Consider the following 71826-nt stretch of genomic DNA (forward strand, 5'->3'; position numbering starts at 1 on the left):
ATTTGATATTTGATATTTCAGAATGTTTCTTCTTGTTTGGGTAGTCTAGCCATAAATCAATTGTGGGCACATTGTGTAAGTCTTTGAATCTGATCACATTTAAATTGATTTTGGTTTTTTCTCGTTGATCTGGTACAAGCATATGCTGGAGGTCTTTTTCATCTAACTAAAGAGACAGGTGTGACTGGTCACACTCATAGATCTGGGGCTCCCTGAAAGCCTATCTATCTCAATTTTTTACCTAACAAGCCACAGCCAACCTGATGCTTTCATTCATCCAATACTGATGGTGTACTTGCTGATGCCTGATGTATTCTAGGCACAAAAGATCCTGAGGTGGACACAAGCACCCTCAGGCTTATGTTCTTAGAGACAGGGGAGTCACAGACAAATACAGAAGAAGTAAATTACATAGTATGTTAGAAGGTGAAAAGGGCAGTAGAGAAAAATCAAGGTCATGATGGAGAATGCTGAACAGGGAGGGGAGTTACTATTAAAAATAGGCTGAGAAGACGTTTAAGCAAAGAATCAAGGCAATGAAGGGACAGGAGTAGATTTCTCCTACTCTCATGCAGCTAGATCAGAGGGAGTCGGTGGTTCTCAATCATGGGTGGTTTTGTCCTCCAAGAGACACTTGGCAATGTCTGAAGACATTTTTCATAGTTACACCTGGAGTCAGGGAGAGGGTTGCTATTGACATGTAGTGAATTAGAAGCCAGGATGCTGCTCAGTATGCTACAGCGCACAGAACAGCCCCATACAACAAAGAATTATTTGGTTCAAATGTCAGTAATGCTAAGGTCAAGAAACCCTGGAGTGAGTGAGGGGAACAGGAACAGGAAATAGAGACAGAGAGGTAAATGCCAATTGGAGAATCAGAATTTTTTTTGAAACTGGAGAAGCTGATTCAGAAATTCTTATGGAAAAATATGCAAGAGTAGCTAGGGGTGGGGAGTGAGAAAGAAGAATACAGAGTAACTAGCATCAGCAGATCTTTGCATATAAAAATTCCTATGATAGACAAATGGCTGATTTCTTTAATACATAAAGAGTTCTTACAAATGAATATGAGAAAACCTGTTTTTTTTTTTAAAGCTCTTGGAAAAATGAACAAAAGACAGGGAGATCTCAGAAAAAGACCCACAAACAGATCATATACATGTGAAAAAATAGCCAACATTACTTACTTATTTAAACAAATACAGGGTTGGGGATATAGCTTAGTGGGAGAGCATGTGCCTAGCATGCATCAACACTCCAACACCACCAAAGAGTAAAAAATAGAACAATTAAGAAATGTGAACAAAAGTCACAAAATAACATTTTCAATGAGCCAAGATTAAAATATAATTCTACATGGAGTTGCTAAGGGTTGCCAAGATCTACTCTTATGCACAGTTCTTAAGAACATACCTTGGCACAGCCTTTTGGAAAACCATTAGGCAACATCTCTCCCAGAATTAAATACACATCCCTTGGAGCATCATGTTGTTCTAGGAAAGCATTCTTCTCACAAAATAGATGCACAGCATAACATATGCAAAAAAAATATGCACAGCATCATTTATGATAGCATTAACAATACACTGGAAGCAACCTGAATGTCCATCAATAGGGGACTGTTTATTTTACAGTACGTACTTACAATGGAATACTGCACAGCTTTTAGAAAGACTGAGGCTCAATCTTAGGCACATATCCAAGAGAAATGAAAACCCATGCCCACCAAAAAGAATTGCACAGAGGCATGTATAACAACTTTACCCATAATAGTCCCAAACTAGAATAGCCCAAATGTCACCAATCAGAGACTAGAAAAATTTTGGTATATTCATACAATAAAGCACTACTTAGCAACAACAATAAGAGGAATGAATAGATATGCACAGCAACAGGAGTGATGTTCAAAAATATTCTGTTAGGCAGGAAAAATCAGGCACAAAAGACTGTGTACTGGGTGACTCCATTTATATTAGGTTCAAGAGACAAACCCAATCCATGGTGACAAATCATAGCTTACTTGCCTATGGGAGGAACAGATTGCTAGAAGGGACAGGGAGAACTCATGGGGGGAGGGTGATAGAATTGGAGTATTGCTTGCAAGGTATACGCCATTCGTCAAAATTATTGTGGAAGTCACTGATTTGATTTTATCTCAATTTAAACACCAAATTACCTATTGAATAAAAAAAAAACTAGCTAAACTTAATGTGTCCTGAGATAGAATGATCTCCAAATAAATATTAAATGTAGGGTGGAGGGGTAGAAACAAAGACAAACTATATATAATATACTCCCATATGTTATAAAGAGATTATGTGTCTGTTGCATAATCATGTATATGGAAATTTGTAGAAGGATGTTTAAGAAATTGTTGACAGCAGATTCCTTTCTGGATGGAGTCTGGGGGACTCAAGTTTTGAGGTGGGAGGGACATGTTTCAATATCTTTTTGTAGTATTGGAATTTTTTCTTACATTCATATTAATTTTTTTTTTTGCTATGAAACCTAGTTAAACATTCTTGATTGGATAAAAACACAAGGATGCTTTGAGTTGAATTTTGATATGTCTCTACCTTTGAGAGCAGGACGCAATGGGCAGCTGTATCTCCATGAGGGGAGTGGACATCTGGACAGACAGACCAGGGAAGCATGCGGAAGATCCTCTTGGGGGCAGGAAAATGAGTATCAGAGTCCTGCTGAGGGCTCCAAATGAAATACAGAAAATTTCAGATTTCAACCTCAATGGCAACCTTCTGGGTGCACAATGTCAAAGCTCATCCAATGATGTGCAAGATTTATCTGGGTGAAACTTTTCTTTTTTAATGTGAAAAGATCAAAAGCTTTTCTGGTAGATTTGAAGATTAGGCATTTAAGAGACCATGGGACTAAGGGAGAGTCTATCTGGAAGAAGAGATTTTGCACTAAGAATGGAATAACCAGGTGTAGTTTTTAACCTAGCAATCCAATATCTGGTTTATTTATTTTTATATTTTTATTTTTTAATTTTTGGGGGGTTATCAGGGATTGAACTCAGGGGCACCCAACCACTGAGCCACATCCCCAGCCCTTCTTTGGATTTTATTTAGAGTCAGGGTCTCACTGAGTTGCTTTGCACCTCGCCATTACTGAGGCTGGCTTTGAACTTGTGATCCTCCTGCCTCAGCCTTCTAAGCTGCTGGGATTACAGGCGTGTGCCACTGTGCTTGGCAGTATTTGGTTTATTTTTTAATGCATTATAGTTATGCATAATAGTGGGGTTCATTTTGACATATTCATAAATGCCTATAACATAATTTACTCCATTTTAATCCCTAGTACCTCCTGTTTCCTCCTCTCTGCCCTCTCCCTGATCCCTTTACTCTATTGGTCTTCATTATATTTATTTATTTATTTATTTTTTAATTGGTGCATTATAGTTATATATAAATTTGACCTCTATTCCCACAAAAAAGAACCTTCCATCAAGGGTCTTACCAAGAACATCCTTATTCATTTCAAGGACAAGAATCTGCCAGTGAGTTAATGTGCTGCTTGGAGTTTTGCAGCCAGTCCTCTCTAGAGTGTGCAAGAGATGCCCAGAGGAGAAGAGAGAAGATCTCACCTGTTCTAAGCAGATGGATGGCCCTGCCAGAAGGGGAGGCCCCAGTCCTCCCCAAGAAAGCTCTTGGCTCAGGGACAGACATGTGGCCTGCTGCTCCTAATTCAGGAATCAGAGGGTAAGGAGCCTAGGGGCTTGACATTCTTGTGGAGACGTTGAGTCCCGGCAAAAACAAACAACGGTAATTCCAGTCAGAATTATGTGCTCAGTTAACCTTGGGCCCAGATGTCTGATTAAGACACCAGGAAGAGAGAACTCAAGCATCTAGGATAGAAGTTCTTTACAAAATATTTCAGGCAAAATATAAATGGGGAAAAGGCCCGAGACGGTAAGTGGCTGAGCCCCAGATGGGAGCAGGGAGTGGGCCCGTGAAATAGGCTATAAACTGAGATTTCGTGGGAGATGGGCATGGGGGGTTGAGGGTAGGGAACTGCATCTGGCACAAGCAAAGGGAATAAGGGATAAGGAGATCTATGGGATCTCCTGGGATCAGCTATGGGATCAGCTGGGATAAGGAGATCTATGACTCGGGGCAAAGGCCCTTAGAGGCCCTCTAGTTTGTCCCCTTCTGGATGGAAATGGAGTCCCAGAGAAAATGGCTTGCTCATTGTCGGATGTTAGGACTGAGCTAGCCATGGTTCAGACTCTGGCCTCCAAGTCTAGTGGGTCCCTCAGAGGAAGACTGGCCTTTGGGAAATGGAGGCACTGCTGAAGCTCTTAACCAGACAGCCACAGGCTCTCTTGCTACCTAGAAGCCATGTTTCTACTGAATTCCACAAAAATGGGAGCCGCTCAAACAACCTAGAGCAGTAACCCCAGGCGCTGTCCATCATCTACCGACAGCTTCCCCGACCTCCCCTCCTTTGCTCTGCCAGAACCCAGATTTATTATTTATTTATTTATTTGTTTGTTTGTTTGTTTATTTATTTATTTATTTATTTTTAGTGAATGGAAATACCTTAATTTCAGGAAGCATAGGCCAATTCCCCAACAGCGAGAGACAAGTCTCTATCAGTCTTACAGTATTCCAACCCTCCTTTGTCAATGATTGCTGAACGGATGGGTCTGTGACCTGGTTCGAGCCAATAAGGCACAAAGAGGAGTCTGCATGGAGCTTCTGAGGAAGGTTTTATTTTCCTAATAAAAGGGGAAAGTGCACCCTGGCACCACCAGGCTTCACTTACACCTCTCTCTTCCTGCCTTGAGGGAACTGAGATGCATACACAGTCTGAGGGTCCAGCCTGAGGGTAAAGTGAGATCTCCTGAAGATGACAGAGTGAACTATGGAGCCCAAGTTCTTGGTGGCCTAAATAAGTTGCTGGACCATCTCCCTCCTCCAGACTTCTGTTAGGTCAACATTAAATGTCGCTATGGTTTCAGCCACTGGACACGGGTTTTCTCTTATTTGCAGTCAAATGCATTTCTCAATAGCACAGGCCATAATGTTTGGGCAACTCCTATTGATTGCAAGAGACATTGCTTAGAAATAGCCTTTGCTCGACCTCCTCAGCTGTGGGTTCTGCTCTCCTGAAGCCCTCCACCCACCTCCCTTGTCAGCCCTCAGCCAGATCGTGTCTGGTAGAGTCCCTTCACACCTGGCCATCACTCATATTTTGTGACCACCTTGGATGATCTTCACTGACCAACAGCTGTGTGCCCATTGAGCATACAGATCAATGACCACTTGGATCAATCGTTCATTTATCAGTCATATTCATCATAGCCTGCTCTGGGTCAGCCAGAGTTCCTGGCTCTAGACCCAGCGAGAGTTAAAGTCCTCAGTCTTGTGGGCCAGGCCAGTCAACAGTGATGGTGGCAGAGCAGTGAGATGGGTAGATAAGAAGGAAGCAATCATTTGACTTTGGGGTGTGTGTGTGTGTGTGTGTGTGTGTGTGTGTGTTGGTGGCGGGGGAGGTAGCCATTTCTACAACACTCTTCCCAGTCAAATACTTGATGTCTTAGGGCAGGGATTGGCTCTTATTTAGCACAGTCCTGAGCCCATCTCAGAAGAGGCAATAAAAAAAGGACTCATGTTTGGTGATCTTCCCTGGACAAGCAGAGGTTTAAGATGGACTTGCTCTTGGTTACTCACCTTTCTCTACAAGACCTAGAAAGCCAAAGCCCTTAATGACTAGCGGGATGAACAGTGGGCACAGAGCCGAAAGATCTTTGCTGTAACCGTAACTGCCACTAATTTGATGCGTGACTTAAGACATATCACTTTGGCCCCTCTGAGCCTTGGTTTTCCTCAGTGACAAACAAGGATAATAACAACTGCATGTCTCACAGGGTTGCTGCAAAGATCAACTAAGATAACTAGTGGATTCACCAGGTACAGGAGAGAGACAGCGAGGCAGTGTCCATTCATCCACCTCCCCCATCCCCATCACACAGCAGAAAACCAGAGACCAGTCATCACAGTGGAACTTTCCATGGGAGATAGAGCATTTAACGAGGGTAAGACCTTGACAATGTGGTCAGGAATCATCCCTCCCAAGGAACCTAGACACACATTTGGTCCTTTGATGGGGTTTCCTTAGGTTTTTATACATTTGCCTGCCCTGGAAAATGCCATCCAGGGACCTCATCTATCTGCCCCTGCCCCTCTTCAGGGCAATACAAGAAGGAAAGAAAATGGAATTGAGGAACGAGAGGTGGTTACCTCTCCTGTCTCCCTCATGGGCTTCTGAGGGTTCTCATGGCCAGTCTGGAGTCATTGCCCAGTAACTTCAGGAAGATTCACTCAAGGGCAGGAGTATGTACTCAGGGACCTCCAAGCCCTGATCATTTTCAATGGTGTTCTGTTGCTGTCAGGCTGGGCTGCAATGGCCAGTCAACAAAGAGGAGGCTTTCCAGAGTACCTCAGACTTTAGCATGACTAACTCTGAGGTGACCCAGCTATTGGAAATTAACTGTGGTGTCCACTCTGGGTCTGCAGTTGAGGGATGACCTAGATACCCCACTGGAGTCCACAAAGAGCCATCGCTACCATACTTGGAGTGTGACCCCAGCTGTGTGGGGTGGCAGAAAAAGTATTTCCCAGAAAAGCCAAACTGACTTGCCTGGGAGAAAAGGTGGGGACCCTGAGGCCCCCACAAGAGGATTTAAGCAGCTTCAGGCCCAGACAACAAAGGGACCCAGAAGTTGAAGGAGGCTCACTGGAGAGCTGGGGTACAAATGGTTAGTCAAAATGGAACAAGGTAGGGAAGGGAACAGGTCGGCCAGGAGTGAGCTGCAGGAGGGGAAGCAGGCATCATCCTGAAGTTTTGGCACCTCAAATTGTTCATCCTTTGGTGGTGATGCCATGCAAGAGTCTGAAAGTCCCCAGGGAGGTGCTGACTCTCACTGTCACTCCAGCAGTGGGAGGCCACCCAAGACCACACACTCTGTCCTGGTTGGATGGTGCCCTTTAGAGTGACAGGGATGATCTGAGGCAGCTGAAAGAGGCGCAGGCACTGGCAGGTTATTTTCTCAGCTCCCATCCTGGAGATCTATCTGATCCCCAGGTGGACTACTTGGGACTAAGCAGGTGAGAACCAGAACCCAGCATGGGGCCTGCACGGTGGCCACTAGAGGGCGCATGACATAGGAGCCTGCATCCTAGTCTCTCTGTAGCCTACCTAACTCAGAGAGATGATGACAAGCCCAGAGAAAGATGAGCCCTGAGCCTGTGGAGGGGCTCCGCTCACTTCAGAGCCTGCCCACCAGTTGCCCATCACCATCTCTGAATCCGGGTCTGAAGGAAGAGGTGGCCGGTTGGCTGGGTCTTCCAGGGGTGTGGGAATCTCTGGGTCACTTTGGGGTACGATCCCCAAAGCTCTGTGCAAGGCATGCCAGAAGCTTTGTAATCCTCAGGAGGGAAGGGCCTGTGGGCTTGGTCTGGTGGCTCTTCCTAAGTCTCCATATGTGTCACATTAGCCCAGTCAGGGAAATGATCCAAGTCAAATAGGGCCCGTCCCCAGGTGTTGACCGCCAAAAACACACACAAGATTCCAATCAAGTTCATCATTAGTCCTGTTTTCACCTGGAAGAAAATAAAAACAGGGTCAGAGTCAGCCCCTTCAGGTCTGCCTGTGGTCAGGACAGAGCGAATGGGACACTGGGAACCAGTCCTCTTGGAGAGGTGTTTGCTAGGCCTCAACGTCCCTGAGTCATGTTCTGAGCTCCCCCCTGCCCCAAACAAAGCAACATCATGTCCACTAAGTGTCGTCAAATGCTCACAGTGTCCTTGGGAGGGACGCCAAGACAGATGGGTTCTCTATGTCCAAGTGGGCATTGGAAAATGGCCTCAGGGAGGTGACATGAGGCAACAGCCACTAAGGGAGAGTGTGGCAGAGCCTGGGGTGTGACTCTAGGTTCAGTGGTCACCCCAGTGCCTTAACTGCCCCACAAAATGCTGGCTTCCCTGTGGCCCTCCTCTAGCTCTTTCCAATGCTGTCTCTGTGTTCTTTTCTACCATTGTTTGAATGTCCTGTTGTAGACTTTTTACAGGGGACTGGAATCAGGTTTGCAATCCATGGTTTCAGGGATCGACCTTCTTTGTAAAAAATGCTCCATGAAGTCCCAAAGATACCCAATGGAGGCTCCACATTAACTAAAAACTGACTGGTCCCACATAGGGACCTTTGCTTCTGGTTTCCTTGGTTCACCCACTTGCCCATCCCTCATCCAGAGTTGTGCAAATCTGCCCTTCCCCCATCAGAGGCGATGAGAGTTCTTCCTGTGACAGCGTTTGCTTCCAATCCGTAGTCTCTCATTCCTCCTACCCCTCACTTCTTCTACCTCTTCAGACACCTCTACACCTCTACATTAGCATTTCCCCCAATATAAGCCTTGCACCTCCCCAACTTTCCTCAGGGATCTTGCTGGCCTGTGAAGTCCACCCTTGGCCAAGTGAGTCCCCCACCTCTTCCAAGTGCTCAGCCGGGGCCCCCTGGTGCCTACACAAGCTTCTCTCAGTGGGAGATTCTATTACCCACCTTGGGGACAGAACAGCCTATGAAGTTTGAGATCATTTCAAAAAAGAAAAGTTGTATTATAAACACCAATGATGACTATAGATTGGGACATTCTGTGGTATTTCCAAATCACATATCATCCTTTGGAAACTCACACGCCATTCATCATATATACCAATAGCATCATAAAAGTAAACAGAAGCGGCTGTGTTACCATGTCAGAAACCTTGAGGTGTCCATAGGCAAACACGATGGCATTAGGCGGGGTGGCCACGGGCAACATGAAGGCAAATGACGCACTCAGGGTGCAGGGGAGCATGACGTACAGTGGGTGGAGGCCGATGGAACGAGACTGGGGAGAAACAGCACAGAAGCTCACAGCACAGAACATAAAAGCTCCTGGGCCCTCATTCTAAAAAAGCATTCCCTGCAGGCACCGGGTAAGTTCCAACTTCCAAGCCTTTGTCTTGCTGGTTGCTCTGGGTTTTGCCACTTCTCTGGCCAATGACACTATTGAACACTGAAGGCTGAGCTCAAAGGTCCCCACCCCCCGGAAGTCTGTCTGAGTCTCCACGATTCATTCACCATTTATGCCTTTGACCTCTGCTATGTGCCAGAGACCATGCTGGACCTCTGGATTGCACTGAATCTCACAATGCCATGTGGACATCTCTTTCTGTCCTGTCACAAACTGAAAAAACATACAAGGAAGGGACTGGGTCTCCTCATCTATGGATGTATGTGTTTTTATACACAGTTGTGATCATTTTATGTCTGCAATTTGCTATTCACTTCTTTCATTCTACATTTTAAAATTCAGCTACTCTAAAAACACAGGAGGAGGCACTCATTAAGTATCTGATGAAGAATGAATGATATAATTGTAATATCGGTTAAAATGAACCTTTATCATGCATGTGAGGGTAAATACATAGGCAAAGATGTTCACTGCAACATTGTAACAGCAAAACATAGAAAACAGACTCCATGGCCATCAGTAGCAAGATGATTAAATAAAATACAGTATACACAAAAGATGGAATAATATGCAGATATAAAGATGGTTTAATGTGCTAATATGGAAAGATATCCAAGACCTATAGTTAGATTCAAAAGAGAAAATAAAATAAAGTCTATAACATGTCCATAGAATGGTCCCATTTCTTTGAAAAGAGTGTGTATTCCTGGTGCAGTGATGCACACTTTTTATCCCAGCAACCTTGGGAGGTTGAGGCAGGAGGATCTCAAGTTTAAAACCAACCTCAGCCACTTAGTGAGACCCTATCTCATAATAAAATTTTTAAAATTTTTTTTAAAGGGCTGGAAATGTGGCTCAGTGGTTAAGGTCCCCTGGATTCAATACCTGGTACTCCTACCCTCCCCAAAAAGATAAAAAAGAGTGTCTGTATGTTTGTATGTGTGTACTATACATATGTATAATATATTCAGAAAAATGTCTAAGAAATTAAGACACCTTGTCTCTAGGAAAGAGGCTAGAAGATTAGAGTCTGTATACTTTTCTATATCAATTTTGCAATTTTTAGCCCCATGTATATATTACATTTCAACTTGAAACAATCAAAGCATAATCATGTTCCCAGTTTATTAAATGTCCTTCAAAACTGATTGTTAGTGGCTTGATAGTATTAAATGATACAAACATGTGGTCATTTATTTCACCAACCCCCTATTATTATGAATATATTTTATAACAAATAATTCGGTGCCACATATTGTTACAATGATGTACTTACAGGCAACTCTGATTATTTTCCTAGGACCTAGTTCCAGATGGGAAATTGCCCAGACAAAGGGTCTGAGCAGGATTAAGGTTACAACTCCCATTGGTTAACAGTCCTCTGAAAAGGCTGTGTACCCTTTGAGAATTGTTGAGAGGTCCCAGATAGGGCCAGGCTGTGTCCTCGTCCCCCTCTACATCTTCATTTCCCTTGGCTTTGTGTAGCACATGGTGTTTGCAGCCCTAATTCCTCGATAACGCAGCTGGATGACCACCACCTTTCCCTTTCCCACATGGGCACCCAGGCAGGGGCATAAGGGGCCTTAGAGGTAGCTCTGGGACACCTAATTCAGGGTTTCTGGTTCTAGACAAGCTTGTTTCCAAAGGGTCTGGCCACCCTCTTGGGTTAAGGCCTGCATTTGTCTGTCTAGGGCCATTGGTGCTCACAGCAAGGGCTGGAGATGTCAAAGCCAAGGCCTTTCTCGGGGAAAGGAGGCACCCCCAACACACGCCCATCAGAAAAAGGCTCTGCACCACACCATCTCCCTCCTTCTCCACCTCTTCCTCTTTGGCATCTGCTTGGCAGCCTGCTTAGGGGGAGAAGAGAGGCCACCTTGCTATTTTTAACACTTTCATCTTCACTTGGAATGGAAGGAAAAAACCACTTAGGTTTGCTTTTTTATGCACATGGACGCCCAGGCAGCTGGATGGAAATTTACCAACTTCAATGGTCTGTTTGGGCCTTTTGTGAGTCTGTCTCCTGGCTGCAGAATAACTACAGCATCTCCCACGCTCTTTCTGCAGTCTACAGAGGCTTTTCATAGCCCCATCTGACAGACACCCAGCACAACTCTAGGAGGAAAGATCTTAAGGGATGTGTTGGGGGAACTCAGGTCTTTTGGCTCCAAGCCCAGGGCTCTTCCCATACCACCCCCGAGGGCAGTACTGCTTTGCAATGAAGGACAAAAGAAATGTGAGAAGTGATGAGAGCTGACTTTTCTATTAATTCTGTTTTCATCTCAATTCCAGTTCAAAATCATTCCTGCCCATGAACAGAATGCTCCACCTGGCACTCAGGAGGCCCCTTTTCCACCACCAACGACCTCTCTGGCTCAGCTCACATGGACCTCTCATGCCTGAGCTCTCTAAGCAAAGCTGTGGGGAGTCCTCAGTCCTGCCATACCTCTCCTTCAGGGCTGCTTCATCTTCCTAGAATGTCCTCTCCCTTCTACTCATCCCCAAGCCGTTCGTTCTCTAAGGTCTCTTCCTGGGGAGTCCCAGTCAATAGTATTCCCAGGGGTGCTCTGCAGTCCTCCTGCACACCTTCGTGACATACTCAGCAACCACACCACTGGCCCCTCCTCCTGGGCACAAGTCCTGTCTCCCCAGCTCGAAAAACAATCCAGTGAGATTTATAAAGTTCAATGCTGGGTGCAGTGTGACACTCCAGCTACTCAGGAAGCTGAGACAGGAGAATTGCAAGTTTCAGATCAACCTCAGCAACTAAGCAAGTCCATGGCCCAAAATACAAACAAAAAAAAGGACTGGGGATGTAGCTCAGTGTACAGCACTTGCCTGGCATGTGCAAGGCCTAGGTTCAACCCCCAGCACCTCTGAAAGAAAAAAAAAGAAGAAGGAAAAAAAATGTCCATATTTGGTGCTTTGACCAACAGACAAAATACAAAGAGGAAATAGGAAAACAGTGAGGGCCTCAGGACCAGGGTCGTCAAGGGCACACAAGTCTAGGTCAGAACCAGGGCCAGATCCAGGTCTCTGAGCCTGGTCAAGCTCTGGTGCCTGATTTTACCACCTGTCTAGGGCCCCAGAATATCATCATGGGTTGACAGCTTCCTGTGAAATGACATACCACCCTCTCCACCCGCACTGGCGTGGCTACTTACCATGGAGGCAAAGATGGGCAGGAACAGGGTGGTGGTGGCCACGTTGCTTGTACACTCCGTGGACACAGCAACAAGCAAGGATAAGATCAAGGTGATGGCTGCAGGAGGCACTGTTTGCAAGGGCTCCATCTGCTTCCCCATCCACTCGGAGAGTCCTGAGGCCTGGGAAGCAGCAGGAGGCCAGTGACTTCAGGGCTTCTGGCTTTACAGTTATCTCCAGGGCCAGGGTTTGGCCATTCTCTACCTCTAATCCCTCACACACATCGCTTAAGTGATCTCATTCACCCCCACTTCATCCTCACTCTGCAATCTCCTGAATCTTTATTTTCTTTTCAGCTGGTCTACTATCTGCATTTAACATCTATATGCCTTCAAGATATTCGCACCCAGGTGTCCTGTGAGCACTATGCTCAACATGCTCCAACCTGAACCTCTTTAGCTCAGAATCCACTTCTCCCTCTGGACTCACCATCTGCTGCTGTCCAACGAGAGGTCTGGGAGTCACACAGACGGGTCTCTGTCCCCTTCCTCCTTGCACCCAGTCACCACATCACCCAAAACATTTCACTCACATCCATTCTCCTCTCAGTCTCCCACAGTTCTTAGAGCCCAGGAGAATGATTTAGGCCAGAAATTTGGATGTAAATTTAGAACTTTGGGATGAGAAGGGATTGACCAGGCAGAGAATGAAAAGTAAACAGATCAGAGATACAGGCCAGAGCCTGGGAAAGCAATCATAATTCAGGGAGAATGGAGGAGAAATCAGTCAGCAAAGGAGGCTGAGCAGGAACAGTCAGAAGAAAATCAGGCCAAAGTGGGGGAAGGTGTGAAGGAGAGAATGACCTAAGAGTCCACGTTCTCAGATTGAGTTAGGTGAAGACTATAGGGCATCTGCTTGTCCTGCCCCAACTCCCGCCTGCCCCAAGTCTCCATTTCGAACATCAGAAAGATTTTTCTCAAATGCACATGAGGCCAAGTCACTCCCCTGGCCTCTCCTCTTCAGTGGAACGTCCACTAACTCCACACATGCTATTCTGAATTCAAGACCCCAGGACAAAGGCTTCTCCACCCTCATGTGCTCTCGAGCCAGATATCTTGTGTTTTTCCCTTGCTCATGAGTCACTTCCTCCTGAAATGTCCTTCCAGGTAAACCCCCCTGCTTCGGCTATGAAGTGTTAAAAAGAGGGATCATGTCTCAGTCTCCTCCATAATGCCTGTACCTAACCTAACACTAGGGGGATGAAATGGTGATGTTTGAGGAATGTAAAAATGATAGATGGAGAAATGAACAGGTAGGTGGATGAATGGTGGAAAGGCGACTTGATGGATGGATTTGCTCATCCCAAAACTATTTATTGGGCTGGGGATGTAGCTCAGTGGCACAGCACTTGCCTAGAAGGCATGGGGCCCTGGGTTTGGTCATATATGTATATATAACAATATACATATATATCAATATCTGTGTGTGTGTGTGTGTGTGTATCCACTACACACCAGATTCTGTCCTAGATGTTGAAGAAACAGAAAATACAAGATAGACCAAGCCTATCTATTATCTTCCATTCCTGGATAGATGGAAAGAAAGAAGGAAGGGAGGAAGGAAGGGAGGGAGGGAGAATAGCAGCACTGAGCTCGTTCATCCCTCCCTCTGTCTCATTTCTTCCCCAAGGGGTAAGAAAGAAGGTAGAGAAAGGTACCTTTGGGGTATTTTTCCCTTAAAAGCTGTTCCTCTACCCTATGTTGTTAAATACTTAGCTAGAGAAAAAAAATTGAAATTTTGAAACCATGGGCAATGAGAGAATCAGCATATAGAAGAACCAAAGAAAATGCTGAAAATATTCATGAAGACTTGAAGGAAAGATTTCCCTAAGATAATCAAAGCAGAGATTATTATTACCAGACCCCAAAGTGGGCCCAGCAGTGTATCCTTGACCTCTGTGTGAGTGTGTGAAAACTGAGGTCACTTATCCACTCATTTCTGTAGTCACTCAAGAGGGGTTCCTCCCTTCTAGGCACTGTCTGTGGTACAGGGTTCTCAGATGACAAGAGAGAGTTCTTGCCCTCACAGCATGTGCAGTTTTGTGGAGGAGACAGAAATACAGCAGCCCAGGGATGGAGGAGTGGAGGAATGTGGCACCTCTGGCCTCCCTCCTGGTAGGAATCTGAGGGCCCCAGGCAGTGATGGCTGATGAAGTTACCTCGCATCCTTTAGCCAGAGCAAATCCGCCCCCCAGTAGCAGCACGATGCCCCATGGCACCTTCTCCTGCGTCACCTTCCAATCCAACAGTGCCGGGGGATAAAATGGAGTTTCCCTTTCTGAGAAGAAAAAGCAAACACACACACACACACACACACACACACACATACACACACACACAAGAACAGTGTTAGAAGACAAAAAAGAGTCATAATCAAAGGAGAATAAAGGCAAAAAGATTAATGCGATACCAGCTTATATCTGTAAATTAGCTAAAATTTACAATAATACTTGTAACCATTGCTGGTGAGGGTTTGGTAAGATTGTTCCGTGCTGGCATTTTAAAATGGAACAAGCTTTTCGAAAAGAAAAAAAAAATTGGCCCCACATTTTAAAAGCCATTAAGACATTTATGTTCTTTTAACTCAGAAATATCATGGCTAGAAATTTATCCTAAAGAAAAACACCCCCAAATGAAAAGCTATGCACAAGAAAACATCAATTTATACTAACAAAAAACTCAAAGTGGCCAAGATGGAGAATGGGCACTGCCCCCTCCAGGCGATAGGATGCTTTCATTAAACAGAGTGAATCTGGAGACCGTGGTAATAGTGAGAAATGTTTCTAGTATAGTACCAAATTAAGACAAAATCCTAAACAACAAAGAAATAATTGCATGTCTTTTTATTATAACTACATAACTTATATTAACAAAGACAGGCAGGAAGAGATGAAAAAATACTGGTGGCATTAAGGGAAATCCAAAACACTTTTTGTCCCTGTGTGATATAAATAAGATTTTAAATATTTAAAAAGCACAAAAAGAAAAGATTTTGTGCCAGGCATGGTGACACACGCCTGTAATCCCAGCGGCTCAGGATGCTGAAGCAGGAGGATTGAGAGTTTAAAGCCAGCTTAGCGAGGCCCTAAGCAACTAAGCAAGACCCTGAGCTGGGGATGCGGCTCAGTGGTTAAGCACCCCTGGGTTCAACCCCTGGTACAAAAGAAAAAAAAAAGAAAAAGAAAAGATTTTGCTCTAAATAATAATTGGCTTGAAAATCTCATCTCCCTAAGCTTTTCTAACATGATTGGTGGAACAAGATTTTTCTCTCCACTAGGCCCAGGGCCTATCTTATGATAATCGTTTGCTGCCAGGTCCCCGATCCTGATGAACTGGGAGGTCAGGACAGAGAGGCCTTACCTTCCTCTGTCTGGCTGCAGAAGTTGAACTTGGGCTTCTGTGAAGGCACAATGAAAAGCAAGATGGCCACAAAGATGGCCACGGTGGCATCAGAGATGTACCTAGGGGGGAAAGAGGACAAAGGGGTTTAGCCCAGCTCGGCTGCTGCAGTGACAGTCAACCAAGAAACATGTTCTAACTCTGTCAGTTCTGTGTCTAAATCCTCCTACATGAAGAAATAAGCTCAACTGGGTGTGAAAACTGAAGTTCCCAAAGCCAAGGTCAAGGTGGTGTAGAAGACTATGTTCTGGCTAAAAACAAGATGCTCACATTCTTGGGCACATAATTTGGATGAGTTTCAGCATCCCACTTCCCTCTTTTAGCCTGCACTGCTGCATGGGTGGACTTCTGTACCAGGTTCTTTAGAATTGCATGTTCACCAGGGTGACCACAAGGTCTTTTTGGAATACCCAAGCAGATCAAAATGGAATATCCAGTTTCAGGCAGTCATCTCTCTGCCCATATCTCCTGCCTTTCCTAGGATTTACAAGTTTCTCAACCTTCCCTCCCATGGCAATATCGGAGCCAGGAAAGACTCTACATATTCCTGCTTTGCTCTAGGAGACCTACTCCTAGCCCAAGAAACTCTCAGGCCCCTCTGCCTGACCATGCATTTTCTGCTCAGTTCATTGCAGGAGAGGATGCTGAAGAAACAAACACATCTGCATTTTCATCATGAAGATCCATCAGAATAAAATGAGTCATAAAACCCACCATTCCAGAACCAAGAGCCCAACCCTGGACCTTCCTCTGGCCACCTATGATGGAGAAAAACAGCATTCTGGTTCAGATGAACTAAGCCAGGGGCTTTGGCCAAACGAACAACTTACTTTTTCTCACCCTCCACCCAGGCAAGCGACAGCCAGCCGGGCATGAAGCCGGGGTCCCGGGAGAACCACAAGATGATGAGCAGGAGGAAGCAGATCAGGACATTGGTCTCCGCGAAGGAGAAAGGCCCCAGCTTCTGGTATTCCTCCCGCAGCACCTTGTAGGCGGCCTTCTCCTTAGTCTTCTCTACCCCACAGCTGCAGGAATTTTTAAAGCTAGAGAATACAAAGATGAGCGTGAACGCTGTGCAGCAGAATATGGCAGAAGGACACATGGTGGGGCAAGCCCTTCCTCCCTCTTTCTACACTTTCATCTGCCTCCCCAGCTTCCCAGGATGTCATGGGGAAAGTCTGTGGAGAGATAAAGGGCTGAGTTCCCCAGGGCATGCCCCAGGGGCACCTCCACAGCTAGGGTGTGTTCCTAGAGGAAGCCTGAGATGGCACCAATGAGGATACAGGTCTTAGGGACAGTGGAGGCAGGAAAGGAGAGAATGGCCAGAAGGATGAGAGGCAGAGCAGAACCAGGAGAGTGGACAGGAGAATACACACAGAAACAAGCAGAGCTCAGGCTGTCACTAGCAAAGATGCCTGGTCCCCTGGAGACTGCTCCAGGGTCACCAGTGAAGAAGGCCAGGAAAAGTTCTGGAGCCTGCCCAGAGTGGGGGCAGGGTTCCCTCACATGCTTCCCAAGCCCTCCTACTCTCACCACAGCCCTTGACAGTCCTGAAATGACAGACTCTATCACCAAGGTGACTCAGGAGGGGACAGGGAGCAAGGAAGGATCCCAGCAGATTGGGCCGGGAGGGGACAGGAGTTGAAGGTGTGGGATTACGGATCTAGGAGACCCTGGAGTTAGCAGCTAACTCTTGCTGGAGCAGGAAAGAAATCACCAGGGACTGTTACTGGATGGCCTGTTGGTAGAAGGGGCCTGCCAGGCTGCCCTGCAGAATCTCTGGTGTTGGTATGGAGGTGCAGGAAGGAGGAAGGATTTGTGGAGGAGGTATAGAAGGTCACTCAGCTGCAGGGAAGGGGTAACTGGGGCCACTGGTGCCCTGAGATACTTTTTGAGGGTTCCATTCACCCATTCCTACCACTGTCGGTCTGAAGGGAGTAGAGAATGCCAAGAGCATTGTCCCTGGAGAACCTTCTCCATGACAGTCCTCCTGGGGCCTAAGACAAGATTCATAGAAGGGCTGGGGTTGGTGGAATAGATGCTGATTCCAAATCCACTGCTGGATGTGAACCACCTTTGAGATCATGAGAGTCATGCTGGCAATGGTGGCATGGCCTGCAGCACAGGGACACTAGGACGTCAGGACATGGCCTCCTAGGGTGCTCAGAGGTAGGAAAATGGGCAGTAGTGTTGGACTCTCAGGTCTGCAGTCAGCTGGGATCTCCTTGCTGGACGTGGGGCAAAGTCCCAGGTCATGAGATCATTGGGAGTAGGGATGACATAGGAGGGGACCTTCATTGGCTCCATAGAGTCCATGTTCTTCCAAGCATTGGTCTGCTGCCATCTGTCATCCTAGTGACTTTGGAGCTGTGCCAGGGGCCTCAGGTTTCCAGAATAAGGAGTGACCTTGGTATTCCTAGCTGTCCAGCAATAAGGAACAATAAGGACTGGCCATAAGGAGCTGAGCCCATTTGGTTCTGGTAACACATTCCCAACAACACAGTGGCTACAGACTCTGGGGCCGCATCAAATATGCAGTCACTGAACCTGGCCCCCCGTTCCGGTGCCACCAAGCCTTCTGATCCTCCTATATTAAGAAATTTAGCTATTGTATCTGGGTTCATTTCATCAGGTGACTGCTGATCTGGCGTGAGAGGCAGGTACATGGGTCCAGTTGGCCCGCAGGAGCCCAGGGATTGAGGTGGTGACCACAGCATCCTGTAGCAAAATGGCCTTCACTGTGATGCATCGTGGTAGGCGTGGACTGACTATGCTGCAGAGCCAAGGACAGGGCATGAGATCTTTGAGCCCCCATATGCCTCTACATGGCAGGGGTTGGGAAGAGCATTCATCCCCTTTTTAGCCTGGTTGGAACAGTTGGGTAGCAGCCAGCAGTAATATCCCATGTTCTTGGCAGTCCTGGGTGAGGGTCTGTGGCCCCATTGGCAGAATGTAGCCAGGAAGCTGCCCATAATTTCAGCAAGAAAGTTTTTCTGGATTAGGCTAGAGGATGAGATCTTGTCGTTGTTCTCCACAGCCATGCAAATGAGAAACTCGAGTGAGAGTGAAGCTTGCTAGACTGTAGAGGTGGTTCCTGTGGCGAAGACATGCACTCCTCATCCTTAGGTGATATGGTCCCAGAGGCCAAGGAGGCAGAGGGGGATCTCCAGGTCCTGGTTTGCACCAGAATATGACCTGTTCCCACCATTCCAGCCAAGTGGAAAATGCTGTCCTCCACCTTCAGGATCTGGAACTGAAACTAGTTGACCTGTGATCCACCCTCTGCCCTGTGTCCAAGCTAGAGTAGCACGTAGGGGAGGGATGGAATCAGATGGCTGCCCAGCTCCTCCACCACCACCAGGCTCCCAAAGTCCCCATGCTGCATGGCAGCTGCTCTCCAGGCTCCCTGATGGCCCAGAAGAGCTGAGGGAGGCTGCACCAGGCTGGGTGAACTGCAGCAGCAGGTTCCTGGCTGAGTTCCTGAGGTGCCTGGTATCCACCTCAGCTGCTGAATGACAGGCTGACTGTGTTCCTGTGGTCTTGATTACCAGGTCAGTTCCTTCTTCTTACTTGGCCCTTGAGCTTTAGGGACACCCCCAGACCACTACTAGTGCTCTTGACACCCAGTCATGCTTGGCTTGATGGCAGTTCAGCACAGCAACCTTTGACCTCCCCAGGAGGGGATGGATGTAGGGTTGTAGGTCAAGGGCACAGACTCTGGAGCCAAACTGCCAGGGTTCCAATTTCAGGCCATCTACTTCCACGCCACACAAACTTGCGCAGGCCATTTAACCTCTGCAGACCTCAGTTACCTCATCTGCAAATTGGCAATAATAATTATAATAACATTTGCTTCACAGATTGTTGTAAAGATTAAACAAATTCATAAATGTAAAGCATTTAAATGGGGTCTGGCACATAATAGGCACTGGATAAAACATTAGTCATTGATATTTCTATTGCCCCATGAATGGACACAGGTGCCCCCTGCAGAAGGTCCTGGGGACTGTCTGCTGACAGGCCTCCCTGGTTGATATGAGCAAACCAGATGGACTTTAGTCCTTGCACAGTTTCAGAAAGAAGAGCAAAGAAAGCTGCTATCAAAGTCAAGTTGTGCAGCAGGTGATCATGGAAGCGCGTCCCTTTCCCAGAGAGTGGGGGACTGGACCCCAGGCAGGGTGGGTAGAATGGAGCCCTGCCTACTATTATGATCATTAAAGTGACTGTTTTGAACATGTGTAGCAAATTTTAAATGGCAGCTTCCAGACAGGTCCTCCTTCAGAAGAAAACGAAGAAAAACACCTGTTTCCCCCATTAAGTTACAGGCTTGAGTAGGCACTTCTGTACCTTTACTCTGAGTCCCTTCCCTCCGGTCCTATAGGGTCCTGCGTCTCACTTGACTCAAGCTCCCTGTGAAGTGGGACACAGCACACACACTTAGCTCCTAGCTGAGTACTTTCATCCCAGAGTGGCATGATCACCTTTTACCACAGATACATTTGTGTCTTTTAAAATAACAACAACTTTTTTTTTTTTTTTTTAGGTATTTGTCAGCTGCACGTCACGGTTTCTGTCCAAAGTCTGGCCCTGGTGAAGGTTGACTCCAGGTGAACTTGACAGTTGCTGGGAAGAGGAAGGTAAACTTTCCAGGATGAGCAATCTGTTGGGAACATCGTAGGCCTTTGGTAAAGGTCTGGGTTTGGATTGATTTAGATGATATCAGGAGGGTTTTTGTTTTGTTGTTGTTGTTGTTTTTTGTTTTTTGTTTGTGACCTGGTCTAATGGAGCCAGGTGGCCAAGTGAAAGTTTGTTCACATGGGTCAAATTTCTGCTTTAGCCCAAGTTGATGGCATACTTGCTCTTTCTCCCTGGGCCAGGAGCTATGCTGGGTGCCGGGGTCAGAGAGGCCCTGGAAGAGTTCACGGTCAAGGGTAAGAAGCAGCACTGAAACACAGACAGGTAGCAAGGGATAGGGCTGAGATATGCCCCAGGGCATCTCCGAGGAGGGAGCAAGTGTTCTTCTGAGATGGAATGGAGGTGAGGGGAAGCCAGGGAAGGAGTAGCCAGGGAAGTAGCACTTGAACTGGCCTTGAAGGCTGAGGAGGTAAGCAACTGGGAAAGCAGGAAATGGCTTTCCAGACAGAGGGAACAATGTGCGCAAAGCCACATTGAGCAATCAGGGATGGTGGGAATGGGAGGGCAGCCTAGCTAGAGAGAGAGCTGCAGAAACAGGGCCAGAACTGAAGGACATTTCTGCAGGGATGTGGTGGCACAATTGGATGGCATCTTGTGAACAGCTCTGACTTACCTGAATCTCAGATAAATGCACTGCAACCACAACCAGGAAAGCAGCAACATTATCAGCATGTTGGGGAAGGCAAATCCAAACCAAGAGGCAAAGTTCAAGAGGTCCTTACTCCCAGGAAACAATCTGAAAGGAGAGATACTGGCCTACACCTCAACCCAGGCTGAGCTGTGCAGAGCAAGCCAGCAATGAGCAGAGGCTGAGCAGTAGCTGGATCCTGAGAGATGGGTAGGATTCAGGGCCACATCCTCCTGAGGTCTAGCCATCCAAGATCATTGTCTTGTAACACTATGCTCTGATCAAGTAAGGAGGCCAGAGCACAAGACAAGGTTGAAGAATGACCAACAAACATTTCCTATGGATCCCAACCCTGCTAGGCTGTGAAGTGACCAACAAACATTTCTCATCAAACAAACAAATCTCATCAAATTATGGCTCCATCCCTTAAGATAAGCACACTTTTGCAAACATATGCATGTAATTTGATTGACAGCTTCAGGGGTCTGTGTATGCCTGTAACCCCCTCACCCTGTAAGTTTCTAAGCAATCTCAAAAATATTTCCCAGGGTGGGACAAAAAAGATGTTCCTTAGGCCCGCCTCCTAACCCAAGCCAGTACTAGTAGTCCCAAGGCCCCCGGTAGCCCAAGATTGTCAAAGCAGACCCAGATTTTTTTTCCCACTCAGCCCAGACAGGCTGTTTTTCCCAGAGGAATTGCAGGGAGAAGCCTAAGGATATAGTTAGAGAAAACCCTCCCAGGATTAAAAACACTCTGGCTGTTGAACCTCAGTATCTGCCCTGAGGACTGCTGTCCTGTCTTTTCTGTCTCCCAACTCCTGTGCCAGCAGTTTTCCCTGCCCCTGACCATGGCTCTTGTCTGCATTTATTTTTTATTCCAACACCTGCCAATTATCCATACCTCAATTAACGTGTTTATTTACCAGACCCACCTGTGGCTCCTTGGCATCTGGCACCCTCAGCAGACCATGAGAGCCCCAGACAGGGCCCAGGCTTCTCTCACTTCAGTAATCCCAGCCCCACCCAGCACAAGGCTGGGCACAGATAGGGAATCCTCATGGCCTGTGTCCCTTTCTGGCCAAGGCTAGAAAGTTCCAAACTACCCTTGTGGTCCACCTGGAGCCTCACAGGGACTATGTCACCTCCAGGACAATGAGTGAGGTTATAGTGAGTGAGACGGTAAGGTTAAAAAATGACCCAACTCCAACCCTTCATACCATCTGTAGAACCTCCATATCTTGGGACCATTGCCATTAACCCCCATGTTAGTGAGTCAAGGGAGTGGGGGAGACTCTTTTAGAGATGCCTAATTCCTGCAAATTTTAACTCAGGTATCTGTGACTACATTGTCATCTCCCATGACTTGAGCTGAGAATTCAATTCACAGTCCCTGTCTGAGCTGGGATTTCTGAGCCCAGGAAAGAAAGATGGAACTCACTCCAAGAGAGAAAGCAACCCTGCCCACCATTAACTCCTTTGGCAACAGGTTCCCATGACCTCTGAGTGTTTCTGAGTGGTTGCAGGCTGGATGGGACACATCTTCCTACTGGCCTCCCAGCCCCAGGGCCCAGCTGAGGAGGGAGAGGTGAGTAGGGGTCTCTCCAGCCCCAGGGCCCACTTTGTTTTCTCTGAAATTGTGGCCAATGACTCACTCTTGCATCTGGCCCAGAAGCACCACATTGGGTCCGGTCCCAGTCAGGGTGGCCGTGCCCCCAATGCTGGCTGCGTAGCACACACACAGGTTCATGGCCTTGCACATGCTTTTCTTGTATTGGTCCTCCTGCTTCTCCATGGCAGATCCATCAAAAATACCTTGGTTTCCTGTGGTGAGCACAGCACTGTTAGCTGAGCCAGTCACTGGGGGCTACCCAGCCAACCTCAGATCCTGACTCTGCTCCTAACCTGAGGAAGGGGACATCCCCCACCCCCTGGCAGGTCCCTCCACATGAATTCCTCAGCTTCCGAACTAAAGTCATGGTCAGGTCCCATCTGCCTTCCCACAGTCATTTCCCAAGACTTCCCTAAGTCTTCTCCATGCTCCTGTCAAATCCAGCAATTTTTTTTTTTTTCCAGTTCTGGGGATTGAACTCAAGGCCTCATTCATGCTGGGCAAGCACTCTACCACTGAACCACACTCTCAGCCCCCAAATCAGCAACTTGAGACGCATATCCCTCTTCTCTGGTTCTTTGCTGTTGCTCGAGATGCTCCCTGCATCTAGTGGGTATGTAAATCTATCTATCTCCAGTGTCTCTCCTCCCAACAAGGCTTCTCCTTTTTTTCTGAGCTCCCTCAGCATCTGGTTTATGGCTTGCCCATGGCTTCCTCCAAGTCAGATGATTTGTTTGTGGGACCCACTGATGCCATCCCACTGGACTCCACAAGAGTTGGTGGTTGGAGTGTACCTGGTCACCTCGGTGGCCCCAGGACCCCACCCAGGGTCGGGAAATCAGGACATCAATCATGGGTCTGAGTTCCCAGTGCAGGGTCTTGGGATAGACAGAGAAGAGAGAGGGCAAGACAGATGCTATCTTGTATTCCCTGAGCTCTGAACCTAATACGAAGCAAAGGCAGGACACAACCCCAAGATCTGTGAGAGCAGAGCAGAGGAATTTGACATGCTCTGGGTCAGAGAAGGCCTCCCTGAAGGATGGTAGGAGTAGCAAGGGGTGAGGAGTACCCAGTAGGTGTTCAAAAGATACTCAAATGAATAAAACGAATACTTAAACACTGATTTCTGTGGTTGGAAAGAACTAGGGGTGGGATTTTCTTATAAGCTTTTTTTTTTTTTGCAGTGCTGGGGATGGAACTCAAGGCCTCATACATACTAGGCAAGTGCCCTACCATTGAGCTACATCCCCAGCCTCATTATAAGCTTTTACTAATGGAAATGAAACGTTATAGCTCTCCTAGAACATTTATGCAAAAGTGTCAATTTATGCAAAATTGACATTTCTAAAACTTAAGAAAACAGTACTTCCTAATATTGTTCTCTATGCATGTTTAGGGATGGGCTCCAGGAAGGAGGGAGGGATAAGGAGGTGGCCAAAATGTTTGGCAACGGAAGGGAAAGCTGCGACTGTAGCGCATGCACTGACCCAGCCTGGGGCTCACCTGGCAACTCGCTGGCCTTGCCCTTATCCACTAGCTCCAGTGCCTCCAGATTGGTCTTGGTAGCTACTCTTGTGGCTTCCATCTGCTGCAGCATGGCTTCCACAATGGGTACCATCATGGCCGTGGTGGCTGTATTGCTGATCCACATGGACAGGAAGGCAGTGACGCTCATAAAGCCCAGCATCAGCCTGCAGAGACGGGGCACGAGAGGAAAGCCAGAGAATCCCCCACTCCCCAACCCCTTCATCCCCAGGAGCAACCAGAGGCTAGGTCCAACCCTGCAGGCCAATTCAAGACTGGATATTCCAATAGAGGATTACAGTTTGGGTGCTTCTCTCTTTTCCTCCTTCCCTTCTTTCCTCCCTATCCTCTTTCCTCCCTTCCTGCTACTCCTTTCTCTCCAACATTACACCTACTCTGCAGGCTAATAGAACAGCAAGAGACTCCAGAGGCAGCTGTGGCTAGGAGGAAAGGCATAAACACTCAGAGGGTGTCAATTCAGTATGGAGTATGACCCTAGGGGTGTGCTGGAGCACCCCTGTGTGCAGGCATGGGTATCGAAAAGAGCCACATTTCAGCCTCAGCTCTCCTCTCTTAAGTTCAGAAGAGATATGCAGAATCTGCCTGGAGAGGTAGGGATATCTGGGAGGGAGCTAAGGGAACTGTGACCTTCCTGATGGCTGGCCCTCTGCGGGCCAGCTCCCTGTACCTGCACACTTTGCTCGGCTCACTCTGTAGTAAACCAGATTAAACTAACAGTGTTTAGAAAATATGTTCCCTTTGCTTATAAACCCTCATCATTCTCACTGCTGCCTCCTCTCTTCCTTTCACCCCACTGTCCACCTGGAGAGCTCCTATTGGTTCCCCCCAAGTGGACTCAGACAACAACCCTCCTCTGTGGCCACCTCCAAGTGCATGCCAAGCAGGGCTGTCACACCCTTCTCCATCCTCCCTCTACACTCATTACCTAGTGGCACTTGGAGGACCAGTTTCCATGTGAGCTCTCTCCTTAGGCTATAGTGGGGATAGGGCCTGACTCTCCTCTATGGCTCTACATACCCCAGCTGCACCATGCCGGGAACAGAAGGCTCTCGGGGAGGCTGGCTGAATGGAACTCAACTGCTCTAGGTCTCCAAAGCCCTCTGCCATCAGACTCCTCCTTGGGGATACTAATGTGCCTGAGGGCTGGACCATGAAGAAGGGACCTGGGGACTGAGCTACACTAAGGCTCAATTTGATGTCCATACAGGTTGACCTCATGGACCTGTAAAGTCAAAGACTGGAATCCAGGCCTGGAGGAGATGATAGTCTGGTGAGTGCAGGCGGTCTCAGAAGGACCATGGCTTCTATACAAAGCTTCAAGGCACCAAGAAGACCTCCGCATACAGGTCCACCCCAGGACAGCTGGAAGCCAGGCCCCGAAGAGGATCCAGGTGGCAGGAAGGAGCAGAGAAGACAAAGCTTCCTGCAAAGGCTGCTATGGTGGCTTCCCACCTGCTGAGGGCCCAAAGCTAGCCACTTAAAGTTTCCAAGAGAAGAATGCTGAGGGGACCAAGATCCACTTTCCTGAGCACTTGTGTTTCTAAAAAATACAGTGATTTGTGATCTGACCCTATAAACCCATCACCAGAGAAGATCTATGCCACAAAGAAGTCAGCGACTCACAGAGTTCTCTGCTCAGGTGAGTCAGTGGCAGGCACCAAGGGAGACCCAGGCATGGTCACCTGAAAAGCCAGCTAGGATCTGTGTGTGCTCATGGGCCAGCAAAGTCCCTGAGACATGGACATCTCAGGAGGTATTTACTGTGAATTAACCCACAGCTGCCTCCCAAGGGCTGGGTGGAGAATGCACCATTAATTACAGAGCACATTGTTTCAAAAGATGCGCCCTGAGTTCTCCATTTGAGGGTCACGGTCTTTATCAGACATACTGAGTCCAACCCCCATGTGACTGTCAGCAAGTCATTTCTCCACTTTTTGCCTCAGATTCCTCATAATCCCCAACACTCAGAGTTGTAATAAGAGTTAAATAAGGTGATAAATAAGTTCCCAGTGTCATGCCTGGCCTTGTAGACATCCACCGTGCCATTATGATTGTAATTAGAATACACTGGCCCCATGGGATGGCTGGAATAGCTTGTGTGTTGATTGGAAGGGGGATCTTGGGAGGTACAGAGCGATGTGGGGGAAAGTGAGGTAAGGAGCTACCCATTCAGGTAGACGGCCAAGCTTTGAAGGAAAGACCTTTCTGCTTCCCTCTGAGCTGAGTAGTGGAACCATCTCAGGTCTGCTTTCCAACCTCCATCCAACTTGGTCCCTGTGGAACCCCATAGCCACTTCCCTTGGGAAACCTCTGGAACCTACAAAGGCTCTTGCTAGCCAGTCTGCCCTTGGAGGCAGCGAACCTTGGCCTACTGCTGTTCACCATCTGCAACCACCCCTCAGGCATCTGTCTCCCAGCTAAGATTGGAACGTGCCCCACCCAGAGGCCACCCTGCCGTGTCCCGAGAAGCAGTGGCCAGCCCTCCTGCACTGACTGGGGGTGATCTGGTCTGTGCCACACTCCACTCCCCAGCCCTGGCCCATACAGAGCCACATGGCCATAGAGAGAGAGAAGACTTAATTACCGTGCAGGCTTGGCCCCTATCCAGAGTAGGGTGCGCAGGGCGATCCTCTTGTGTAGATTCCAGCGCTCTACGGCCACAGCCACTATGAGGCTTCCCAGAAACAGCATGTTGGTATCCTTCATGTACTGGACACACACCTAGAGGGCAGCATGGAAGGCCTAGGAGGATTGTTCCACATACTGCTTGGGCCCAGGGCTACCTGTCACCAGGGACAGGCAAGCAGGCCAGATGCTGACTTCGGGAGCAGCTTGGGGTGGTATGTTTTCACACCAGGGAGAATCCACCAGTGGGGTTTATCTGGCCACCTCCACCCCCAGGCCCCCCAGAGAGGGGCTTGGAGAAGGAAGGGGTCCATGAGAGAACTGGGAAGTCACCAGGACCCTCTGAGTCAGCTCACCTGCTTAGAGTCCAATATCTGCAAGAGCGGAAACAGCAAGACAGGCAAGAGGGAGGTGACAGCCACCGGGATGACATCCGTGCACCAGTAAATGGCCATGAGGATGATGACGTAGGCACACCTGACAAACTGAAGAGACCGCCCTGAGGCCTCACAAGCCTCACCACCCCCACTGCCCCATTCCACCACAGTGGAAGGGAGCCGGTGGGGACTCCGCTAGAGGGATCCTGTGCCCTGCCTCTGCCAGCACAGCTCTCCAGGCTCAGGACGGTGAGGAGGGCAACAGATCTGTCATCAGAAGACTCCAGCCCCACCCCTAACCACCCTGTGCCTTCCCCTTCCCAGCTGCGTGGTCCCAGGCAAGTTCTTTCATCTTTTCAAACCTTGGACTAGTCACCATCTCTCCCATTACAAAGGTGTCTCGTTTTATATTTAATTTAACAGATAGTCAAGTCACATTCGTTAGCCACTGAGCCACCAGACTCTTAGCTCTGCAGTGAGGCAGAACTGGGTTCCAATGCAAGCACCTGCCATCCTGGCCCTCATTCGCGTAGGACTTGGAGTAAGTCATTAAACCACCTTGGCCCTCGGTTTCGTCACCTATTAAAATGTGGACAATAATTCCTACATCCCTAGCTGTTTTATGTTTCACTAGCCCTCTCCCTCATTCTAGCCCCCTCCACAAAACCAGTCACCAAGGCTTCTATCCCTTATTTGCAGGCTTCGTCCCCTTTTCTACCTTTATCCTGTTATTTAAAAATTATAGACCATTGTTTTAGACTAGCCTCCTGCACCAGGTCCCAAGAGACCAGTCAAAAATCAGACTGGAGTCACTCCCGTTGTGGTTTCATTCATGTCATTAAACCCAAACCAAGTTCTTATCTGATCTTCTGAGAAATCAGACGAGATAAGAGCCAAGTTTCCCAAACAGGCCAAGTTCAATCTGAATGATAATGAAGTTCCCTCTCCTTTAGTCCTTACAAAATAGTCACCTGAAATTTACCCATCAGTTATTTTTCTACTGTTCTGACTCCCTGTCCCCACCTTCAAAGAAAGCATCTTTAATTTTAAATCTTTAATCTATCTTTGTTCTTTGTTTCTGCTTTGTGCCCTTCCTCAAAGCACCCCCCCACACACTAGATTTGTATCGTTCTCTTCACCTTCTCCCCGCCTCCACCCAGCACCACCATCCAATCATGCCATTTGAGGAAACATGCAATATTTGTAGATTCAGTCTGTCCTCAGCATCCTGCGTAGTCTCAGCACTTGGTAGATGCTGAGCAGGTGCTCAGAGAAGGAACCAAATAGCATCAGCTGAGAGGAGAAATAAATCTTTCTTCAGCATTCCACAAGCAACTCAGGATACCTTCCTACTGCTCCAAGCAGGAAAGTTTAGGGTTTCTAAACCCTGGCACATTGACTTTTCAAGACTGATGATTCTTTGTTGCTAAGACTGTCCCATGAGGTTTAATAGCATCCTTGTTTCTCACCCAAGAGACTCCGGGTGACAACTTCAAAAAGGCCACTCCATCATTTGCCCCCTGCTGTGAGAAGGTCAGATGATTGAGGAAGTCCAGAGACTGTCACCCCCAAAATATGGTGGCCTGGCATGCTGATTATTTTAAATTTAAGAAACTCAGAGCAGCAGATGCAGGAAGGGATGCTACTCTGACATCTCCATGTCTACTTAAAGTTCCATCCCACCAAGGAAGAAACAACCACCTCTGGTCCCTTCCCTGAGTTTTCATTAACTGAACCCATGTTGCAGAAGAAAGGCAGATGGACAGACATTTATCACACAGCATTGTCCCTTATTTTGGTTCCATTCAATATTCCAAAGAGAATCACTTACATTGTATGCTCTATGGGCCCAATGAACTTTATCTCAGGACATTGTACATTTCCCCAAGCTCCCTGAATTCCCCTAAAAATCATTTACTATTTCCCTAAAAACTGTCTACATTCTCTATTGTACCCTTCCCCTATGAAAGAGGGTATATAAGCTTCAAAATTATGTTGGGCTAATAGGGAATCACACTTTGTGATTGCCTCCATGCACCTAATGAATTTGTATATCTTTTCTCCTATTTAATCTGTCTATTGTCAGTTCATGGCAGTGAACCTTCAGAGCCCAAAAGGAAGCCTTTCCTTTCACTCCAACAGAATCAATGGGGTTGACAGCCACTGGACTTAAGTCAGAATAGCAGTGTGGTTAGAAGCCAGGCTTTGCCACCAGCCAGCCTGATCAATGTCCACTGTCCTCTGCTGTCTGACCTTCAGTAGTCACTTAAGTTCTCTGAGCCTTGGGGTCAGGGGTATGCCATGTATAGAGGGAGTGGTTCCCTCCAGGTGTGGGCAAGAGGGAGCATTGTAGAGAATTTTAAAACAATACTAATAAAAATCAGGCTGCTTTTATGATCATCACGTGATAGCAATTCTAAACAATGTCATTGATAAATTACATCTTTTGCTCCCAGTCTAGGCCCCTCTCCAGGGTCATTTCATGTCCTCATCTATAAGTTGGGGATTTAAGAGGGTCTATTCTTTTTTTTTTTTTTTTGAGAGAAATAGAGAGAGAGAGAGAATTTTTAATATTTATCTTTTCAGTTTTCGATGGACACAACATCTTTATTTTATTTTATGTGGTGCTGAGGATCGAACCTAGTGCCCCACGCATGCCAGGTGAGTGCGTTACCACTTGAGCCACATCCCCAGCCCAAGGGCCTATTCTTAATGAGTGGCACTCAGAAAGACCTTGTAATTTTTTAGTATCTAAACTTAGAAACGGTGGATGACACCTGTAACCAATTTTCATTGTAGACTCCTGGAGAAACCAAAGATAAACATTAGAAAAGAGGATGGGACACAAGGAAAATTGTTCCTTCACCTCAATTACACTATTAGAAAGTCTAGGAAGTGCCACAGGCCTGACTAATAATACCAGACAACAAACTTGACCCTCCCTATTTCCAGAAAGCTCCCATGACATCAATGGAAAGGGCAAGCTAGGAAGAGAGTAGTAACCCTAAAGAATGAGGTAGATTCTACCTTCAGAGAGGATCCTGGCTTTTGCTGTATAACTTCAGAACATTTTCCTGCAACTGAGAAGGGGTTGGAAAAATGACTAAAGGAGACATAATCCATGGGATTTAAAAGTCAGTACTCAGCACTGTGCCTAGCACATAGAGGGGCTCAGTAAATACATGTGCACAACTGAGTGCGCATGTGAATAAATGCACAATTGAATAAAAACCGGAGTCATTGTTGATATGATGACAATCACATATTGCCTAGCAATGGGGGCACATTCTAAGAAATGTGTCCTCAGGCAATCTCCTCATGGTGTAAATATCTCAGTGTGCATTTACAGAAACTAGAATGAACACGATGTCCCTAGGTGATACAATCTTATGGGGTCACTGTCATATATGTGGTCCAGTATTGTTCAAAACATTGCCATGTGACACATGACTGTATCCACCAGCAAGAGTGTCCTCAATGTGTTGTATTAAAAATATATATAGGCAAAACAGTCTCTCTCTCTCTCTCTCTCTCTCTCTCTCTCTGTCAGTGTGTGTGTGTGTGTGTGTATATCTAATGAGACAAGATTAATGATTGGTTTCTAGAAAGATTTCTATCAAAATATTAATTGGTCATGGGATTTGAGGGCATTTTCATTGTTACTTTACACTTTACAAACTTGTAAAAAAGAATTGTTTACGATTTTAATAAAATAAACGATATAATAAGTTTATCACTTATTTTATAAAAATGATTTTTTAAAGGGACCAAGAGAAAGAGTTAAAAAAAAAAAAAAAAGCAGAACAAAGATGAGGCCAGGAAGCAAACAAGGTAGATGAAAGGAAAGAAAGAAGAAAGCCTGGAGGAGAGGAGCTGGGCAACAGCAGAGGGCGGTGTGACCTGGGAGTCGCCACTGGATGAGGACAGCGCTGCCCTGGCTGCCAAGCTCCTTCTGTGCCTTGGACCTCTGGATTTCCTTGCACAAAGTGGGAGGTGAGAGGACATGGAGGGTGAGGGAGGGTGAGGGCAGGGAACTCTCAAAACAGATGCACACAAAGGGAGAAAACGAGAAACCAGGGACCCAGGCTTCCAAGCCCCTAGCCCAGCATGGGCTGCAGGGAGCCATGGGAAGGTAGCCTTGGAAGAACTATCACTGGTGTCTCCTCCTCTCTTAAGCACTCACTTCCCTTAAGCCTCACTGCCATGGCGGTTAATTGACACATGCACATACATCTGAGTAGGGATCTCAGTTCAGGACCCACCTGTGTGTGTGTGTGTGTGTGTGTGTGTGAGTGTGCCAGGGTGCAAGTGGGATCTCAGTCACACTGCCCTGGAGCAGGAAGGTCAATCAAGCAACTATAATTATTCCTGCCAGCAGAACTAAAATCACAGCACTCCTGCCTGGCTCCCTCCCACGGGCAGTAACAGCCCCAAATCTCTTCAACGAGGAGCTATGGCTGCTCACTGATGGTGTACAGAGCTGTCAGAGTTCAATCTACTGTCTTTGGCTCTGCTCCACTATACCAAGGGCTCCTCCCAGTCTTTCTTCCTACATCCCAGGAACTAACAATCTCTTTTGACAACCAAAACAAGTGTCAGAATCAAACCACCCCATTATAGAGACGAGTGCGCCAAGACCCAAAGAACACAGGGACTTGGCTAAAGTCGTGAGGTTAAGGGAATGGTGGAAGTTCAGTTCTTTTGCAGGTTGGCTTCCTGATACCCCAATGCGCCCCTTTCCTCCAGGATCCCTGCTGGATCATCCCTTGAGGAGTTCTGTTTCTCAAACCTGCCTGGGGAGGGGACACAGGAACTGGAGGTTTCCTGTCAGGGCTCAGAGTGAAAGGATTGAAAAAAGGAAGGAGGAAGGAGCAGCCAGCAGCCACAAAAGGCTTCAAAGCGCTCGGGCCTCTGCCAAACTGGCTGTGCACAGCACAACTGAGTCTGGGCCAGGCTGAGCAGGCCACCCTGCCCCCACCCCGCCACCGAGGCCATTCATTCATTCTCTCCCTCCTTCCCAGAAGCACTAGGAGGCCAAGGCAGCTTCCCTGCTACCCAGGACCATGCCACCCAAGGCGTGAGCTCTGGGAACATGTCCCACCTCCTGCCACAGCCACAGCAGGCAGCAGGCAAAGAGACCAACTCTGACCTGCTTTTCATCCTGGAGCAGGACTTTTGAATCAGATGTGGCTTTGCTGGTTTCAGAGAGGGAAAGAAATGTGGATCGCAGATGGGAAAACTGAGGTCCCAAAAGGGGACAGAGAGTGGCAAAGGCAGATCTCAGGAATCACTTAAGTGAAGGTCTTTTTGTGTGGGTCCCCACTGAGGTCAGAAGACACTTGCAGCTGGGAAGGGAAAAGAGAGAAAAGACAGAGGGAGGGAGAGGCGAGGCACTCAGAGTCCCTGCTAACATGAATGACATCTTGGGGAGAGATGGGGACAGCGGTTATGCACTCTGGGGGAGAGTATGAGCCAAAGGCTAAGCCTCTGACTGGAGTCTGTGTGGCTAAGATCTGTGCTCACGTCTAGATCTTTGTGCTTGCCCGGACGGTTCTTGTGCCCTGGGATCTGGTCTCTGCACCCCTCGGGATTCTTTGCAGGTCACCTCCCATGTGGCACCTGGAGCTCGCCTCAGGGGAGCTGTCCCGGGGGGGAGTCGGTGCGTTGCAGCTCAGTGCTCCCGGAATTCCGTGCCCGTTATAGGGCACTGAGCGCCGGGTTCCTCCGGGCTGACGAGAGACGCAACTGACCTTGGCGGGCATCAGAATGATGAGTGGCAGCAGCAGGATGGGGGTGAAGAACAAGATCACGAAGGACTTGATTTTGGAGACATAGCTCAGCGCCGAGGCCATCGCGCGGGAGATTGGCAGGAGACACGAATGAGAGACAGCCAGAGGCTCCGAGCTTAAGAAGGGGCCGCAGTTCCACCAGATGGGGGGCGGCGACAACTCCGCCCCCTACCGCTGGCCTCCCGACGGCTACGGGGCGGGGCCATCCCTTGGGGTCCGTGGGGCTAGCCTGCCCCCAACTCTGCCACCCCGCGGTGGCGGGAGGCTTCTGAGGATTCCAGCACTTCGGACTCTAGGGGCGGCCTGGACCCCGGCACCTCACAACTTTCCTGCGCTGCCCTGCGCAGAGGCGCGCACCCGGGGCGCTAAGCGGGCTGTAGGGATCATGCATTCTACCAGCTTTGGGGTGCAGACGCCTCCTTTATCCACGCCTGCTTTTTTCCTGGGCTCTGGCGGGGGCGCGGGGGGGGGGTGCTCCTAGATGAAAGTCTCCACCGGCTTCTGATTTTCTCAGTTATATGTACCAAATCTCTCTCCTTTTCCACGCTGATCCTGGAGAGGTCTCTTGAAGGGGCGGTGACAGCGCACCTTGCCCTCCGCATCGCTGCCCCCACTCCCCCCAGGATCCTCTGGTTCCCCTCGGCGTTGGCTCTACTCCAGACTCAAGACCCCATCTCCAGTCCCTGCGCTCAACCAGGGCATCCTGAGCGCGCTCTCCGGGGAACGCCAAGGGGGGCGAGATGACTGTCTCCAGCAGTGTGGACGGCTTTCGCCCTCCAGCGGACATGCGCGCAGCCAGCGGACTCCCCTCTTGGCAAAGTGTGTGCAGCCTGGAGCGGCGGCATTGAATCCCAGGAGACGCTGCTGCCGGCGCAAACCCGGTCGCTATTTCCATTTTACCGAGGGATGTAGGGATCTAGAGAGGAAGGGTCACAATCAAGGCTATGCCGAGTCATTCGTTCATTCGTTCGGCTGCCAACATTCAGCCAATGAAGCTGGACTGAGCACCTATTCTGTGAAGGAGACTGAAGGACGCAAAGACACAGCCACCTCTATTTCTTCTTTGTGTCTCTTCTACCTTCTCATTCTGGAGCTTCCTTTTGAGGACTCCTATGCCTACACATGGTATAACCAAAGCCGGCTCCTTAGTGATTACGTGCCACATGCCTGAGGCTCGGATTTCCATATAGTTGGCCCTCAGTGCCCATCAAAATCTTAGGTTGTCGCTGACGTGTGTTTTATAATTAGACTTAGGATGGTTGTGTCTGTACTGAACACGTACAGATTTTTTTTCCTTGTTATTCTTTAAACCATACAGTATAACCACCGCTATTTACATAGCTGTTACATAACATTTACATTGTATTAGGTATTATAAGAAATGTAGAATTTAAGTGAAATTAAGTATAAAGTGAATTAAAGTATAGGGAGGATGTGTATAGACTATATGCAAATACTATGCATTACTTAGGGGACTTGTGCATCCACAAATTTTGGTATTCTTGAGGGTTCTGGAACCAGTCTACCCAACCACCACAGGAGCAGACCACTGTTTGCAATTTTTCACAGCGTATGTATGTTCCAGACTCTAAAACTCAACACATTTTGAATCAAGTTCATGACTCTTTCCCTGTGACCTGTACCCAAGAACACACATTCCCCCAAGCTCCTCCTTTTGTAATTCACGTTTGTATAACCCCAGGTTCCCCCTCCCTCTTTCCCCAGGGGACACTTAGCGCAAGTTGTACCTTTGTGTTTATGGGCGTGATTTTTATTTAATGTCAGATTTATTTCATCAGCCTGTCCAGCCAGCGTCTATTACTGTGCCTGATCCAGGGTGTACATTCAAAATTTGTTCTCTGTGATGTACAAATGTGCACAAATGAACCACTTTGGTACATAATACAACTGCTTTAAAGGGGGTATAACATAGAGCAAGTACTCTCGAGATTGACTGCCTGGATCCACACCCTAGCCCTATCTCTTCTTGGCTATGTGCCTGGGACAGGTGGCCCTCTCTGACCTCATTTTCTCATAAATGGAAAGAATAGCACCAACTTTGATTTCAAATGGTTATTTTGAAGACTGATTAATGTTCAGAAAGTGCTTAACATAGTACTTTGGTATATAGTCATTAATCAGTAAGTATTTGCTCTTGTAATTATATGCAACATATTCTGGGTGGCAGGGACCTTGAAAGAAAGATCCTCCAAGTCTGCCTAAAGTACTAGAGGAAGGCTTCAAGGAAGAGTTGGCATTTGAGCTGAGACTTCAAGGCTAAGTAATGATTTACCAGGGAGCAGTGAAGACCAGTCAAAATCACCACTAAATTAAAAAGACAGTATTAAGATAATTGAGAAAAATCCTAAACTAGTTCAGGGATGCTGGAAACTTAAGTACTACAACAAAAAGCTGAATAAATGTAGAGGTTATACCAAGTTCATGGATATAAAGACCAAACATTATAAAAATATTCATTCCTCTAAAATGAGTCTATAATTGCAACTCAATTTCAACCCAAACCACAACAGGATTATTTGAAGTCTAAAATTCAAGCAGAATAGCAAGTAGCCAAGAACAGTCAAGACACTTCTGGAGAAAAGGAAGGGGAGGAAATGCTATCAGACTTCACAGAATGATAAAATTATAATAATTGATGTAATCATTAACTATTGGGATGAGGATAGATTAAAAATAGATTATGATAGAACCTAGAAACAGACTTATACTTATTTGGAAACAATAATACAGCCAAGTACACAAACTCTCCAATGACAACTTTCAGCTGCTGAGTCAATTAGTTTTTAGCAATGTAGACATTTTACTTTTATTAAATATGTTTAATACATACAGGGAAAATTTGGTCATGGTGGGTTTTTTTGTTTGTTTGTTTTGTTTTGTTTTGACAGTGCTAGGGATTAAACTCGGGTACACTCAACTACATCCCCAGCACTTTTTTTTATTTAGACAGGGTCTCACTAAGTTGCCCGTGCTGGCCTTGAACTTGCTATTCTCCTGCCTCAGCCTCCCAAGTTGCTGGGGCTCAGATTCCCATATAGTTGGCCCTCAGTGCCCATCAAAATCTTAGGTTGTCACTGATGTTTATTTTGTAATTAGACTTAGGATGGTTGTGTCTGTGTGCCACCACACCCAGCTGATGATGATTTATTGTTAATTAATAAGGTTATTTCTGATTTTTGCATTGAGGCTTATTTAATTATTGTTCAAAACTGAATGTGGTTGATCAGTTTATGTATGCACTTTTACTTACCAAGTTCATACTCTGCTTTTGGTCCTACACCTTCTTCACAAATAACTTAAAATTTTAATCGCATATTACATTGCATTATAACAAATGAAATAATTAAGAATATGTTAATTTATATCTTGTATTAATAATTTACCATTAAATGAATTTATTATACCTTTATAATTTTATCTTGTTGTAGTATAGCCATTTTAGCAATCTGTATTTTATTTCTCAATTGTCTTTTTAATATTCCTTAAAATTTGAATCCAAACATTATGGTGTATTTTTGAACTCAGTAATCAATTATTCCCTATTGAAAATATGTTATTTATGTACATGAAATTATTTGGAGATATTTAGTTACAATGGCATATAGTAAATAATGTGTTATGCAACTTTTACCCTCACCTGAATCAATATCATTTTAATCTTAAAACTGAGTTAGTAAAAGTCTACTTTTTCAGGGACGGGTTGTGGTTCAGTGGTAGAGCATTTGCCTAGCATGTGTGAGGCACTGGGTTTGATCCCCCATATGACATAAAAATAACTAATAAAATAAAGGTATTGTGTCCATCTATAACTAAAAAAAATATTTTTAAAAAAAGTCTACTTTTCAATACAAGAGTTTTAAAGGGTGGTGTGTTTCATCAATTTAATTTCAGTTTAAATTTGCAATTGTTACCTTCTGGTCAGAGTTAATTGGCATCATATGCAATAAACTTGAAAATGCACCAGTCTAAGGTTGAATTTCTAATACACAGAAATGAGGATGTTGACGAAAACCAAGATGAGAATTTATTCATTTAATTCTCTTGATTATGATAAGGTGGCAGATGTGATTTCTCAAAAAGCAAACTTCATATGAGATACAAATATAGTAAAAGTTTTTTGATCTTACAAATTTCTGCCGCAGTCCGGCTGCAGCAAAATAACCGGTGGGTGAAGAACAACTTGTGAACGTTGATACAGCAGGAGTAGGAGCGGTTTATTATTGGACAGGAGCAGTATTTATACATTCCACACAGCTTATCTAATTAGCATAAACTAGATACATCAGTCAACCAATAAGGAATCTCCACACTTAATGGCTCGCTTTTGTTACTTCTCAAACCACTCCCTCTGGCATTTTGCCAGGCACCATCCAGACTTGTTTACGAACTCTAACATTCCCCTGGCAAAATGCCAGGTGTTATTTTGACTTGTTTACAGACTCTAAAAAATTTCCAAGTACAACAAAATCGAGTTTCAATCAAAACATTGATGCTCTGTGGAATCCTACATGCCATCTCATTAGCAAAATCATTAATATATAAAACTATCTATTGAGAAAAAGCATAATTCACAAAACTGCTTCTAAACTGTACTCACTGATTCTTCAGTGCTATTTTTGTGTTTTGTTTGTTTGTTTGTTTGTTTGTTGTTTTTGGTAGTTGAAGATGGACAGTACACCTTTGTTTTATTTGTTTATTTTTATGTGGTGCTGAGGATTGAACCCAGTGCCTCACACATGCAAGGCAAGTGCTCTACCACTGAGTCACAACCCCAGTCTCCCACTGATTCTTTAATAAGAAAAGCTGAGAGTATTAATAGCAGTCTTAAGAAACTTACTATTTTCACATGATCACCAAAGTTTACTCTGGAAAATGCATACAAATTGGCATTGCTCAGTGTAAAGACTGAAAGCCATAGAATAGCCTTAAAATATCCACAGCTCAAGCATTGTTGATAGATAAATAGATGTTGGGTGCCAAGTTTGTTTCTTCCGTTAAGTTTGCTTCCTTGTCAGTCCCCATACTCCACATTGATTTAGCTAGGTGAAGACATAGCTCAACAAATTTTGTTAAAAATTATAGTACATATACACACCAATCAGGCTGGCTAAAATAGAAAACAATGACAATATCAAGTACTGGCAAAAATCTGGATCTCTCATATATTGATAGTGGAAATGTAAAGTAGTGCAAACACTTGGAAAAACAGCTTGGCATGGTTCTTAAGAAGTTAAATATACATTTGCCATATGACCCAGCCATTATACTTCTGGATATTTATCCTAGAGAACTGAAAACTTGCATTACCACAAAAACCTGTATGTGTATATTTATAGCAGTTTTATTTACAAACCAAAGTAGAAACAGCCCACATGTACTTAATGAGTGAGTAGATCAACAGACTACAGTACATCCACACAGTGAACTATTTCTTGGCAGTAAAGAAATAACATGCTTGGTTGGATCTCAAGGGCATTATGCTGAATGGGAAAAGCCACTCTCAAAAGGTTGCATGTGGCATTATCCCATCTATACAATGTATTGCAAGTGACAAAATTAGAGGGAGGTGGAATGGACCGGTGTTTGCCAGGGATGAGATTGTCATCTCATTAGTCTTTTTTATAAAAGACAACCAGAGTGAGTCTCTTTGTGATAATCAAACAGTAGTGAAGGCTGATTATTGTGATGGTCACCTAAATCTATAATTTTCATAGACTTCTATAATACTATAAACACACACACACACACACACACACACATACCAATTATACATTAAAACCTACTAAATCTAAGTAAGATCTCTAGTTGAATTGGTAGTACTATACCAACATCAATTTCCTGGTTTCATGTTATTTTACTTTAAATTTATCTTTAACTGATACATAAAAAATTGTTCTTTTTTTGGTACCAGGGATTTGAACTCAGGGGTATGTTTTCACTGAGTCACACCCCCAGCCCTTTTTTGTATTTTATTTAGAGACAGGGTCTCATTGAGTTGCTTAGTGCCTGGCCATTGCTGAGGCTGTCTTTGAACTTGTGATCCTCCTGACTCAATCTCCCAAGCCACTGCGATTGCAGGCATGAGCCACCACGCCCAGCAAAATTGTTCATATTTCTGGGACAACATGTGATATGATATTTCAATACATGTATACATTGTATAATATTTCATCCCCTAAAGCATATCTAATTTTGGGGGGTGGTTACTAGGGGTTGAACTCAGGGGCTCTCGACCACTGAGCCACATCCCCAGCCCTATTTTGTATTTTCTTTAGAGACAGGGTCTCACTGAGTTACTTTAGCACCTCACGGTTGCCGAGGCTGGCTTTGAACTCACAAGCCTCCTGTCTCAGCCTCTGAGATGAGATGCTGAGATTATAGGCATGCACCACCACTGATAAGCATATCTAATTTTTTAAGCTTGATTTTGATCTCATCTTAAAGGGAGAACAAAGAAAAAAAGTCCTTTAAAATTAGATATTATTTTTTTATAACATAACTATCATAGAAAAATCAATGTAGTGATAGCATTTCTTAATTAAATTCTCCTCAAACTTCATTTGTTTTCTTTATTGTTGTTGTTGTGGTGGTGGTACTGAGAATTGAAACCAGGGGTACTCTACCACTGAGATACATTCACACTCCTTTTTTTAAAAAAAAAATCTTTTTTCCCATTTTTTTATTGGTGCATTATAGTTGTACATAATGGTGATATTTACGTTCACACAATATACCATATAATTTGGTCAATGTCATTCCCCAGTGTTTCCCTGTTCCTCTTTTCCTCCCTCCCCTGATCCCTTTCCTCTAGGCTACTGATCTCCTGGCCCAACATAACCAGTCAGGGTCACTCCAGGTGAACTGGGCTGGCATGAAATAATGACAGAGAAATACCTTTTTCTTTGGGTTCTGTGACGGCCCCTCTGACCCAGTTCCCACAAAGGAGGCAAGGCAGGCAACAAAGAGAGGGAGCATGCCTCGAACCCGGGTTTTATTAATGGGGGGAGCTATCCATGGAACATTCTATCCAAAAAAGGGCAAAGGGTAGGGTTACAACAAACAGGTGGGTGTGATTCAACCCCATCGGGTGACGCCCACTCCCAGAGCTTCACCATGCATTGCAATGGGTGCAATACCAGTCCGGTACCTCTTTACTCAGGGCTTAAAGGTATGTGCATAGCTCCTGTCCAGGGCAGCCCCTGACAATCTTCCTTTGATTTTCATGAGATTCCCCCACCTTTCTTTTCCTTTTTCCTCTCTAGCTTTCAAATGAGAGAAAACATATGACCCTTGTCTTTCTGAATTTCACTTGACATAATTTTCTCAAGTTCCACCTACTTCTCTACAAAAGACAAAATTTCATTTTTCTTTATGGCTGAATAAAACTCCACTGTGTATATGTAACACATGTTCTTTGTCGATTCATGCATCGGTGGTCACCTAGACTGGTTCCTCCAGCCCTTTTTTAAAATATTTTATTTTGCTAAGTTGCCCAGCCTGTCCTGGAACTTGTGATCCTCCTGCCTGAGTAGCTGAGATTACAGATGTGCACCACCACACCTAACTAGTATTATTATTTTTAATAATTCACTGTGGTCATTGAGGTATCGTCATTGGGGGAATCAGGGGAATTCTACATAGGAACTCTTTGTACTATTTTTTGTAACTCCTTATGAGTCAAACTATTTCAAAATTAAAAAAACATTTTTAAATTGTGGTAAATTAAATATATTTTACACAGCTGAATCCAATACTTTCCAGTTCCTATTTAATGATCAATATTAACAGCTCAGAAAATGGCATTGCTGATAAGATTGTGATATGCAAAGACACACTGATGGTATGTAGATTGTCTTAGACTTTGGGTACTTCCATTTGAGCTTATTCACACTTATTTGGGAATAGTGCGGGAATATTTCTTTGGATAGGACTGCTACAATGACTGATCACAAGAGCGGTCTAATTATTGTTTTTCATGCTTTAACTTGGGAATGCTGTTTTATTTGTAAACAAACCTTAGTTGCTAAAAAGTCAGGTACTGGATGTTGACATTAACTTCCCCCAGATTTGACTTATGACAAATATTTGCATGAGCACTATGGATCATCTAGAAGTCTGGAACTCTGCGTCCTGGCTGTGGGTGGATGGTGGGCAGCTCTATATTCTCATTCTGAATGTACTTCACCCAGGCTGAGGAAGCAAATGCACTTGGGGAGCACATTGTTCTCACAACAGAGAGTAAGTGCCCAGAGGGCTGATAGGAATTTGCAGTAACTCTAAAAACCTCTGTTGAGGTTCCTGCACTTCCCATCTCTCACCTTCTAGTAGCCAAAGCAAGTCCCGTGGCCAAGTTCAAAGTCAACAGGGTAGGGAAATATTCTCATCTATCAGGAAGGATGGAAAAGGTGGAGCAGATTAATAATTGTGAGCAGATAGTAAAATATACCATCCATGATACATATTATTAAGTCTAGGGAGTTGCTTTTGCACATCTTTAGAGGGATGCATGTGGAAATGGGACCAACTTACATGAGTTCCGTTCTATGAGTTATATTAATTTGCACATGATGGTCATAGGGATGCAAATTAACATATCTAATCAAATTGGAAAATGAAATCAGACTTTTTATTGATAAAAGTATGTCTGATTTAATGATTAAGTTGATAATTAAGACTAACTTTACCCATTAGCTTTTATAAGAGGATGCTTCTTATAAGCGGACTAAGCTAAATTAGTAGCTCCAAGGTTTTGACAAAAGTATATTTAAAGCATATGATAACAGAAAACTTTTTATTCTATTGGCCATGATGTATTGAAAGTAACAATATTTTCATTTTCCTAAGTTTTCCTGAATATACTGGATCTTAAAAGATGCTGGGGATATATCTCAGTAGTAGAGCACTGCCTATATTGTACAAAACCCAGGGTTCAATCCCCAGTAAAACACACACTGTAACTGTAACCTAGTGTTAACCATATCCTAACCAACACACACACACACACACACACACACACACCAGTGAGATATTTAGTTATTATTTGAAGATATTAATAAAGACTGGTGTATACAATGTTAAAAATGATTGTGTCTCCCTAACATTTATATGCTGAAATCCTAATCCCCAGAGTGATTATATGAGAAGGTGAGATCTGTGGGAGATGATTATGTCATAAGGGTGAGTTCCCATGAATGGGATTAGAACCATTATAAAAGACACCCCATAAGTCAAATTGCCCCTTTCCCCTTATGAGGACACAGCTAGAAGGAGTCATCAGTAGACCAGAAATCAGGTCTTTACCAGATACCAGATCTACCTTGATCTTGGACTTCTCAGCATCTAAAACTATGAGGGGGGAAAATAAATCTGTTATTCATAAGATAACCAGTTTATGGAATTTTGTTACAGTAGCCCAAACAGACTAAGACAATATACTTTCTAAATATATTTTGTTGAACACGAAAATACCTCTGACGACTGAGCAACAAATGCTTTTCCAAGTCAGTTGATTTTTAAGTCCTTGCTGTCAACAAAATGGGATGAGGACCCAATCAAGTTGTTGAGCGATAAAGTATTAAAAACAACATGATTTTGATAGTCAACTTTGTATCCTGTGACAAAATACCTGAGAAAATCAACTTAAAGGAGGAAAGATTTATTTTGGCTCATGGTTTTAGTCCACGATTGACCAGATGATTGTTTCTGGGCCTGTGGTCAGGCAGAGCATCATGGCAGAAGGGCTTAGTGGAGCAAAGCTGCTCACCTCCCAGCAGCCAACAAGGAGAAAGAGAGGAAATGGGGACAAAATATCACCTTCAAGAGCATGCCCCCAGTGACCTACTTCCCCAACTAGACGCTACCTCCTAGTTTTTGACAAAAGTATATTTAAAGCACCACCTCACAATAACCCACTAAGCTATGAATCTATCCATGGATTAATCGATGAGGTCAGAGCCTATGGGATTTACCTCCCATAAGCCCTTCCTCTGAATACTGCTGCTTTGGGTACCCAGCCTTCAATATATGAGCTTTGGGGGTGCATTTCAGATCTTAAAAACTTCTTACATTCCTATCTATTAATTTAAAAATTTCTCAGGGTTTATATCTATAGCAGAAAATAAGGAATAGACTTGGTGCTGAGTCCTGCTTCCTCCTAGTAATAAAAAAAACACTCACCCATGACTAAATGGAAACACCAAAGCCCTGCTAACCTGACCGAGCTGACTTTCAAATCAAAGGTTACTTTTTTTTGGGGGGGTACTTTTTATATATAATTATTTGTCAGAATCCATGTTATACTTACACTGCTTTGGTCAAATGTGTACTAATGATTGTTGTTAGAATAGCTCACCCTGTTACAGGGCAGCCCCTTCTGGAAGCTGTCCTTGGCAGGATTGCTCTCACCTCTCCTTCCTAATCCTTTGGTATTCCTCCCTTTTTACCTTGTACTCCAAACTCTAAGGAGAGGCCTCCCCTGAATAATCTAAAATTTGAGGACAGGCCTCACCTAAAACATTTGGGGGTGGAGGGGCACTGGGGATCAGACTCAGGAGAGCTCTACCACTGAGCTACATCCTCAGTCTTTTTAATTAATTAATTAATTAATTTTGAGATGGTTTCACTAAATTGCTTGCCCAGGCTGCCATCGAACTTTCGATCCTCCTGCCTCAGCCTCCGGAGTCACTAGCATTACAGGTGTGAAATCTCTATATTCACCCAACTCGAATAATATTCATAATTCCCTTTTGTAGTAGCTAACCAAAGGAGGTCCAAATCCCAAGGAACCTAAGCAACTTAGTGAGACCCTGTCTCAAAAAAAAAAAAAAAAATCCAAGCAAGAGTCTCCTTTCCTGAGCCCAGAAAGAGATGGAGCTTGGAGGCCCCGCCCCCATGTGTCCTCTTCAGGGCCAGCCGTGAATAAACTTTGAATACTTGAATTGAAGGAGCCCAGAAGCTTGACCCCAGTAAGAAAAGCAGAAAAAAAATGTTCATATTTGGAGTTTGGTTGTCATAAGAAAATGTAAAATATCAATATTTCAATTTATGCACATAGTTTTATTACAGTAAAATATGATTGGGAAAACAATAGAAGGTTTCTAATTTAAAATAGTTAACAAAGGTTTTTTTGGGGGGAGGGGTGCGAAGAATTGAACCCAGGGCCTTGCACATGCTAAGCAAGTGCCCTACTACCAAGCTATATTCCCAGCCCTTGCCAGAGGTCTTATGGGTTCCGTAGAATGGAAAGACAAGATAAATAAGAAGAAACAATTACATAAAATTTTGGTCTGTCAAGGAAGAGTCTTGGCATTTTTAAAGTGAATAATGGCAAGTATTAAAACAGTGTTGCTTAGATTTCATTGGATACTTTAAAAAATTTTTATTTGTTCATTGGATACATGTTAAAAAGTATCAACTTCATATTTATTTTTAAATTGATATATGAGGTAGTGATATATTATTATATGTGTATACACTGTGTATTTAAATCAACCATATTAATCTCCTCAAACATGGTTTTTCAAAAATTGTTTTTAGTTGTAGTTGGACACAATACCTTTAATTAATTTATTTATCTATTTATGTATTTTTATGTGGTGCTGAGGATCGAACCCAGCTCCTCACATGTGCTAGGCAAGTACTCTACTGCTGAGCCACAACCCCAGCCCCTCAAACATGTTTTTTTTTAAATGAGGCTCAAGTCATAAAATAAAGGAAAAATATATCTCAGACAAAATAAGAACAGCTAATGTCTCACTGCAAAGTTAATTCCTTCTAAAAGTATCCTTTTTTGGGGAGGGGGGGTGGCGACAATGGGAGGCAGTTCAGTTAGAGAGCAGCCCAGAAATGAAAAGACTGTATTGTGTGTTTTTAAGTTAAGCAAGTTTACTTTTATCACTGTGTATATAAATGATGTCTGGATTAAAATGTGGACTTTGATTCTTTTCCCAAATTGACGTTGGGTTCAAAGTTTAGTATCACTAAATAGTAATAGTGGCCTTGAATGACAAATCTAAATCCATGGTTTCCTTTGGACTGAATGAGGTTTCAAATTCTCCCCTTTGCTCTATTTATTAATTCTCTTCTTGCTGAATGGCCTATACTGCTCTTCCAAAGTCCTTTTTTTCTTTTCTAGCTACACTCATCAATAGAAAAGATAAAAATGTGTGCATATGTGAGGGATATCTTTGCATCAACAAAATTTTTATGGTGCACTGCACATCATTATTAAAGACACTATATAAAGTTCTCACCCTCTGAATTTAATTAGGTAATTTTTAAAAATTTTTATTTATTTATTTATTTTACTGGGAATTGAACTCAGGGGCACTTAACCACTGAGCCACCTCCCCATCTCTTTATTGTATTTTTTCTAGAGGCAACATCTCACTGAGTTGCTTAGGGCCTCACTAACTTGCTGAGGCTGGCTTTGAACTTGTGATCTTTCTCCCTCAGCCTCCAGAACTGCTGAGATTACAGGCATGCACCACCATGCCCAGAAATAATTTATTATTGTTATTATTATTATTATTATTAACACAATACAAAATTTATTGGTATGTGTGAGAGTAAGAGGGGAGAGCACAGTGGAAGCTCTCATGAGTGCAGGGCCCGCCACTGGTCCGGGAGACCACAATTGGGGATATATGTAACCCCACAGCCATCAGGGATGAGCCGCTTCTCAGCCACCATGTCTTCCAAATCATCAGCATTAAACTTGGTAAAGCCCCACTTCTTTGAGATGTGGATCTTCTGGCAGCCAGGGATCTTGAACTTGGCCCTGCGTAAGGCCTCAATCACATGTTCCTTGTTCTGCAGCTTGGTGCAGATGGACATGATGACTTGGCCAATGTGAACCCTGGCCATTGTGCCCTGGGGTTTCCCAAGGCACCCCGCATACCTGTCTGGATCTGTCAGTCAGAGCACAGGACAACACCTTGTTGATACGGATGACATGGAAGGGGTGGAGCCGCGCTCGGATATGAAAGCCATCTTTGCCACAGATTTTACCATGTACTTGTCACAAATACCGGCAGCCTCCAAGGCTTCAGAGGATAGCTGCTCATATTCATCAGACACCGTGTGGCCACAGGGTGCAACTCATCTACTTTTGCATTTTTCTGCCCAAGGTCAAAGATGCGGATTTTGGCGTCAGGGACACCCCAGCAGAAATGAGACTTTGGTAAGGCTTGTTTTTACAATACAGGTAGCACCAGGAGGGGTGGTAGCCCATGGTGACATCAGGATCTTTGGTGGCACATCAAAGGAAAAGAGGCACTCTTATTATTTTTTGGTACTGGGGATGAATCTCAGGGGAACTCTAGCACTGAGCTACATCCTCAATATTGTGTGTGTGTTTTTTTGTTTTTTTGTTTTTTGTTTGTTTTTAGACAGGGTCTCACTAAGTTGCTCAGGCTGACTTAAAACTCGTGATCCTCCTTCCTCAGCCTCCCAAGTTACTAGAATTAACAGTTCCATGCTACTATTACCGGCTGGTGTAGCTATTTAAAAGAAAGACACTGTTGGAGAAATTTTTTCCCTTTACTGAAAGATTCTCAACAGTATACAAATATTCAGCCACATCTCCATCCCAAGAGAACCTTCTCTCCCTTACACTCTCATCCCTCACCAGGGAAAGCCCTGTTTCCTTGTGGCCTTCATAGCAAAGGTCCAAGAAGAGTCCTCTATACTTCCCATTCCATTCTCTAACCCCCCTCCCCATTCTCTCTTGAACCTATTCCAGTCTGGATTTCATCCTTGTAATTCTACTTAGACTGTCAAGGTCACCATGACCTCTACGTGGCTGGCTCTCATGGCCAACTCTCAGTCCTGACCTCACCTGCTCGCTCTTTCTTACCAGCTCCTCCACTTGCCTCCCAGAGACCATGCTCTCTGGCTTTCTTTGTACCTTCCTGGTGGCTTCTTCTTGGTCTCTTTTACTAGGTCACTTCACACTCCAAAAATGTCCCAGGGGCTCAGTTCCAGATTTCATCCAGCCCCAGGGCTTTAGACACTATCCCTGGTGACAGCTCCCACATTTTTGTCTCCGGGTCAGTCCACGCCTCTCTCGTGAATGCCAGATTTGCACCTCGGATTGCCTACTTGAATTCCTTAGGAACATTTCACACTTAACATGTCCAAAATAACTCCAGGATGCTCTGGCCCAGCATAAACCGCTCTTCTGACATCTCTCCCATCGTAGTAAATAGCAAGTCTGTCTCTCTAATTGCTGAGGCTGAAAAAACATGGAGTTATTCTTGACTCTTTTGAACACCCAGACTCCCAACCCATCAGCAGCAATCCTGTGGGCTTTGCCTTCTAAATATACCCATAAGGTGACTCCTCCCGTCACTTCTGCGGGGACCAATGCAATCACAGACACTTTCCCTGAATTTCTAACTGATCTCCCTGCCTCCACACTTATCCTCCTTTAGGATATCCACAGCACAGCCTCCAGAAATAACCTTTTAAAACAAGCCACATCATGCCACTTCTCTGCTAAAATCCTCCCCTGATTTTCTACCCTATGTTCCACAAAGTGAAGGTCCTTAAAATGGTCACAGCACCCCATGATTTGGCCTCCTAATTGCCCTGTCCACTCTACTCCTGCTGCTCTTCCTTTCTGATCCTGTCGCCTGCCATGGCTACTTCCACCTCAGGACCTTTGCAAGTACAGTGTTTTCATCCTAGAACATTCTCTCCATAGATATCCATGTGGTTGTCTCCCTCACTTCCTTCAGATCTCTAAATAATGCCATCTTATGAGAAGACCTTTTCTGCTTGCCCTGTACAAATAGCATCACTGTGCATAACTCACAACCGTCTTCCAGGCTTTATTTTTATAACTCCTCCCATGGCCTGATAGAGCATAACTACATTTTTTGTTAGCCTCTTCTCTCCCCCATTAGAGTATAAACTCTATTCGAGCAGAGACCATTTTTGGTTCAGAGAATTGGAATGATGTCTTACATGTATTAGGTGCTTAACAAACACTTGCTCAATGAATAAAGGTGGAAGGGAGACGGACAGGCCAATGTGACTTCCAGATTTCTGGCTTGGGTGACTAGTGAATGGTGGTATCATTTGCTGAGATAAGGATGGATCTGGGAGATGGAGGTGAATGGAGGTAAAGAAGGCAAGTCAGTGAAGATTCATTTTTGACTGGTTGGATCAGAGTCACCTGCTGTCAGAACAATTAATTTCCTCCATTGAGATCGGGAGAGTGGATCTGCTGGAAATGAAGAGGTAGAAGTCATCTAATAATGATTCCTAGAGGGAGAAGATACACCCTGAAAAAAGCAGTCTCGGCTAGAGCCCTGGAAAACACCAGCTTCAGGCAGGTGGAAGGGGAAAGATATGCTGATGGAAAAAAAAAAACAGAAAAGGTGTGTCTAAAGAAGGAGGATAAACCAAGCCAGAGGAAACCCACAGAAATCAAGGACCAAAAGGGCATCATAAAGGAGGGAGAGGGTTACAGTACTGATTGGCATGTGGATGAGTCTGGGCAACAAGGTCATTGTCAGATGGCCCGTGTGGTTCACTGGAATGGTGTAGGAACAAGCCACCTTGTAGCAAGGTAAGGAGAGAATGGGAGGTGATGCAGAGAAGCAGCACCTAGACCAGCCTCTCTCTTCAGATGTTTGATCACAAGGGGTTAAAAAAAAAAAAAANGAAAGAAAGAAGGAAGGAAGGAAGGAAGGAAGGAAGGAAGGAAGGAAGGAAGGAAGGAAGGAAAGAAAGAAAGAAAGAAAGAAAGAAAGAAAGAAAGAAAGGTAGGAATGCTATGAAGGAACATCATGGAAGGTTGAGTGGACTTACCCTTGACAGGAAGAAGGGACTATGGGGCCGTGGGTAAGGGTGGGTGAGGATGCAGAGGGCCACGTAGCAGGGCAGGAAGATTCACAGCAATAAAGCAAGCCAAAAGAAAAAAGAAAAAAAAATAGGAATAAAGGAAAAGCTCTGTGCTCATGTCATGATAAAGCTGGTGACAAGACACTGGTACCTCTGCTGATGCTGGACTCAGGAAAACCCAAAGCCAATAGAAAGCAGAGGGACGCCCAGACTCTGCCCTCTACCTTTCTTGGAAATTTCTTGCCAGGCTTTGGATTGTTAGAGGAGCAGCACATCTGAAATCCTAGCTGCAGGGGAATGCAGCACATGGAGGGGAGAGTAGAGTGAATGCAGGGCACCAGTTTTCCACATCCAGACACCTATGTGTGCATATATAATTAGATTTTATATAAATTATAACAAAATATGCATTATGATGTGCATATAAAATACATGTTGTATTATACATACAAAATTATTATGTATTTATGTATAAGTTTTGTTGAGGTCATATTTATATATGTAAATATGTATTAGCTTTGTTCAGAAAATATCAACATCCTATACAATTCACCCACTTAAAGTATACAGTCAATGGTTTTTAGTATACTCACAGAATTGTGTAACCATCATCACAATCAATTTTTGAAAATAAAATATTCCAAAAGAAACCGTGAACCCATTAGCAGTCACCATCCCCACCCCCTCCAGCCCCCACTCAGCCCCAGGAACCCACTAATCTACCTTATGTCTACAGATCTTCCTATTTTATATAAATGGGATAATATATATAAATGGGATAATATACTATGTGGTGTTTTGTGATTGTCTTTTCGGTGAGCATATTGCTCTCAAAGTTTATCCATATTATAGAATCTTTTTTCTTTATTGGCAGGGCAGGGGTGTGCTGGGGATGAATCCAAGGGTACTCTACCACTGAATCACATCCCCAGCCCTTTTTATTTTTTATTTTATGACACGGTCTTGCTAAGTTGCTGAGACTGGCCTCAAACTCACAATCCTCCTGCCTCAACCTCCTGAGCCTCTGAGATTACAGGTGTGTGCCACCTGCACCAGCTTCAGTTGGGAACTCTTATTAAAAATGCTGCCGTGAACACTGTGGTAAACTCGGTGGGGATGTATGTGTTTTTCTGTCCATGTATGCTTGGGAATGGAATTGCTAGGTCATAAGCAAGGCATGTACATGATTGATTTATAGAGAAGTTCCATGGGCATTTTTCAATGTATATTCTCTATTTGAGAGGTACACAGTTCTAAATATAAATATAAATATAAATCAAGTTTATTGACTGTATTATTCAATTCTTAGTCTGAGGGAAGTGTCTCAAAGGTACTGAAATACTCCACTTCACTTGCATTTCTATCAATATTTTGTATTTTGCTACATAATCATTTCTATGTAAAAGGCTCATGATGATTACATCATCTTTATAATGATGATAAAATTTTATCATTATATAAAATAACCTCTCTAACCTCAAACTTGCAATCCTCCTTCTATCTATTTAATGTTTTTTGTGTGTATATTGGGAATTGAACCCAAGGGAATTCTACCACCAAGCTACATTCCTAGACTTTTTTTTATCTTATGAGACAAGATTCGGAGGCTAAGTTTCTAATACTGACCTCAAATTTGCAATCCTCCTGCCTCAGCCTCCTGAGTCATTGGGATTACAGCCATGCACCACGATACCCAGCAATCTGGTTACATTTGACTTTTAACAAAAGAGAATATTTGGCCTATTTTTGGCATCCAGAAATCTTACTAACGTCATTTAAATTTTTAAAATAATTTAAGTGTAGATTCTTTATGATTATCTAAATGTATCCTTGTGTACCTGCAGATTATGATAGCTTCCTTTTCCCTTTCTTTTGGAGTTCAATGCTATGGTCTGAATGTCTGTGTCCTTCTAAAATTTCTATGTTGGAATCTGATATCCAATGTTATGGTATTAATGAGTTAGGCTTTGGCAAAGCCATCAAGTCATGAGGGCTCCACCTTCTCTGGCCCTTGCCCCAATAGGAGGACCCGGCAAGAAGTTGCCATCTCTGAAGCAGAATAAGCTCTCACCAAATTCAGATTTAGCTGTTGTCCTGATCTTGGACTTCTCAGCTTCAAAATTGTGAGCAATAAACGTCTGATGTTCACAAATCACCCAATGTAAGGTATTTTGTCCTAGCAGCCCAAATGAACAAGGACACTCAGGCTTCCTAGAAAAGGGAGCCCAAGGAAACACAGGGAACTATTTAATAGAGAGTAGAGACCCAGAGAAGCAAAAAAGGGATGAGGCATTCAAACATTATAGAGATAAAAATTGTGGATTTCTTTGAATGTATCATACTTGGAGTTCTTGAATGTGTAGTTCATGTTTTTTTTAAATCAACTTTGGGAAGGTGATGGCCATTATTTTTAAGTAGTCTTTTAGCCCTTCCTCTCTCTCCTCTCCTTCTGGGACTCCCATTTGCCCTGTTGGTATATCCATGACATTCCATAGGACTCTTACAAGACTCTGTTCATTTTTCTTCATCTGTATTTCTCTTCCTCAGAGTGGATATTTTCAATTGATCTATCCTCGAGTTCCTACCTTCTTTCTCCTGTCTGTTGTAATCTGCTATTGAAAGCGTCTAGTGCATTTCTCATTTTCAGTTGTACTTTTCAGCTCCAAAATTCCTATTTGGTTCCTTTTTATAATTTCTGTAACTATTGATAGTCTCCATTTGTTGAGACATCATTCCCCAATCTTCTGTAGTTCTATATCCAGGTTTCCTTTAGCATTTTTTCTTTCTTTTTCTTTTTTTCTTTTTTTTTTTTTTTTTAGTTGTAGATGGAACAATACCTTATTTTATTATTATTTTTTTTTAATGTGGTGCTGAGGACAGAACCCAGTGCCTCACACATGTTAGGCAAGCTCTCTACCACTGAGCTACAGCCCCAGCCCTCCTTTAGCTTTTGAAGAATATTTAAGACAGTTGATATCAATGTCTCTGCTCCCTCAGGGAATGTGATGGTCAATTTTGTCTCAGCTTGGATGGGTTTTGGTGCCCAGCTCTTTGGCGAAACATATCTAGGTGATCTAGATACAATAGACATTTAAATAAGAAGACAGTGAATAGAGTATATTATCCTCCATAATGTAGGTTGGTCTCATTCAATCAGTTGAAGGCATTAAGAGAAAAGACTGAGGCTTTCCAAAGAAAGAAATTCTATGCCCAAACTGTCTTCAAACTCAAGACTGCAACATCGCCCCCTGCTGGAATTTCCAGACTGTAAGCCTGCCCTGGAAGATTTGGATTTGCCTGACCCACAATCACATGAACCAATTCCTTAAAATCAATTTTCCTCCCCACCCCCTGCTTCAACCCCACCATAGTTTCTCTCCTGTTTTTCCTTTTTGTCTGTCTTTTACTTTATTTGGGGGCAGTTTTCTCAGCTTTATCTTCTAAGATTTCTATTGAATTATTTTTATTTCAGTTATTATGCTTCTAATATCTAAGTGTGAGTTTGTTGTTGTTGTTGTTGTTGTTCTTTAGTCTTTTTATAGCATTCTCTTGTTTCAGGAAATATCATTTTTCTAATGTCTTTCCAAGTGTATTGTGTCAGCTCTTTTGAAGACCTTTCATTTTGGCATTGTTTTGAAGGATGAGAGAAATGGAAAATCTTAAATCATAATTCACAGGAGAATAGATTATCAACTTAGTAGTTGATAGTCTCCATTTGTTAAGACATCATTCTCCAAGCTTCTGTAGTTATGTATCTAGGTTTCCTTTAGTTTGTTGTGTTTTTTTTTTCTTTTAGTTGTGGATGGAACAATACCTCATTGTCAGATGATCGGATATCTTACAGGAATTAAATTGAATAAACTAGAACTATAGGTTTGAATGTGAATACATCTCAAAATCACAAAACTGTGGGGGGAAAGCAAGATGCACAGAGATGTACACATTTAAACTCCAACTACATTCAACACTGTGTATGGGCCACATATATATAATCAATAATTTTAAACCATGCAAGGGAATCATAAACTCCAAGTTCAGAGAGTAAGTTACAGATGAGAAGGCAGGAAAACAGAAAGGAATAACAAACTTTTTATCCTAATATAATTTTCTAAAGCTGAGTAATGGGCACATATTAATGACATTTCTTTGCTTTTAATTTAAAATTTTTTTCATAGCAATATTTTCACTTAAATGCACCAAATGAGGGGACTAGCTCAAAAATGAAGTTTATAGGAAGTTCAAATATTATTTAAAAGAAACAGAATGGGGACGTGGGAAAATCAGGTCTATCTTTAGACAAGTTGGAATAAAACATACAAGGATAGCAGAAGAAGATATTCCTAAAACCCCACCTGTCATTGACAAGATGTAAGAAAATGGTCTAGTTGTGCTTAATTTTATCAGTGACCTGTATGCAATTGAACAAAAAACAATCAAGAAGAAATTGCAACAGAAAGAAAATTATGCAAGCAGAAGGTAAGGCTTCCCAGTGTGCTGAAATGACTTCTCTTATTAAAATTCCCAAACGATGGATATTTGAACTAATTTGAAAATTGTTAGATGCGGTATTTGTCATCTGCCCTGAGTATAGTATAGATAGCTTCGGAAGAATAAGGATGGGGAGATAAAACTTTGGATGGTATAAAAATTTGAGTGTTCTCCACCTCATGCTCTAGAATGTTTTTTGTTACTCTGAAACCTGGTGTTTGTTTCTACCAACTAGGCTACTGGTGAGGTCAAATAGGCCACTGTGGCCTGATCTGCATTGCCTCACTTGCTTTTCCGGCCAGCATCCCCACATACAAGTGTCCCTGTAATGAAAGATGACAGAGCTCATTTTTTCTAGTGACATCTCCCATCTGACGGGTAATGGTGGTCACTGTGGCAGCCTGCAATCTCTTCTGCTTTCCTTGACCCTTGTACCACTTGAAAGGGCTGGGAGGGCCCCAAGAAGGAACCAGAATGAGATGTTCAACAGCACTCAACAGATATTTCAACAACTAATGAGTCATCCTGCCCACCCGCCCTCTGCCCTCTCATTCCCCAGAGCAGCACTTGGAACAGCAAGCACTATTCCAGTATGTTCTTCCAGCATTCACCTCCACATTTTTCAATAAAATAAACTGTTTCATCTCTTCCCGATCTTAAAAACATTTTTCTGGATTTCCCATTGTAAAAGATCTACACATTCTTTTCCTTGGGTCTTCTCAATACTGAATATCCACCTGTTGGTTAAACTGGTCTCTAAATTATCAGGACGATGAGATGTTGAGCCAAGCACCATCATTAAGTTTCACTTCTTTTCTAGCTTTTCATTTTTCTTAGAGCTACTACTCATTTTCCATTGGCTTAAGTTTTTAAAGTACCTCATACTTCCCAAACTCTCTTTGCATTTTCAAATAGCCTCTGACCATCTTCCACATGGTCAAACACAGAAGATTTCCCTTTTTAACCACAAGTAAATGACTGTCTCCTTGGATCCTCCATTCTTCTGCAATTTGAAGTGCTCATTCACTAAACCTGCTTGTACAGCTGTCACCTCTGATTTCTCTATCATCCTGAAAATTCTCTTTGTCTCTCTTTTTGTTGGATTCTCTAATTCAATAGCCATACTCTTTCTTGGTTTATGCCCTCATCTTGACGGAATATATTCTTTAGTAGCTTCCCAGAAGGAGAGATTATGAGACCAAAGTGAATGACCTAACTGATAGTTTGAGTAGGTAATAATTCTATATTAGCATTTCATTGCTGTGACAAAATACCTGAGATAATCAACTTATGAGAGGAAAGGTTTGTTTTGGCTCACAATTTCAGAGGTTTCAGTCCACGGTCAGTTTTCTCTATTTATTTTGGATGTGTAGTAAGGCAAAATATCATGGTGAGGTTCTTACAGTGGAGCAAATATGCTCACCTAATGGTGATTGGGAAGCAAAGAGAGAGAGGAATGGGCCAATTAGTGCTATCAGCTGGGGACCAAGCTTTCAACACAAAAGCATATTTAAGATCCAAACAATGACACACATTCAGTTGATTTTTTTTCCCCCTCAGTGCTGGGGATAGAACCCAGGTATCATGCATGCTAAGTCATCATTTTTACTTTCTACTGAGCTACATCCCCAGCCCTTTTTCTTTTTTACTGAGGGCCTTGCTAAATTGCTGAGGCTGACCTCAAACTTGCAGTCCTCTTGCCTTAGCCTCCCAAGTCAGTGAGATTACAGGCATACACCACCACACCTGGCTTCAAACTTTCTTATGTTGTTGTTTGCTTTTATATACTATCGAGGGTTTTCTTTTATTGATGTAATACCTCCCTTCTCCGAGGATATTAGTTGTTGTATGTGGCAATTAAGGTGTCTTTTTCCCATAAGTTTTTTTTCCTTCCCTATCTTTGCTTCTTCTAAAATGCTTTTACAGCCATGTCTTGGCACTGATGGGGGATTGGTCCTAAGAGCCCCTACAGGTAACAGAATCCTCACATGCTCAAGTCCCTTATTTTAAATGTAGTTTATAGTATTTGCATATAACTTATATATATAGCCTTCCATGTACTTTAAGTCATCTCTAGATTACTCATAATACCTAATTATACAGTGTAAGCGTTTTGCAAATAGTTGTTATTCTATATTGTTTAGGGAATAATGATAAGGAGAAAAGTCTGCATGTTCAGTACAGACTCGATTTTTTTCCCCAAATACTTTCATTCCATGGATGTAGAACCAAGATACACAGGGGGCTGTATTTGATTGTGTATTTGCTGCTTGCTTTTCTAGTTCTCAAGAGAGACTCTTCAGTGTGCTGCCAGGTTTGGTGTCAGGCCCTGCCGAGCAGTGCAAGCATGGGTTTGCTCACTCACTGTTGGGGTTGGGTGTCCTATTTGCTTTTGTCATTGAGAGACTCCCACTGAGAGACTCCCAGGTGTCAGTAACTGTGGATCTACTCTCTTGAGCTGCTCAGGGAATAATCTTGCCCATGCCTGCCTGGCTGCTACAAACCTGAGAAATGGATGGAGAGAAAGAGCTTAGGGTCCCACTTGTTCCACATGACGACTTGCATTTGACCTCCATCTTTGTCTCCAGTCTTCCCTTGTATCTGGTACATGTTCTTTCCACTGACTCTCCAACTTTAACTTCAGCATGAAAATTTGCTCAAGTGTCCCCCAGGTTTAAAAACTCTTGCTTGATCTGGCACCACAGCCCCATCAGTGACCACATTACCTTCCTCCTACTCTTGAAAAACCAAACTCCTTCTTGAAAAGTGTCCTTGCGAGTTTCACATCTCCAAGTCCCTCCCCAGTCATTGCACTCATAGTGACATCTCCCTATATAAACAATAACTATTAATTCTGGACAAAGTCCAAAACAACTACTACCTGAAATTACTACAAGAAAAAAGAAGGTTCTGGAGGGAGTCAACATTTAAAAGAAAGGAGTAGCACCACCCAGTACTTGGGAAAACCTGACACTGGTTGGCACTTGGAAGGAGGAAACAGCACTGGTGAGTTTCTGTTTTCACGTTTTCTAGTCTCGGGGCAGGCACACGGGCTACCTAAAGCTCCAATAGAAAATTCACACTCTCTTTGGCCTGAAGGACCTGTCAACAGCCTCAGCAGCTGGAAAATGATGGGGAAAATCTCAGGAAGGTGATTTCAGAGAAGGAGAGCCTTAAATTGTATATATTGACTCTGCTCAAATCGCTGGCTGTCCCCTGAATCACACATGCTTAAGGCAGACCCGCAGCAGTAAAGTTAGGAATAAAAAATCTGAACTGAGATCCAAGATGCAAAGTTTTCATTTGTATACAATCAGTTAATTATCTGCTAAAATAAATTTTTTTTTTTAAAAAACTCAATCCTTTTCAGAGGAATATAATCGACTATCTACAACACAGTATCTGCAACATCCTGGATTTGGTCCAAATTTACTTGGCAAGCGGAAAAAAAAAAAACAAAAAAAAAAACAGATAAATGTGATCCATTCTCAAAAGAAAATCCAATCAACAGAGCGCAACTCTATAAGGGCTCCTATGTTGTAATTAGTAGACAAGGATTTTAGAAAAAGCTATTGTAACCACAATTAATGAAATAAAGAAAAATATATCTGTAATGAACAAATAAATAGAAGAGCTCAGCTGATAACTAAAGACTATAAAAATAAACCAGATGGAAAATTCCAAAATTTAAAAGTCAATATATGAAATTAAATATTAGCAGCAGATAAAAGATGACAGAGGGGAAAAAATCAGTGAATTTGGAGCTAGATCAATAGAAAATACATAATCTGAAGAAAAGGTGGGAAAAAGAAAAAGAACAAAACCTCAGACCTGTGGGAAAATATCAAAATGTCTAACACACATTTAATCAGAATCCCAGAAGAGGAGAGATATAATGGGACAAAAAATACTTGCAAAATGATGGCTAAAAATTTCCCCAAATTTGGCAAAACACATAACAGGATAAGAAGTTCAGGAAACCCCAATCAGGATAAATATGAAGAAAATTATGCCCAGGCAAATCCTTATCAAATTGATGAAAATCAAAGATCAAAACCTGGTGGTAGCCAGAAGAAAATGACAGAGTTCTTGGAGGGAAATCATTACTCAGATGACCAAGGACTTCTTACCAGATACTATCAAGGCCAGGCAGCATTTTTAATGTACTGAAAAAAAAAAGTTCTCCACCCCAAATTCTATATTTGATGAAAACATCTTTCAAGAATTGAGGCAAAACAAAGATGCTTTCAGATTAAAAAAAAACAAGAAAAGAATTAATTGCCAAAACACCTCACTACAAAATAAAGTGCTTCAGGATAAAAGAAAAGTGAATGAAAACTCAGATCTTCAATAGAAACAAGGCTCAGAGAAGCTCCCTCATTAATGATCAGCACTAATGTGCTAGGAAGGTGACACGACCCCAAGGATCGATGAAAATGGAATTCTCAAAAATACCCAAAGAGGGCTGGGGATGTGGCTCAAGCGGTAGCGCGCTCGCCTGGCATGCGTGCGGCCCGGGTTCGATCCTCAGCACCACATACAAACAAAGACGTTGTGTCCACCGAAAACTAAAAAAAAAAAAATATATTAAAATTCTCTCTCTCTCTCTCTCTCTCTCTCTCTTAAAAAAAAGAAAAAATATCCAAAAAATCCAAAAGAAGTCAAGGAAGGAGGAACAAAGAAACAAAAACCAGGGGACATATAGGAAAAATGACAATAATGTAGCAGACCTTAAGTCAACCATATTAATAAGTGTATAAATATTAACATATTAAAACTAAGCTCCTCAATTAACATATGGAATTGGAAGCAACTTCCCAACTTCTTGCTTTCTGGGGACAAAGAATGGATCTTCCACTCCAATTGCTTGCTATACCCATATGAAAGAGCTGGTTTGTGTCCACGTGATGTAATATGCTATTCCATTTTCATACACCTTCAGCCTGGAGTGTCCATCCTATCTCGCTGCACCCTCACCCCCAACATGCAAAACACACACACACACACACACACACACACACACACACACACACTTAGGTCTTACCTTTCCATGAAGGTGATCTCATCTGACCATTTACCCCACACACAACACTCCAATGAAAATACATCTTTCTGCTCACCTGCATGGGTGAGATTAGATCTAGGTATGTGAATGCACAAAATGCTGGAATTTATTTTATTTGTGACTATAGCCCCTGAGCCAGATATATACTAATCTCATGTATATAGACACTAATCTCATATATACATATATATGCCTTTTGACTATCAATTACATTAATAGTAAACAAATATAAGTGATGGATATGATAAGCTACACCTACCCTTATACACATGAACATAATCATTCAATCCAGACCATGCCCTCTGCTTTGTGAAATAACATCCTGCCAATTCAGCATGGCATCATATTTTTTCACCAACCAATATAGACAGATCTGTTCAAACAAATCAACGTTCTTTCCTTAATTCTCTTATATGAAGGAAATAAGTTCATGTGTCAATGCAAATGTTGATTCTTTTAACATCCCTCAGATGAATTTCTGACATTTTTATGACAATTATTAAGGAGCAGTGAACTTCTCTTTCCCCCAGGGACCTCCTGGCCTTCTGCACAGACCCCGTGATAGAAAGGCAGAAGTGTGTTGCTAAAGGTTTAACTACCAACTCTCTGGGAAGTGGTGGCCTGGTTTATAGTATTTTCCAATTTTCATGGTGTAAATACTCCCACCACAGCCAATTTCAAGTTACCAACATGACCTCATGAATGGAAAATTGGGAAGAGACAGGCATAAGAAGATCTTGGAGTCAAAGGAAGCCATTGCAGGAAGACCACCTGAGGTCAAGGTCAGGGTAAAAAGAAACACTCATAGAGACAAAGAGTAGAAGATTGTTATCCTTCAAGATACAAATACACATAAGATTCCATTTTAAAAAATTAAAAGACACTAATCTCTAAAATGAGAGTCCAAGTGACTGCTTAACCACCAGGATTTCACAATACACAGTTAAGTTTGTCCCAATATGACAACCTGAATATTTCCGAACCTGAATATTTCCCTTTTGTGTTCTCCCCAAGGAAGGACAACAAAAATATGATATACATGGTCATTTACCTTGTGTCCCATGAGATTTGGCAGCGACCAAGGTGGCCGTGGCATGAGTGAGACCTAAGAGCATCATCTGGGCTGGGGTGGAGCTCAGTGGTGGAGTGCGTGCCTGGCATGCACAAGGCCCTGGGTTCGATCCTTAGCACTGCAATAAGCAACTAAATAAACAGCAAATACAAATCAATCAGTAAAAATAAGAACGACAACATCAAGTAGGAGAGGGAGAAGGCCCCTAGAGGGACCCTGAAATGACTCTTGCCACTTGGATTGGGATTGCTGATTGGGTAGATCTGGGGGTTGGTGATGGAGTTGATGAGGAGGTGCATTAACCAGGAGAAAGACTGTGAACTTGTGAAAACAGACTTCCTGCAGGGGGAAAGGAAGGGAAAACTACTGGTGACCACCGACACAGAGAGAATGCCATGAAGCTTAATGACAAGGTTGCCCATCAGTTTAATGACAAGTTTCCTCCCCTTCACTTGCCAACTAAGCAGGAGCTGTTAGGACATTCCCTTGCATTGCTGCCCAGTCAGGCCCAGAGTTAGCCCCACACGCAATCACAGCTACCCGCAGGCTTGAATTGCATCCAGAGACCAGTCATCTGATGCAATTGCATGTGGTCTAAAAATCAAACTCCCACTCAAATACATTGTACTTAGGGAGGCTGCAAAATCTATAGGATCATGTCTCCCAGAACTCAGGCCCACTCTGACCACAGAATCCTTCAAGGGCACAGCCAACAGAAGTATGTACAATCCCACCATGTAATTTCTGTCTGGGAAGTGAAATATCTCTGTCGTTACATCATTTTTCTTCGCATAGCGATCTCTTGAAAGAAGAAAGCCTAAATAAGATCCCTCCCAGGCCAACTATTGAAACAATCTTCTTTGCATATTCTCTTATATTTCATGACCTCCAGCAGCTTTCATGCTAAATTTCTATATTTAGCTTCAGAACAATGCATCGAAGTATGTATTATGATTCGTGCTTCCTGGTGCAGCCCAGAGTTCCTGGTTCCAGGGAAAGGTACTACAGGGGAGCCAGGCCCCATCACGTCTGCAGGATTGGTTCCCGGTGACAACCTTCGCCACGCCCCCTCCCCTGACCCGCAGGCCTGACACAAAGAGATTGCCGGAAACTCCTGACATCTGCCCAGCGGGTAGCCACAGTGTCCTAGAAAGGAATTCTAAGCCCACAACAAAGCGTGTCTCATCTACTTTATTTTTTTAATGGAGTGGGGTTTTAGGGGGGAGGGTTGGCGACAGGCCAAGGATGGGTGACAGTGATGAAATCATGCAAGCCCACAGCACTGATTCCTGGTTGTAATGGGAACGGGGACAATCTTTTGTGCTAACCAGAATGTGCCCGCACACACACCCTGGTTTAAAATAGCATGGCACAGGAACCGGGCATGGTGGGCAAGAAAGTCTGCTTTCTCTGTAATAGTCTATTTTCTTTAAAAAAAAAAAAAAAGAAAGAAAGAAAGAAAAAGAAAAAAGAAAGCATATCCATGCATAGTTATGTAATTATGAGTTTTCTTTAGAATCAAAAGGAAATGGCCATTACTGTGGTCCTCAGGTTCTGGGGTGTTGCGTGTGTGGCGGGGGAGATTCTTAATACTGCTTAATTGTCCTAAATGTTCGTCCATCCACATCCACTCAGGTCAGCCAACATTTGAATGCCCATTACTGCAAACCACAGTACTTCATTGTCTCCTGGGCCCAAAGCACATTGATCCCTTCAGAAATACAGAGGGCAACTGATGTGCGCAGGTGTTGTTCCCCAGCATTCCATCACCATGACAAACTACCTGAGATAAACAGCTTATAAAGAGGGAGGGTTTATTTTGGCTCATGGTTTCAGAGGTTTGAGTCCATGGTCTCTTGGCCCCATTGTTTGGGGCCTGTAGTGGCACATGGCAGAAGAGGCCTGTACCCCATGACAGCTAGTGAGAAACTGATGTGACTCCATTTTAAAAAATAAATAAATAACAGCAGCTTCTACCTCAAGGCCTGACCTAAGAAAGGGGGCGTGACCCTTGTCCTTGGAAAAACCCACAGAGCACTCCTAAGCACATACCCACCCTGCTGAGTTGTTTGTCTGTAAATAACAGGAGAGGTCTGTGGCGCCAGGTGTCCCTGACTCAGTCAGGCTAGGTGAGGACCCATAGCAACCCCCCTAGCAACCTCTAATCAGCATGAGACAGGGAAAATACCTGGGATGCCAGATGACCCCCCAGTAGTTTATGGTGGTTGATAACATGTTGGGAACATGTTGGGAAACCATGTAGTTTAGCGCGTACTCCCTTCATGGCTTAAACCAATCAGTTCAAAGGACCCCCACCCCACCCCACCCCCGCGCCTTGTACTATCCAATCACCCCTACCCAATTTGTTCCTGCCAGTAAATGTGCTAATCAATGTTAAGAGTTGTTGTTTGATTTTCCCTCTGTATGGAATGATTTGCTGTGTGATGTTGTGACGCATAGAGTATCCCTCCCAAAAAACTATAAATCCTCACTGAACAAAGGACAGGACTCACTCCCTGGGACCGCTGCGTCGGAAACCATTGTGAGTCCAGGCTCGAGCTTGCAATAAAGACTCTTGTGTGATTGCATCGGGTTCGGCTCCTGGAGGTCTATTGGGGTCCCAAGAATCCGTCATAACACTAGAAAGCAGAGAGAGAGGAAGAGGTCTTGTCCTAATATATCCCCTTTAAGGGCACGCCCCCAAACCCCAAATCCCTCCCACCAGGCCACCTAAAGATTTGACCACCTCGCAGTAGGGCCATGACCAGGGACTGGGTCTTCATCATGTGGATCTTTGGGCAACACTCAAGATCCAAACTGTGACAGAGCTTCCTCTCAAATCACCTGCACCTGTGGTTGGGTGGGGACAAATTGAGATAACACAGAAAGACAAGCCAGTATCTATAACCAGGGACAAAGGAGGTAGGTCCTGTATCGGGGATGGCAGAGGACTTGTGTTGAAGGACTGTTGGAATTTCAATAGGGAAAGGAAGAGAAGGGCTGGAGATGGAACGAGAAGAAAATTAGAATGTAAAGGAAGAAAACTCACGGTCTCTTCTGATGCCAGCCTTACCGCCCTGTCACAGATTTCTGTCCTTTATGACATCCTCCCTGGGCATCTCAGCAGGAGATTATTATTATTATTGGTATTATTAATATTATTGGTATTTACAAACTGCCCAAAGGAAGACAGGAGTGGGAGGCGGAGGAACTTCCCCTTGATGAGGAAGGGGATCAGGATGAGGAAGGGGATCAGGATGCCGACTGTGGCCTCTCTGACTCCTAGCCCAGTGCCCTCCCCACTCCAGCTGTCCAGTGAGTCAGATGGGGTCTTGGTGAGGTACATAGAGATCTGAGTCAGATGAACCCATCTGGACCCAGCTCTGAACTTCACTGTGTGCCCTTGAGCTTCACCTCTCTGAGCTTCCTTATCTACATTTGCAAAATGGGGCTAATAATGTTTACAGCAGAATGAAAGACAATACCTACAAGATGTTTAGTGTAGTACCTGGGACACAGAAATGTTGATACAGTCACTCACTAGTATCTCCTTTCTCTCTCTCTCTCTCTCTCTCTCTCTCTCTCTCTCTCTCACACACACACACACACACACACACACACAGTTTCTTGTTTATTGCCTGAATTTTAGAGTCTATGTGGAGGCTGGAGCCCAACTCTGGGCACTTTCTAATCCTGTTTTCTTCCTCAGAGAGGCTGCTCCCACCCTGTTTGCACAGAATTCTCTGAGCCTGCTTGTCGGTGCACACCTATAATCCCAGCGGCTCAGGAGGCTGAAGCAAGAGAATCACGAGTTCAAAGCCAGCCTCAGCAACTTAGTGAGGTCCTAAAACAATGGGGCAAGTCCCTGTCTCTAAATAAAATATTAAAAAGATCTGGGGATGTGGCTCAATGGTTAAGCACCACTGGATTCAATCCCTGATACCAAAAAAAAAAAAAAAAAAACACCATAGTTTAAAGTGCTTCTGTTAATAAAACCATGCCTGAATCTTGGACACTCTAAGGACACCAGTAGAGAGCACTCTAGAGTAGGTCTGTTGAGCCAGAGGGGATGTAAACAGCTCAGCATCTTGTTCCCACATCTCTGTGGCACCCCAACCCCTCTGGCCACCCCTCTTCTCCCCCTGGGTGCTATCCTAGGCCAGCTAGATGACAGCATGCCTACTGCCCCTTGGCTTGGGTGGGATTCTTCGTGAGCTCACTCACAGGGGGAGCAGCATGAAGGCTTGGTGCTCACTATATCCCAGACACTTCTTGCCTTACCTTACTCCTGGGGCTGGCTCCCCTCCATCCTCAGCAGGTCCACCCAGGAGGAACTTCAGCATCTCCTGGGCCCCCAGCATACTGGTCCTGGCTCTCCTCTTTGCAGCAGCACAGGCTCAGTCTTCAAAGGTTTTTAATGGAGTCACAAGTGCAGTCATTCAGCACTCAAAAGTAGGCACATGCCCTGAGAAATGAGTCATTGGGGGATTTCATTGGGGTGTGAACTTTCTAGAACATGCTCAACAAAACTAGGCCGTGTAGATCAATTACTCAATGCGCCCTCTCAGTGGAACCAAGAAATGCAGTAATCATGAGATGGGTGAGGCGGCAGCTGGCATAACACAGCAAACTGTTTTACAGTAAATTTTTTTAGATTTTTAATGAAGTAATTTTTTGCCCTGTGGGAGATTGGAACACAGGGCCTCACACATGCTAGGCAAGTGCTCTACCCCAAGCTATATCGCCAGCCCTCAATGATGATTTCTAACTAGGAGCACTCTCAAATAACAGTAGAAAGTGTAGCAAACCCATATACCAGTGACCTAGTCATTTACCATTATTATCAAGTATGCACTGTACACAATTGTGTGTGAAATACTTGTATACAACTGGTAATTGTATCCACACGATAGGTTTGCATACAGCAGCATTACCATAAACACAAATAACACTTTGTGCTAAGATGTGAGAGAAGCCATAGCATTACTAGGTGATAGGGGTTTTTCAGTTATAATCTTAAGAGACCACTGTCTTGTTCTGGCCCATTGTTGACCAAACTAACATTATGCAGTGCAAATATATTTCAGTTTTCACTGAGCTGCTAAATACACTCTTTTGTCATATTTATTGAATGTGTGTCTGCTGGGAACAAAACCCAGGGCCTCACACATGCTAGGCAAGCACTCTACCACTACTCAATGCCCCCAACCCTGTTTTGTCACTTTTATTGATCTAACTAAACACACACCACTTCTTTTTTTGAAAAGAACAAACACTAGTAGACAAATTTGCAAATGTTATATGTTCACTTAATTCAATTATGCATTATTACTTTGGACATGTGTTGCCTTTAACAGAACTTTCTTTCTTTCTTTCTTTCCTTTTTAGTGGTAGTTGGTATAGTATCTTTATTTATTTGTTTATTTTTGTGTGGTGCTGAGGATCGAACCCAGTACCTCACATATGCAAGGAAAATGCTCTACCACTGAGCTACAGCCCCAACCCCAGAACATGGTTTCTTTGACCCTCAAAGATTCAAAGACTGGTCTAGTCATTCTTATTTATTTGGGGTTCTGGGTGCCTCCTCAGGCAAAAACAATTTTGCACACAATTACCGGGACATCCCCCCAACCATGTGGTCCAATAAACAAGAGAATGTCAACAGAATCTCAAAAAGGCTAAGATAACTCAAGCTATCAGTCCCTGGCTATTCCAGGAGAGAAACCTAACGCCAGGTTGCCTGTGTTCAAAGCCTGGTCGGTTGAGCTGCCTATTGGTTATTCGACTTGTGCAGATTATAAAGCCCCTTGGTACTTTAGTTTCATTAGCTGAAAATGGGATGACAATAACAGGATCTTCTCACAATGCCTACCACTTGGCATTATATCAGTGTTTGCTATGATTACTTTATAATCAGAAGGACAAGCTTGCTGAGTGTAGTGGCACATACCGCTAATCCCAGTTACATGGGAGGCTGAGGCAGGAGGATTGCAAGTTTGAGGCCAGCCTGGACAACTTAGTGAGACCCTGTCTTGAAATAAGATTAAAAGGGCTGCGGTTGTAGCTCAATAGCAGAGTACTAGGCTAGCATGCAAAGCCCCAGGTTGGATCCCCAGCACTGGGGCGGGTGCCGGTGGGGAAAGTTCAGGGAGATAGGCACTTTCCCCTGGCCACCAACCTGCCAAATGGTATATGTGACTCCATTTCCACGATGTGATCCAAAGCCTATAGTCTGGGAACACAGGACTGTGGGAGGCCAACCTTACGAGTGACTGAGTTACACTCCCCAGCTGGGTGCTGAGGCGCTCAGTCACAGAAATGGGTGTGTCTTGCTACAGCCCCATGGGTGAAGCTATGCTCACCTGTTCCTTTGTAATATAACCCCTTGCCCTGTTTAGGAGAGAATCTTCCATGGAAGTGCCTTGTGTGTGTCCCCTCCTCTTACTGTGCCCTTGGGTGTGGCCTACCCAGGTGTCAGTCAACCTGCTGACAGTGGACATCATGAAGATAGACTCAGCCCCCTGAAACCTGACCCCTTGCCTCATTTGAATAGCTTCTCCTCAATAAAAGGGGTCAGCACGAGCTCTCGCAGTCTCTCTCTCTTTCTGCAGACCGTTAAGGTCAGAGGAGCCGTCACAGCAACCCCAAAGAAAAAGGTATTTGTGTCTCTTGTGTGGTTATTTCATGCAGCCCAGTTAGCCCAGTTTAACTAGAGTGACCCCTGAGCCTTTTAGTCATGAGAACAGAAACCCGGCACAGCACTCTGCATCCAAATTTCTTCCACCGACCCCATTTTCTTTTTCTTTTTCTTCAATTTTATTCTTAGTTTGCATTTTTCTTTTTTATTATTTATTTATTCTAATTTGTTATACATGGTGGCAGAATGCAATTCATTTCATATTACACATGTAGAGCACAATTTTTCACGTCAGTGGTTGTATTTCCACACCATTCGTGTCTTTACATGTACTTAGGGTAATGATGTCTCACTTATTCCACTGTCATTCCTACCCCCATATCCCCGCCCTTCCCCTCCTTCACCTTTGCCCTATCTAAAGTTCCTCCACTCCTCCCATGCTCTTCCCCAATCGCATGCATCCTACCTATGCGTCTGCATCCTCATATCAAAGAAAACACTCGGCCTTTGTTTTTTGGGGATTGGCTTGCTCAGTTAGCATTATATTCTCCAACTCCATCCATTTACCTGCAAATGCCATTATTTTATTCTCTTTTAATGCTGAGTAAAGTTCCATTGTGTATATATATATATACCAAAGTTTCCATTCATCTATTGAAAGGCATCTAGGTTGGCTCCACAGTTTAGCTATTGTGAATTGTGCTGCTATAAACATTGATGTGGCTGTGTCCCTGTAATATGCTGTTTAAAGTCCTTTGGGTATAAGCCGGGGAGTGGGGATAGCTGCCACCGACCCCATTTTCAAAGTCATGACTGACTGGCACAAGAGCAGGGTGCAGACGGTCCAGGATTAGCTTCTTCAGAGAGCAGCCCTGGAGTTCAGCATGAAAAGCCATCTCTTCCCTGCAGAGGAAGGACCACAGAAGAGCAAGAGAAGGGGTAGGAGTGGGAAGTCAATGGCAGGGAAAGGGGATGGAGACCCAGAGGGAGCAAAGCATGTGGGGACGTCTGGCCTCTGACTCCTGCTCTTGAGGTTGTAGAAACAGCCTGTGACAGCAGCACAGGGGGACAGCATAGGTCCAGGGAACTGGCAGGGGCTGCAGAGAGGCTTCCTGGGAGTGTCTGGGTTCCGAATTCAGAGATTCCCCTCCCTCCCTGGGGTTGTGGGCTGGGCTGTTGTAACACTTTCGGTTTTGTTTTCTCATCCTTGAGAAACGAAACTCAATAGAGAAAGTCCAGGGAGCAGAACATGGAGGGAGACTTCCAAGTGTGCGGGAACTGGTAAGAAGGCACTTTCTCTAGCAGAGACCACTAGTGAGGGTCAGACCAGAGAAGGCTGTTTTTGAAGTGAGGAGGACACAATGTGATCTTTGCATTCAAACGCCCAGGAGGGCAGGAGGGTGGGGACTGGGATCCCCTGGGGTTGGGATGTTGAAACCCTGTGGATCTCTGGATAGGGTAGTCAGCAGTACTTGAGCTTCAGTACCCTCCCTCAGATCAGCTAGTTCAGACTTTCTGGATCAGGCTTGGAGTGAAACATGCAGCAGAATTGTCCTGACTGAGCTACTCATACTTGGAACTTAGAAACTGACTTGGAGTTCGGATAATGTGGCCTCCACACCAATTTAGGGAGGAAAGGGACCCACGGAGATTCCCAGGGACCATTTCCACCATCACCTTGAGAGCGAGCTGAGCAGGTACCAGGCCCACACCTCTCTGTGAGTGGCAGCTGGCCCGTGGAAGAGCCTCACTCTCAACGCTCTCTACCAGCGGCAGGAACCAGGGTGGAACATCCCCAGAGAGCTTTGCTCCAACCAGACCTTTCTAGATCTCTGGTCCTCGGAACAAGCTTAGGAAGATCTCAGGGAACAGGAACAGGCAGAGTAGAGAGTGGGGAACAGGAGAAAGGGGAGGTAAAGCCACTTACGTGCCTCTGACCAGGCAGCTTGTTCTAACCAAGAGCAGTGAGATTTGATGGTCACTCTTGGCCCAGTCCCACATGCTAGGGACTTAGACAGGCTCTTCTCTGGACATCTGAACCTGTAGGGCTACAGTCTCTATAGTTTTCTTCCTCCCAAGCTGCCAGCAAGAATTGATGGAAACGAGGGTGGGAATGGTCAGGGGGGGGGGGGTGGGAATCTCCATGGGCCCCCTTCTTTCACAGTTTGGTGTGAAGATCATATTATCAGAACTCCAAGTTAGGACCTAAGTTCTGACACGTATGAGTAGCCCAGTTGGGACAGGCCTGACCCAGAATGTCCAAAATAGCTGAGCTGAGAGAGTGACAAAGATTGTTGGAAAAACTAACTGCCCAGGAAGTGGGAGGCTCAGAAGCCTTGATTCATTGAGGTTTCTGAGAAGGGTTTTGTGACCTCTCTAGCAGGGAACAGGTGGGTGGCCTCTCAGAGACATGGATCACTCTCACATTGGAGATTCTCAGTTGTCGTCATCCTTGCAGGAAGCCTGGGACTGGCAGGGTAACTGGCTTGAATTAGCAGAGGCACCAGAAAATGAGGAAAAAGCTTTGAAAGAATTAAATATTTGTTACTTATTTTGATTACAGCTTTACTGATGTATAATTGACCTATAAACTGGATGTCTCTAAAGTACCACTTGGGATGTATGTTCATTACCCATGAAACCATTCCACGATCCAGGAAATGAATTTATCTATCCCCCCCCGCCCAAAGGTTTCCCCTTGCAATCCCTGCCTCCTGCTTCTTCGCACCTGCTGGGTCCAGCACTGGAGGAACTTTGTAAATCGTCCTTAGACTTATTACGAGGTGCTGCATTGTTCTGATTCTGGACCAACATTGGGGAAGGCAGGGCAGGTAGGGTCAACGCCATCATATTTTCAGTGCTGATGGACTCTGAGGAGCTGGCCCTGGGTAGAAAATAAGCTCTGTGTTCTATACCATGACAATAAGCCTGTTTTTCTCCCCCCTGGCTCCCACAGCAGAAGAAGTGTGGCCTCTGCCCACTTCACCCTCCACGAGGCCCACTGCCTGCGGTTCCTGGTCCTTTGCCCAGAGTGTGAGGAGCCTGTCCCACAGTCGAAGATGAAGGAGCATTTTGAAAATGAGCACCAGCAGGTAAGCAGGTGGCAGGAGGGATGGGAACCTAGGGCTTGGGGGCCAGAGTCCAGTCCTCCCTGGTCCCTGTGGGCAAGCTGTTCAGCCCCTGTTTAGCCCCTATGTATAAAAAGGAATATGACCCTGTCTTTCTCACACTAGAGTGACTCTGCCTGCAGTTTCTCTTTCTCAGATTCTTTCCCTACAGGTTCATGGGTCTGGCCAAGACCAGGGGTTCCTGTTTCAGGGAAGCTTAAATATTCTTTCAAGATTCCTAACCAGGGAAAGCAAGAAAGGAGGGCAGACAAGCATCGCTTCTTCTTTCCTGCTTTTTTATGTCAGTCCGTCTTGGGGCCCCCTGTCTGTCTGTCTGGAAGTCCTCAGGCTTGGGCATCTGTTTCAGCTCAAACTCGTCCAGCAAATGCTTCTTGAACCCTGGGCTAGGTGCTAGAAGGAGTGAGGTAGCCACACCTGATCCCCACCTTCTAGAAACACCAAGCACCAAGGTGGATGTGGGGAAGGCTGGGAGTGTGGGGTGAAGTCTCTCTCTCTCTCTCTCTCTCTCTCTCTCTCTCTCTCTCATTCTTTCTCTGTTTAAATCAGGTGTGAGATGTGTCAGTAAAGTACAGAAGCTCTTGCTGGAATTGCATGCAGTAAGAGTCAGGTGCGATTCCTCCTCTACAGTCAAGCAGTCCAACATGGGAGAAGGAGAGCAAAAGGGAGAAGCAGCTAGTCATAAATTCCCTCTAAACATTGCCTTCTCACCCAAGTGGGTTCAGAGAGCAATGAAGAACCAGCCCCCCTCAGGAAAACACATTCCCCCCATCCTCAGATGTTGGATAGGAGGGTTTTCTGTAGGTCCAGGGGTCCAAGAGAGTTCAGATTCCTCGAAGACTGTCCTGTACTCTGGCCCTTGCCCTCGCCTTCTCTGATTGGCTTCAGTTCCCTAGGGAGATGGGTTCGGGTTCTTGACCTGTCTTCTGTCCAAGAGGCCAATGATCATACCCTTCCTGCTGCCTCCCACAGACCGAGGAACGCCAGCAAGACTCCATCAAGTGCAAGTTCTGTGAGCTGACGGGGTCCCTGAAGGAGCTGCAGATCCACGAGTCCCGCTGTGACAAGCAGACAGAGTGCTGCCTACACTGTGGCCAGTTCATCAGGCTTCAAGTGCTAGCCCAGCACCAAGAAGTCTGTCCGGGTAGACAGGCTCAGCTTGGAAAAGGTGAGCATCAGGGAAAGCCTGGGGAGGAAGCAGGAAGCCTCAAGGATCAGAGCCTCTCCTGGGCAGGATGCAAGGGACTGGATGTCCTCCATGGTGCAGAGGAGAAGGGTGTTCCTTGTGTGTACCTCAGTTCATCTGCTATTCTAGTTCTGCACCAGGCTCTAGAGGGGTCTTCTTGTGTGTCTGCCGAGGTCTTTAAATGACTGGTCCAGGAAGACCAAGAGGCCTGGGCGGGATGGGGGCAGGGGCTGAGAACCACACATAGGAGTCAGGAAGTCATGGAGAGTCATCAAAATGGGGGGGGGGGTCTCTTTGAACTTCTCCACACAATTTTTGCCTAGTGAGACCCCCTCCTGAATCCTTTTATAAATGAGAAATCTAAGAATGAAGCAGGGCTTTCTCAAAGCAGAAATAAGACTGGACACTCATGTTTCCTGATACAAAATCTAGTTCTTTCCACCATCTGCAATGGCCAGACGGGAGCTATCTGTAGCTCCTAAACTTCATCAGGCCTGTGTGTTGGCCACTTGGTATCACCTTCTGTTCTCTTGGCCCAATTCAATTAATTCTTTGTGAAGGTGTGTTGAGGACACAGCTCTCAATGTGGCCGATGTTTTTGTTACCACAGTGTGGTAACATGGGGGTGGAGAAAGCCTAAAACCCCTTAGATGATAAATCTCTCCTGGTAAACCCCTTAGATGATAAATCTCTACCCAGAGTCAAAATTAACCAATGAAAACTGGACGGCGAGAGGTCCATGCATGCTTCCTTCATTCCAGTGTGCCTGGGCTTCCACACAACCAACACAACCTGCACCACAACTTCATCAACACAAGTTCCACACAACATGGCTTCAACCTAATGATGTGTACAGTCAACATCTAGCTGGATCACAGATCTTGGAAATGAGTAGAAGGAGAGAGTAGTTAGACAGGTGTGGCCCCTGTGGTAATGGCTCCCCTTATCTCCTTAAAAACCCAGCCCTGCTAAATGTCTCTTCCCCAGGGTGGCATGCTGCCCTGAGTGCACAATGTGGCCACATCCCTGTGTGGCTGAGGATGCTGGCAACACAGGAGACTTAACGATGGGGCCGGCCTGGGGGCAGTTCATGCTCACAGGTACATGCCATGCAGGCAGTCAGGGGAGAGCTGGGCTAACCATTGTCAAGGGCGATCATTTGTGGTGTTGTTTCTGTGCTTATTCAGAGAAGAGAATTTCAGCTCCTGAAAGGAAGATCCACCGTGTTTATTGCAACCAAAAGTATTCAGAAAATGAGTACATCGTCCATAGGGTGAGTAGCAATTAGTCGTTTTATCACGATGCCAATAGCTAATTCATATTCTTAAAAAAAAAAAATGTGACGTGAAAGAGCAGATTCTGGCCCAATTTGTCATAGCACATATATTAAAGGTTCCCATATTTATTTTTTGCTTGGTTCCAAAAAGGACTTTAGTGAATTCCTTTCAGTGAATTTAGCATACATAATTGACCTTCAAGG

At 44.6% G+C, this 71826-nt stretch overlaps 2 protein-coding genes and 1 pseudogene across 5 annotated transcripts in view; 1 reads left to right on the top strand and 2 right to left on the bottom strand.

The window, feature by feature from the left end:
• Nucleotides 1-4712: 4712 nt before the first annotated feature.
• Slc13a5 (solute carrier family 13 member 5) lies at nt 4713-33673 on the bottom strand. 2 transcript variants are annotated; one of them, XM_015505937.2, is made up of 12 exons: nt 32865-33670; nt 27094-27222; nt 26697-26833; nt 24071-24258; nt 22611-22779; nt 20945-21067; nt 16467-16679; nt 15598-15698; nt 14397-14515; nt 12199-12360; nt 8774-8911; nt 4713-7625 (listed from the first exon to the last, which is right to left on the bottom strand). In XM_015505937.2, the coding sequence occupies exons 1-12, from the start codon at nt 32964-32966 to the stop codon at nt 7494-7496; spliced, it is 1713 nt and encodes a 570-aa protein (XP_015361423.1). In that variant the 5' UTR covers nt 32967-33670; the 3' UTR covers nt 4713-7493. The 2 variants fall into 2 exon arrangements, with proteins under 2 accessions (XP_015361423.1, XP_015361424.1); XM_015505938.2 differs by lacking the exon at nt 8774-8911 and having other exon boundaries at nt 32865-33673.
• An 11845-nt stretch (nt 33674-45518) lies between these two features.
• LOC107159331 lies at nt 45519-46155 on the bottom strand (annotated as a pseudogene).
• Nucleotides 46156-67210: 21055 nt separating this feature from the next.
• Nucleotides 67211-71826, top strand: part of Xaf1 (XIAP associated factor 1) — a 14959-nt gene continuing 10343 nt past the window's right edge. For 2 of the 3 annotated variants that reach the window (XM_015505971.2, XM_015505974.2), the window contains exons 1-4: nt 67211-67316; nt 68992-69127; nt 70133-70328; nt 71534-71619. In XM_015505971.2, coding sequence (XP_015361457.1) covers nt 67285-67316; nt 68992-69127; nt 70133-70328; nt 71534-71619 — 450 coding nt within the window. In that variant the 5' untranslated portion in view covers nt 67211-67284. Of the gene's footprint in view, nt 67317-68725; nt 68819-68991; nt 69128-70132; nt 70329-71533; nt 71620-71826 lie in introns of all 3 variants that reach the window. The other variant, XM_015505972.2, reaches the window with a different exon arrangement.

This window comes from Marmota marmota, unplaced genomic scaffold (assembly GCF_001458135.2).
Source record: "Marmota marmota marmota unplaced genomic scaffold, marMar, whole genome shotgun sequence".
NCBI lineage: Eukaryota > Metazoa > Chordata > Mammalia > Rodentia > Sciuridae > Marmota > Marmota marmota.

Bases quoted from the DNA above. Each gene is read 5' to 3' on its own strand.
- Slc13a5 (XM_015505937.2), bottom strand. From the start codon at position 32,966: ATGGCCTCGGCGCTGAGCTATGTCTCCAAAATCAAGTCCTTCGTGATC. The intron at 26,834-27,093 runs GTGAGCTGACTC...GCTGCCCTCTAG, and splicing joins AGATATTGGACTCTAAGCAG to GTGTGTGTCCAGTACATGAA. The intron at 15,699-16,466 runs GTAAGTTGTTCG...TTTCCCCCCTAG, and splicing joins TGGGTGGAGGGTGAGAAAAA to GTACATCTCTGATGCCACCG.